We start from the raw sequence: 71,637 nt of genomic DNA on the forward strand, positions 1-71,637 counted from the left end.
AGCATAGACATGGTCAATTTTGCTCTTCTTGAGAAATGAGTGTAGCGTTTTGCCAATGAGGTAAAGGGTTATGGAAATCCCTGATTTCACCTAAATATGGCATTTCCCATATAAGATGGTGGACCAAAAGTTCTTCTTTATACTCAATTTTTTCTATATTTGAAAAGGTATCCCTAAATCAACATCCATTGTATCTGCAGGGATTAGTCTCACTTCAAAAAAAGAAGTGGGGACACCGTGTGTCTTCAAAAAAAAAAAAGATCTAGTTTCTCTTTAGGCAATGGTCAAAGGATTAGATTTTGATTTGATTCTTGGGTTGGGAATAATCCTTTTATGGATGACTTCCTAGATCTTGCAACAATTAGTATTAATATTGATATCTCAGTTCCATCTTGCTTGAACTTTAGTGATGGAGCTAGATCTTGGTCTCCTCTTTTAGGAGAATATTGCGAGGTCGTGGGTACTATCGGGTTGGGTGAATTAGATAAGAGAATCCAGTACCTCTTGATCATGAATATCTGAATAGGATGCACCCTCGGGTATCTGTGTGAGGCGTCTTTGTGAGGTTGGTAGCCTAAATGCTCTTTTGACTTGATTGTGGGTTATTTCAATGCCAGTTGATGAGGGGTGATAAGCCAATGTGAAGACCGTCCGCTTCGGGGAGTTTCTCGGTGCGCTCCTTTTACAATTCTCTCGTTGTTCAATCGACAACAATAGAAGACTATACCCCTACAAGTGAAGTCTATTCTATGGAGTTCCACCAAAAATAACCGCTTTCTCTTGGCTCGTTTGTGGGCGAGTCATCACAACCGACAACTTGCGCAAGAGAGGCCTCATTCTTCCTAACACATGCATTTTGTCTTCGGAATGCCAAAACAATCAATTATATGTTCATGCATTGCCCCTTTTCAGTGGGTGTTTGAACTTGGGTGATAGTTTGGCCACGCTTAGAGGTGGATCCCACCCTGTATGGACCATGCAAAAAATAAGAGTTGCCCCAGAAGCTCCTGTCCACTCAATCGTTGGCCGGATACGATGGCAGAAGTCTCATGCAATTCATGATGCAACACATCAACTAATACAAAACAAAATGATAATAAGAAACATATATAGAGAACTATCACACATTCGATCGCTAGAGCTGTGTGGGGCCTACAATGATGTTTATGTGGAATCCACGCCGTGAATTTGGTGAAAGTGAGACTCTCCAAGTTCACCATACATGCCAAGAATCATCCCAATACAAAACTCGGGTGCTCCACCACATGCAGCAATGTACTATCTGACTTATGAATACAGGAATTATATGAAACTCTATCAATCTCAAAGCATTTTCATTTATTTTACACTATTCAGTTCTCTGGCAAGAATTTCCACAAAACAATAGGAACCGATGGTGGAACACTGCAACTGAATCAGTTATCTAATTCCCATCTCATATCCAACGGCGTGTTTGGGTGCACAACAGAATTTGAATTGGGAACATCCAAGTTCAAGCATGAGGAAATAATAGAACATGACAGCAATTTGAGTCTAACCAATAACATGAATTCTTAGGAAGCTAACTACAATTTGGTGATTTCTAGTTTATGAACTACTTGTCATTCAATTGGAAAGTGCATCCAAAAGCAGCCTAAATTATCAAAGCGGCGTCTACATCGAGTGATACTAATGCCATGGCAATCGACTCTAGAAACCAAAGTGGGGTGTACCAGAATAACAGTTGCAAGATGCGAGCAACAATTAGCAAAGTAATGTAGGCAAAATCCTGGAGAAAAAAACTTAAACTTGCACCCCACAAATAAATATAAGAAGAGGATAAATGGAATTTATCAACCTTCACCATGTGGAAGGTGTATAAATCTTCACCAAAACTCATTGGCATTTGGCTCATTGATCCAGACTATCTATTAGAACAGCACCCATCAGATAACCCATCAGATAGGCCACTGCCACAAAACCGGATACATTAGATGATCTGAACCAATGTCACCTAAATCGCCAACCTCCCACATTTTCCATTCTGAATTGTCCAATATGTATTATGGGTCAGTTAAGATCCATAACACCATTTTTACTGACCCAAAATTATTGTTTATTTTCCTATTGTTCTTTAAATTGTTTTTATATTTATAATTTGAATATAAATATTTCTTTCTGGATTTTAGTTAAATACTAGACATGCAAGATTTACGATAATAACACATACATCATTTTGTATAACCACATTATGTAAATTTAGTAGCATGTACTGAAACAACCCACATGATTCTACCCCTAATATACCATGCTGGAGGAATTAGTTTACCATCTTCCGATTCCCATACCACGTACAGTAGTAACCTTAATCTGAGTTGTGCAAAACATTGCAGTTATTCAGACTGTCAACACAATTTTGGGAAAAATTACAGTTCTTGACCGTCCAATCAATGGATCAGCCCATGACCCCAGGTTATAGGTAGTGGTCCCTCCAAGAGGTGGCTGTTCTAATGGACGATCCACAACAAAGAATACCTTCTTTACATTGTAAACCCAATTGTGAAGGTTATCAAAACCCTAACATAAACAAAAAAGTGCCTTCAGTTGCACCAAATATCAAGATTTTTCATGATAAATCAATTAAATTTGGTGCAACAAAACACAACCTCAATAAAAGGTTGAAATTTCTGTTCCAGACGAGCAAAATGCAAGCGAGCGAAAATCTTGTATAGTGAAAATAATGCAATTTCACAAACAAAACGTTACAAGTGTTGAACCTCACACTCTTCTCCATCCTTGATACTCAGTCCCTTTGATTCAATCATGGCCTCGTAAACCTTCAATATCTCCGGAACCTTTGCCTGGTGCTTCATCACATACTTCTCCAAGAACTGCTTCGGGCCCATAGTAAAACTCCATGCAAACTTCTTCTTATCAAGACTAATTAGGCCCTTTGACTCCAAAACCTGCAGAAACCTGTACCTGGGCATGACTCTTTTCTCCATGCTAAGCGAGAGAAGCATCGGATAGCTCAGAATGTAAGAAGTACTCCAACCTAACTCCTTGGCAAAGAAATCTATCCCCTTCCTAATTTTCTCCTCCGATGTCAAAAAACAGCTTGGGTACTTCCGGAAGGCAAACAATATCTCCTCATCTGACCACCCCAAGCTCCTATACACCTTGAATTTCATATCCCATGTCAAATGGCTTAGACTTCCCTTTACAAGGACCATCTCCATGAACATATATGTTGAAGGAATGACCCCCATTTCTGTAACCATCTTCACCTTGCCATTAAACTGACAAGGGTTTGGCATCATCAATGCATTAGGTCGTTTCACAAGATATCTTGAAATGTGACAATTCGAGACACCATAATTCTTCAAAACAGTCGCATTGCTCACCAATCTTTGGAGATAAAATCTAAACATAGACCGCTTGAGTAATTCAATCACGAATCTGTCATTGCCCAAAAAGCCGCGGATGAAATCAAACACCGGTTTTATACAGCTTTCGAGGCTGAAGTTCAAGATGTAGGGATTCGAAACGATGAGGCCCACGATGTCGGATTCGGAGAGGCCCTTCTCTATGAAGAATTGGATCTTGGGACTTAAGCTGGACTTGGGGATGGCAAAGAGGAGTCGTGGGATTCTGTTGATGATGAATTTGAGGTGAGATTCTGAGAACCCATGAGATTTGAAGAAGGTGAGGACAGAATCTGGGTTCTTGGGGGTGTGTTTTAGCATTTTGGAGACTGTTAGAGCCTTTTCTGGTGAGAACCCACATGAGTTTTTGAGGTATTGTACGAAAGGAGAAGGTGGGTTTGTTTGGTAATGGGATTTTAGAAATGGGTTTTGTATAGATTGGATTTGCAGTGTTTGGGTGTTGATTTGGAGGAGCTTTCTGTAATGATGGAAATGGAACATCTTCTTCTTCCTTCTTTCCTCCTCTTTTTTTTTTTTTTTTTTTTTTTTTTGTATAGATTGGATACAAAAGAGAGAGAGAGAGAGAGAGAGAGAGAGAGAGAGAGAGAAGAATGGGAAATCAAGGGTTGAGATGAAAACTTACAACTTTTGATTTTATTTTATATTTTATTTTTCCTCCCTAATGAGTGAATGGCTGAGATGAAGAATACCTGTGGTTGCAGCTTCTACATGAGCTTCTCTGCCCTCACAGAGCTCTCAGAGAAAGAAGTCAAATGAAATACAAAACCAGTGGAATCATTTGATACTCTGTCAGCGTAGACGCTTCACACGCAGTCACTCGGACATTGTACACGTGGCATCAACTCCAGAACCAGTGTATCTAAGTAATAATCTCAAATATCAGATTCGGCTGAACAATAGTAATCACTGCATCGTGGGCACTAAATTTTTAAATAAGGCCATACTTCATTTTCAAATGTCCGATGAATGCTTAGCCATCAAACATTTAGACAACCAAACATCTGTAATCTGAACGGTTAGTTTGAAATACTTGTCTGTCACGTATGCAATTTTTCATTGATTTCTAACTGAGTGTGTATCATCAGGCTGCCAGAGTATCAAAGTATTTCTCACAAAACCATCACACATGGTCCGTAACTTTGAAAATTATACAGGCGTTTCAAGTCTGATAACTGGGTCCCATGGCTCGTTAATCTGGACCATTAGAATGTTGAATAATACATCTGATGGAGAATAATATACAGATTAGTAGATCCCAGCGGTTAATTATTAGGAATTAGGATGCTTTTTTCAGCTGAATGCAACGGTAGCTTTGTGCTTCTTCTTAATCGTCTGTCTTAAGGTTACAGATCGAAAGTTTGAGATTGTATCTACAAGGATAATTTCATCCATGGTCCATCTACTGTGGGATACAACAGATCAATGGTCCAGCTCGACTGGGTTGGGCTTGGATTTTAGGCCGAGGGAGCCAGGCAAGGTCTAGCCTAACATGACTGTTTAAGATGAGTCATCTGTACCCAGATAGGCCCAGTTGTCTAGCCATACTGCCAGACCTGATGCCTGGGCTGGCATTTCAAGCCTGGAAAACCAGGCCAGGATGTGCTTGAGATGACCTGGCTTAAATCAGGCCCGACAGGCGGGCTTGGCTTCCATGGAACCCCGGATCCACTGAGGTAAGTGGAGACCTTGCTGTGGGGCCCATCCTCATGTATGTAGCTTAAATACATGCTGTCCATCCGTTTTGACAGAACATTTTAGGCCATTATCCCAAAAAATGAAGAAGATTCAAATCTCAGGCGGACCACACCACATGAAACAGTGGTGATTGAATACCCACCATTAAAAAATTCTTGGGGACCACTAGAATGTTTAATTGACATCCAACCTGTTGATAAGGTCAGGATGACATAGATGAAGCGACCACATAAATATCAGAATGATTCAAAAAAATTGTCACCCACAAGAAACTATTTTTTTTTGGTCAATCACCACTGTTTCATGTGGTGTGGTCCACATGAGATTTGGGTCTGCTTCACTTTTGGGATGATTTTATAAAATGTATTTTCAAAAAACGGATGTAACATATATGCATCACGGCGGGCCCCACAGTCACGTGGGTTGTTCGTCATGTGGGCCCACCTTTGATTTCAACCTTCCATCTTGTGCCCCACCTACAATGGTCCACCATCCATCACGTGGGTCCCACCTTTGATGTGCATCAGGTGGAGACCACACTTTAATGCAAGCCATGCATAATATGACACCCACCTTTGATGTTAACCATCCATTATGTGGGCCACCTTGATTTGGACCATTTATCATGTGAGGCCCCACCTTCAATATGGATCGTTCATCATGTGGGCCCACTTGAGAGAGATTGTAACGATAAAAGAAGAAGGCAAGATGGGAGTTACTTAAGAAAGTTTAGGGGCAAACTTTTCCCAAAATTAACCCAAAAATGCTGCCCCGCTTTACTAAACTCTAAAACAAATAAAATAAAATAAATAAATAAAAATAAAATAAATAAATAAAAATAAAAAATAAAAAATTATTCCCTAAAGAATTAAGAGGTAAATCTCTTATTTCTGAAAATTGAAAATGTAAAATTAAACCATTGGCAAGTGGTCTACTTACGAAGAAAAAAAAAGAGAGAGACTAATTTAAAAAAAAAAAAAAAAATTTAAACAAGCAAATAAGCTTTTATTAGTAGAGATGCCAAAAGGCCGCTAAGCCATGCTACATAGCGTATGCTACATGCGACATGGCGTAGTTATTTAAAACACTGTTCTCTGACTCCTTTGATCCCCCCGAGACCCACCATTGGGTGGGCCATAGTTGTAAAATTGCACCAATTATGACTTTTCTTCAAGTGGTCACTAATTATTCTTTGATTTGTTTCAGACAGTTTAAAAACTCAAAAACTCGGCTCAATATCTAGAAAGATAAGGTTGACTCAATCACTCGATTCAACTCAACTCGATATTTAATAATTAAATTAGGAATTTAATTCCACTAATAATAGACGCTGACACAGGAATGCTAATGGATTGGGTCAATTATCATTCGATCTCTTTCAGACCTTCCCAAAGCCCTCATTTTCTTTCTCATGTAAGAGATTGTTGTTGTTCTTCTGCAAACAACTACATGAAAATGGACTGATTAAGAGTAACAAGAAAATGCAGCTCTACAGATAAGTTTGAAGAAAAAGAAAGCAAGGTTTTACTAAATAACTTTGGCCAATCTAAGGGCTAGAACAAAGATGGAAGGGTTGTTTAGTTAATCTAGTCAGGCAACACTCTTCTGAAAGCTGAATGTATTATAGGGTATTCGAGAAGGCATGAGCGTATTCATTAACACCTCGAAACAATTCAGCAGGACTAACATACTGCTATTGGATTGCATGTTAACGTTAGCAAATTTCAAGCAATTGTAGGCAAACAAAAGAATAGAGGAATTATATAAAACTCTATCAATCTCAAAGCATTTCCATTTCTTTTGCACCATTCAGTTCTCTAGCAAGAATTTCCACAAACAATCGGAACTGAGGGTGGAACACTGCAACTGATTCAGTTATCTAATTCCCATCTCATATCCAAGGGCACGTTTGGGTGCACAACAGAATTTGAATTGGGAACATCCAAGTTCAAGCAAGAGGAAATAATAGAACATGAATGCAATTTGAGTCTAACCAATAACATGAATTCTTAGGAAGGTAACTATAATTTGGTGATTTCCAGTTTATGAACTACTTGCTGCAATTCAATTGGAAAGTGAATCCAAAAGCAGCCTAAATTATCAAAATGGCATATTGTCTACATGGAGTGATACTAATGCCATGGCAATCAACTCTACAATATAAAGTGGGATGTACCGGAAGAACAGTCACTTGATGCAAGCTAGAAATGACAAAGTAATGTTGGCAAAATCCTCAAAAAAATCTTAAACTTGCACCCCCACAAATAAATATATGAAGAGCATAAATGGGATTTATCAACCTTCACCATGTAGAAGAAGTGTATAAACCTTTACCAAAACTCAATGGCATTGGGCTCATTGGTCAAGAGTCAAGACTATCTATTAGAACAGCAACTTTTAGATAGGCCCTACCACAAGACCAGATACATTAGATGACCTGAACCAATGTCACCTAAATCACCAACCCCCCACATTTTTCATTCTGAATCATGCTATCTGTATAATGGGTCAGTTACAATCCATATCAGCATTTTTACCGACCCAAAATTACGGTTTGATTTCTTATTGTTCTTTAAGTTGTATTTTCAATTTATATTTTGAATATAGATATTTATTGATTTATTCCTTGATTTTAGTTAAATACTATAATAGTAACACTACGTATGCAAGATTTATGATAATAACATATACATCATTTCATATAACCACACTGTAAATTTTGTAGCATGTACTGGAACGACCCATATGGTCCTACCTCGAGTATACCATGTACGAGGAATTAGTTTACCATCTTCCAATTCCCATACCACGCACGGGAGTAACCTTGATCTGAGTTGTGCAAAACATTGCAATTATTCAGACGGTCAACACGATTTTAGGAAAAATTACAGTTTTGGACCATCCAATCAATGGATCATCCCGTGACCCTTATAGGTGGTGGATTCTACAAGAGGTGGCTGTTCTAATGAATGATCCAAATTAAAGAGTGCCTTCTTTACATAGTAAATCCAATGGTGAAGGTTATCGAAAGCCTAACGTAAACATAAGGGGGCGTTTGGTTGCAACAAATATCATGATATGTCATGATAACTCAGTCATATTTGGTGCAGAAAAATTCACAGAATTCGGTGCAACCAAACACACCCTAAATAAAAGGTTGAAATTTCTGTTCCAAACAAGCAACATGCAAGCAAGCGAAAATCTTATATAGTGAAAATAATGCAATTTCACAAACAAAACGTTACAAGTGTTGAACCTCATACCCTTCTCCATTCTTGATACTCAGTCCCTTTGATTCGATCATGGCCTCATAAACGTTCAATATCTCCGGAACCTTTGCCTGGTGCTTCATCACATACTTCTCCAAGAACTGCTTCTGGCTCATATTAAAACTCCACGCTAACTTCTTCGTATCATTACTAATCAGGCCCTTTGACTCCAAAACCTGCAGAAACCTATACCTGGGCATGACTCTTGTCTCCATGCTAAGCGAGAGAAGGACCGGATAGCTCAAAATGTAAGAAGTACTCCAACCTAACTCCTTGACAAAGAAATCTATCCCCTTCCTAATCTTCTCCTCCGATAACATAATACAGCTTGGGTGCTTCCGGAAGGCAAGCAATATCTCCTCATCTGACCACCCCAAGCTCCTATACACCTTGAATTTCATATCCCATGACGATCGGCTTAGACTTACCGTCATATAGACCGCCTCCACGAACATATATGTTGAAGGAATGAACCCCATTTCTGTAACCATCTTCACCTTGTCATTAAACTGACAAGGGTTTGGCATCATCAATGCAATAGGTCGTTTCACAAGAAATCTCGAAATGTGACAATTCGGGACACGACAATTCTTCAAAACAGCCACATTGCTCACCAATCTCTGTAGATTAAATCTAAACATAGACCGCTTGAGTAATTCAATCACGAATCTGTCATTGCCCAAAAAGCCGCGGATGAAATCAAACAAGGGTTTTATACGTCTTTCGAGGCTGGAGGCCAAGATGTAGGGATTCGAAACGATGAGGCCCACGATGTCGGATTCGGAGAGGCCCTTCTCTCTGAAGAATTGGATCTTGGGACTTAAGCTGGACTTGGGGATGGCGAAGAGGAGTTGCAGGATTCTGTTGATGATGGATTTGATGTGAGCTTCTGAGAACCCATGAGATTTGAAGAAGGTGAGGACAGAATCTGGGCTCTTGGGGGTGCGTTTTCGCATTTTGGAGACTGTTAGAGCCTTTTCTGGTGAGAACCCACATGAGTTTTTGAGGTATTGTAGGAAAGGAGGAGGGTTTATTTGGGAATGGGATTTTAGAAATGGGTTTTGTAGGGATTGGATTTGGAGTGTTTGGATGTTAATTTGGAGGAGCTTTCTGTAATGAAGGAAATGGAACATCCTCTTCTTCCTTTTTCCCTTTCTTTTTTCTGAAAATTTGAAAATAAAAAAAATTAAAAAAAATTTAAAAAAAATTTAAAAAAAAAAAAGAAGAAGAAGAAGAAGAAGAAGAAGAAGGAATGGGAAACGAAGGGCGGAGATGAAAACTTACAAATTTTGATTTTGATTTTTCTTTTGTTTTCCTAATGAGTGAATAGCAGAGATGAAGAATACCAGTGGTTGCAGCTTGTGCATCAGCTTCTCTGCCCTCTCAGGGCTCTGTGGGGCCCACCGTGATGTAAATGTTTTATCCATGCCATTCATCGCTTTTCTCAGATCATTTTAAGGTATAATCCAAAAACTGATCAAGGTACATGCTTAAGTGGACCACAAAGTGGGGATTTAATGTCCACCATTAAAATTCGGATCAAGATAATATTTGTTTTTTCACTTCATCCACATCTACATGACCTTATTAATAGGTTGGATGATATAAAAAACATCACGGTGGCCCTTTGAAAGGTTTCAACGGTGGGTGCCATTGTCACTGCAGCTTCCTTCGGTGCGGTCCACTGGAGCTGTGGACCTGTTTCAATTTTCCATATATACCTTCAAATGATATGAGAAAAGCGATCAACGGGGTGGATAAACGCAATCCGCATCCCTCGTAGAATAGTCGAAGGAAATACAAGACCAGTATAGTTATTTGATACTCTGTCTTCGTATGACGCCTCATACACGGTCACTTGGAAATTGGAAACGAGGCATCAACTGTAGCACCACTGTATCTCAGCTATATTCTCAAATATCAGATTCAGCTGAACAACAATACTAATCTCTGCTTATGGACACTAGATTTTTAGATAGGGCCGTACTCATTTTCAACTGAGTTTGGGCTGACCCGACTCGATCCAGACTCGACCTCAAGTCGAATTAATTACTGGGTAACTCGATTCGGTTTGAGTTCCGTTGGACGAAATCTACTCGGAACGACTCACCCACTTGGTTCGTGTCGAGTTGAGTTGAGCAATCTCAACGGTTTGTTTGAATTAATTGTCTGCTATGTATGCAAATTTCCAGTGATTTCTAACTGCATGTGTATCATCGATCACACTGACAGAGTATCAAAGTATTTCACATGTGCCCCCTAACTTCAAAAAAATATACACGCATTTCAATTCTGAAAAGTGGGGCCCATGGCTCTAATCTGGAGGGTCAATATAATTTTGAACGATATACAGATTAGAATATCCCAGCCGTTAATTATTAGGATGCATTTTCAGCTTAATGCAACGGTAGCTCTGTGGTTCTCAATCGTCTATCTTAAGGCTACAAATTGAAAGTTAAAGAATGCATTTAAGAGGATATTTTCATCCATCGTCCATACATTGGGATACAAAACAAACCAATGGTATGGATTAGTGAGAAATTGGGTCACTTGTTAGAAGAGGAATCAGGCGTGTACAAAGTGCGAGGACGTGGACACATGGCTAGATCTGGGGTTGTGATAGCTAGGGCTGTACCCAAGCAGAGTTATAACTCGACTCAACTAAAAAAAGCTTGATTCGACTCTGTTCAAAACTGAGTTTGAGCCGAGTCGAGCTGATTTTTTTAGCTCAAAAAAATTTCAAACTGAGTTTGAGCTTGCCCGAGCTCGACTCGACTCGGATCGATTCAGTTCGGTGACTCGGTTACTTTGATATTGTTGTTGATCACCAAGTGTTTGATGAAATGACTCAATGAACTGTGGCTAGTGGCAAAGAAGGTACGTATATGAAACAAATATTTTTTTAGTTTCTTGATTTTTATGTTGTTTACAAGGTGTTTAATGAAATACCTGTAAATCTATTACTGTTGTTTTATATACAGCAAGAATTTAAAAGTGCAATTCATGTGTTTGTGAAAATGCTGCATAGATGAACTCGGCTCGAACTGGCTCGAGCTGCTGACCGAACCGAGCTAAGATGGCAAATCAAGCTCGAGGATCAACTCAAGCCAAGTATGAGCTGAGGTTAGCAAGTGGCCGAGCCAAGTCAAGCTGTGTCAAGCTCGACTCGTGTACACCTCTAAACTGATAGCCCGTTCAACCTCACTCTAACTTTGGACTGATTTAGGCTGGGCTGGCATTTCAGGTTTGGAAAACTGGATGCGAATTTGGTGTGACCCGTAGCAGCCAAGTTGGTGCGGCACTGGCCGTAGGGCTCATCTCAATATGTTTTTTGTTATCCATGCTGTCCATCAATTTTTTCAGCTCATTTTGGGGCATGGTCCCAAAAATGAAGCAAATTCAAATCTCAGTTGGACCACACAGTAGGGATTGAATTCCCACCATTAAAAACTTCTTGGGGGCTTCAAAAGTCTGTGTGACCTTATCAATAGGTTGGGTGTGGTCCACCTAAGATTTGTATCTGCTTCAATTTTGGAACCATGCCCTAAAATTAGCTAACAAAACGGATAGACAATGTGGATATAAAACACATACATCGAGGTGGGTCCCATGGTGAGGGCCACAGTCTTGAGGGATGGAGGGCTTAAGTGAATTCCTTGGCTGATAGTTTGGCCATGCTTAGAGGTGGATCCCACCCTGGGTGGGCCATCTGGAAAATAAGAGTTGCCTAAAATAATCCTGTCCACTGGATCTTTGGACGGATACAATGGCATAAGGCTCATGGAATTCATGATAAAACAAAATGATAATGAGAAACATAAATAGGGAATGATCACACCTTCGACGTTAGAGTTGTGTGGGCCTACCATGATGCTTATGTGGAATGATCACACCTTTATGCTTAAGGTAAGCCTTTTGCCTTATTTTTGGGATAGAATTTTAGAAAGGTTTGAGAGAAAACTATCCTCCTAGAGAAGAAAATTCCTATCCTTTGGAGGAAAATTGACCATCATCAAAGTAACAATGTTGAACTTACACGTCTATTTTATGTCCCTATTTCAATGCTTAAAAATCTATCATTGAAATAAATTCATAAGGGAATTCTTGTAGCGAAGTGGATCTTCCTCGAGAAAATTCCCGTTAATAAATTGGAAGGAGGTTTGCTCCCCTACTCCCGAGGGAGTGATTATAAAAGAGCATAGATATGGTCAATTTTGCTCTTCTTGAGAAATGAGTGTAGCGTTTTGCCAATGAGGAAAAGGGTTTATGGAAATCCCAGATGTCATCTAAACATGCCATTTCCCGTATAAGATGATGGACCAAAAGTTCTTTATACTGGTTTCTTCTATATTTGAAAAGGTATTGCTAAATCAACATCCATTGTATCTGCAGGGATTAGTCTCACTTCAAAAAAGAAGTGGGGACACCCCCTGTCTTTAAAAAAAAAAAAAGTCCTAGTTTCTCTTTAGGCAACGGTCAAAAGATTAGATTTTGATTTGATTCTTGGGTTGAGAATAATCCTTTTATCGTTGACTTCCTAGACCTTGCAACAATTAGTATTAATATCGATATCTCAGTTCCATCTTGATTAAACTTTAGTGATGGAGCTAGATCTTGGTCTCCTCTTTTAGGAGAATATTGGGAGGTCACGGGTACTATCAAGTTGGGTGAATTAGATAACAGACGTCTGTTGGCATTCCAGCCTTCTTTCTCCTTTTAGGGCCTATCGGAAAGAGAATCCAGTACCTCTTGATTGTGAATACCTGAATAGGACACGCCCTTGGGTATCTCTGTGAGGCGTCTTTGTGAGGTTGGTAGCCTAAATGCTCTTTTGACTTGATTGTAGGTTATTTCAACACCAGCTGATGAGGGGTGATAAGCCAATGTGAAGACCATCCGCTTCAGGGACTTTCTTGGTGCGCTCCTTCTACAATTCTCTTGTTGTTCAATCGACGACAATAGAGGACTATACCCCTACAAGTGAAGTCTATTCTATGGAGTTTCCCCAAAAATAACCGCTTTCTCTTGGCTCGTTTGTGGGCGAGTCGTCACAACCGACAACTTGCGCAAGAGAGGCCTCATTCTTCCTAACACATGCATTTTGTCTTCGGAATGCCGAAACAATCAATTATATGTTCATGCATTGCCCCTTTTCAGTGGGTGTTTGAACTTGGCTGATAGTTTGGCCATGCTTAGAGGTGGATCCCACCCAGTATGGACCATGCAAAAAATAAGAGTTGCCCCAGAATATCCTGTCCACTCGATCGTTGGCCGGATACAATGGCACAAGTCTCATGCAATTCATGATGCAACACATCAACTAATACAAAACAAAATGATAATAAGAAACATATATAGAGAACTATCACACATTCGATCGCTACAGCTGTGTGGGGCCTACCACGATGTTTATGTGGAATCCAAGCCGTGAATTTGGTGAAAGTGAGACTCTCCAAGTTCACCATACATGCCAAGAATCATCCCAATACAAAACTCGGGTGCTCTGCCACATGCAACAATGTACTATCTGACTTAAGAATAGAAGAATTATATAAAACTCTATCAATCTCAAAGCATTTTCATTTATTTTGCACTATTCAGTTCTCTGGCAAGAATTTCCACAAAACAATAGGAACCGATGGTGGAACACTGCAACTGAATCAGTTATCTAATTCCCATCTCATATCCAACAGCGCGTTTGGGTGCACAACAGAATTTGAATTGGGAACATCCAAGTTCAAGCATGAGGAAATAATAGAACATGACAGCAATTTGAGTCTAACCAATAACATGAATTCTTAGGAAGCTAACTACAATTTGGTGATTTCTAGTTTATGAACTACTTGTCATTCAATTGGAAAGTGCATCCAAAAGCAGCCTAAATTATCAAAGCGGCATCTGTCTACATCGAGTGATACTAATGCCATGGCAATCGACTCTAGAAACCAAAGTGGGGTGTACCAGAATAACAGTTGCAAGATGCGAGCAACAAATAGCAAAGTAATGTAGGCAAAATCCTGGAGAAAAAAACTTAAACTTGCACCCCACAAATAAATATAAGAAGAGGATAAATGGAATTTATCAACCTTCACCATGTGGAAGGTGTATAAATCTTCACCAAAACTCATTGGCATTTGGCTCATTGATCCAGACTATCTATTAGAACAGCACCCATCAGATAACCCATCAGATAGGCCACTGCCCCAAAACCGGATACATTAGATGATCTGAACCAATGTCACCTAAATCGCCAACCTCCCACATTTTCCATTCTGAATTGTCCAATCTGTATTATGGATCAGTTAAGATCCATACCACCATTTTTACTGACCCAAAATTATTGTTTATTTTCCTATTGTTCTTTAAATTGTTTTTATATTTATAATTTGAATATAAATATTTATTTCTGGATTTTAGTTAAATACTAGTCTATAATACTAGATATGCAAGATTTACGATAATAACACATACATCATTTCGTATAACCACATTATGTAAATTTAGTAGCATGTACTGAAACAACCCACATGATTCTACCCCTAATATACCATACTGGAGGAATTAGTTTACCATCTTCCGATTCCCATACCACATACAGTAGTAACCTTTATCTGAGTTGTGCAAAACATTGCAGTTATTCAGACTGTCAACACAATTTTGGGAAAAATTACAGTTCTTGACCGTCCAATCAATGGATCAGCACATGACCCCGGGTTCTAGGTAGTGGTCCCTCCAAGAGGTGGCTGTTCTAATGGACGATCCACAACAAAGAATGCCTTCTTTACATAGTAAACCCAATTGTGAAGGTTATCAAAACCCTAACATAAACAAAAAGGTGCCTTCGGTTGCACCAAATATCAAGATTTTTCATGATAAATCAATTAAATTTGGTGCAACAAAACACAACCTCAATAAAAGGTTGAAATTTCTGTTCCAAACAAGCAAAATGCAAGCGAGTGAAAATCTTATATAGTGAAAATAATGCAATTTCACAAACAAAACGTTACAAGTGTTGAACCTCACACTCTTCTCCATCCTTGATACTCAGTCCCTTTGATTCGATCATGGCCTCGTAAACCTTCATTATCTCCGGAACCTTTGCCTGGTGCTTCATCACATACTTCTCCAAGAACTGCTTCGGGCCTATAGTAAAACTCCACGCAAACTTCTTCTTATCAAGACTAATTAGGCCCTTTGACTCCAAAACCTGCAGAAACCTATACCTGGGCATGACTCTTTTCTCCATGCTAAGCGAGAGAAGCATCGGATAGCTCAAAATGTAAGAAGTACTCCAACCTAACTCCTTGACAAAGAAATCCATTACCCTCCTAATCTTCTCCTCCGATATCATAATACAGCTTGGGTGCTTCCGGAAGGCAAACAATATCTCCTCATCTGACCACCCCAAGCTCCTATACACCTTGAATTTCATATCCCATGTCGAACGGCTTAGACTTGCCGTTATATTGACCGCCTCCACGAACACACATGTTGAAGGAATGACCCCCATTTCTGTAACCATCTTCACCTTCTCATTAAACTGACAAGGGTTTAGCAACATCAATGCAGTAGGTCGTTTCACAAGAAATCTCGAAATGTTACAATTGGAGACACCATAATTCTTCAAAACAGCCACATTGTTCACCAATCTTTGGAGATTAAATCTAAAGATAGACCGCTTGAGTAATTCAATCACGAATCTGTCATTGCCCAAAAAGCCGCGGATGAAATCAAACCCCGGTTTTATACATCTTTCGAGGCTGAAGTTCAAGATGTAGGGATTCGAAACGATGAGGCCCACGATGTCGGATTCGGAGAGGCCCTTCTCTATGAAGAATTGGATCTTGGGACTTAAGCTGGACTTGGGGATGGCGAAGAGGAGTCGTGGGATTCTGTTGATGATGATTTTGATGTGAGATTCTGAGAACCCATGAGATTTGAAGAAGGTGAGGACAGAATCTGGGTTCTTGGGGGTGTGTTTTAGCATTTTGGAGACTGTTAGAGCCTTTTCTGGTGAGAACCCACATGAGTTTTTGAGGTATTGTACGAAAGGAGAAGGTGGGTTTGTTTGGTAATGGGATTTTAGAAATGGGTTTTGTATAGATTGGATTTGCAGTGTTTGGGTGTTGATTTGGAGGAGCTTTCTGTAATGATGGAAATAGAACATCTTCTTCTTCCTTCTTTCCTCTTTCTTTTTTTTTTTTTTTTTTTTTTTTTTTTTTTTTTTTATGGGAAATCAAGGGTTGAGATGAAAACTTACAACTTTTGATTTTTGATTTTTGATTTTTATTTTTCCTCCCTAATCAGTGAATGGCTGAGATGAGGAATACCTGTGGTTGCAGCTTCTACATGAGCTTCTCTGCCCTCAGAGACAGAGCTCTCAGAGAAAGACGTCGAATGAAATACAAAACCAGTGGAATCATTTGATACTCTGTCAGCGTAGACGCTTCATACGCAGTCACTTGGACATTGTACACGTGGCATCAACTCTAGAACCAGTGTATCTAAGTAATAATCTCAAATATCCGATTCGGCTGAACAATAGTAATCTCTGCATCGTGGGCACTAAATTTTTAAATAAGGCCATACTTCATTTTCAACCGTCCGATGAATGTTTAGCCATCTAACATTTAGACAACCAAACAACTGTAATCTGAACGGTTAGTTTGAAATACTTGTCTGTCACGTATGCAATTTTCCATTGATTTCTAATTGAGTGTGTATCATCAGGCTGCCAGAGTATCAAAGTATTTCTCACAAAACCATCACACATGGTCCGTAACTTTGAAAATTATACACGCGTTTCAAGTCTGACAACTGGGTCCCATGGCTCGTTAATCCGGTTTGAGTTCCGTTGGACGAAATCTACTCGGAACGACTCACCCACTCGGTTCGTGTCCAGTTGAGTTGAACAATCTCAACGGTTAGTTTGAATTAATTGTCTGCTACGTATGCAAATTTCCGGTGATTTCTAACTGCATGTGTATCATCGATCACACTGCCAGAGTATCAAAGTATTTCACATGTGCCCCCTAACTTTGCAAAAATATAAACGCATTTCAATTCTGAAAAGTGGGGCCCATGGCTCTAATCTGGAGGGTCAATATAATGTTGAACGATATACAGATTAGAATATCCCAGCCGTTAATTATTAGGATGCATTTTCAGCGTAATGCAACGGTAGCTCTGTGCTTCTCAATCGTCTATCTTAAGGCTACAGATTGAAAGTTAAAGAATGCATTTACGAGGATATTTTCATCCATCGTCCATTTGGGATACAACAAATCATGGTATGGATTAGTGAGAAATTGGGTCACTTGTTAGAAGAGGAATCAGGCGTGTACAAAGTGCGAGTACGTGGACACGTGGCTAGATCTGGGGTTGTGATAGCTAGGGCTGTACACAAGCAAAGTTAGCTTGGTAACTCGCTCGACTCAACTCAAAAAAGCTTGATTTGACTCGGTTTGAAACTGAGTTCGAGCCGAGTCAAGCTGCTTTTTTGAGCTCGAAAAAATTTCAAACTGAGTTCAAGTTTGCCCGAGCTCGACTCGACTCAAATCGATTCGATTCATTTCGGTGACTCGATTACTTTGATATTGCTGTTGCTCACCAAGTGTTTGATGAAATGACTCAATGAAGTGTGGCTAGTAGCAAGGAAGATATGTATATGAAACAAATACTCTTTTTTTCTTGATTTTTATGTTGTTTACAAGGTGTTTAATGAAATACTTATAAATTCATTACTGTTGTTTTGTATACAGCAAGAATTTGAAAGTGCAGTTCATGTGTTTGTGAAAATGTTGCACAGATGAACTCGGCTCAAACTGGCCCAAGCTGCTAACCGAACCGAGCTAAGCTGGCAAATCAAGCTCGAGGACCGACTCGAGCCGAGTCTGAGCTGAGGTCAGCAAGTGGCCGAGCCAAGTCAAGCTGTGCCAAGTTCGACTCGTGTACACCTCTAGACTGATAGCCCGTTCAGCCCTGCTTTGACTTTGGACTGATTTAGGCTGGGCTTGCATCTCAGGTCCGGAAAACCGGATGTGGATTTGGTGTGACCGGAAGCAGCCAAGTTGGTGTAGCACTAGCTGTAGGGCCAACCTCAATATGTTTTTTTGTTATCCATGCCGTCCATCAATTTTTTCAGCTCATTTCAGGGCATGGTGCCAAAAATGAAGCAAATTCAAATCTCAGGTGGACCACATAATAGGGATTGAATTCCCACCATTAAAAACTTCTTGGGGGCTTCAAAAATCTATGTGACCTTATCAACAGGTTGGGTGTGGTCCACCTGAGATTTGTATCTGCTTCAATTTTCCAAGCATGCCCTAAAATTAACTGACAAAACGGATAGACAATGTGGATATACAATACATACATCAAAGTGGGTCCCATGGTGAGGGCCACAGTCTTGAGGGGTGGAGGGCTTAAGTGAATTCCTTGGTTGATAGTTTGGCCATGCTTAGAGGTGGATCCCACCATGAGTGGGCCATGTGGAAAATAAGAGTTGCCTAAAATAATCCTGTCCACTGGATCTTTGGACGGATACAATGACATAAGGCTCATGGAATTCATGATAAAACAAAATGATAATGAGAAACATAAATAGGGAATGATCACACCTTCGAACGTTAGAGTTGTGTGGGGCCTACCATGATGCTTATGTGGAATGATCACACCTTTATGCTTAAGGTTAGCTTTTCGCCTTATTTTTGGTATAGAATTTTAGAAAGGTTTGAGAGAAAACTGTCGTCCTAGAGAAGAAAATTCCCATCCTTTGGAGGAAAATTGACCGTCATCAAAGCAACAATGTCGAACTTACACGTCTATTTTATGTCCCTATTTCAATGCTCGAAAATCTATCATTGAATAAATTCGTAAGGGAAATCTTGTAGCGAAGTGGATCTTCCTCGAGAAAATTCCCGTTATTAAATTGAAAGGGGGTTTGCTCCCCTACTTCCGAGGGAGTGAGCATAGATATAGTCAATTTTGCTCTTCTTGAGAAATGAGTGCAGCGTTTTGCCAATGAGGAAAAGGGTTTATGGAAATCCCTGATGTCATCTAAACACGGCATTTCCCGTATAAGCTGATGGACCAAAAGTTCTTCTTTAAATCAACATCCATTGTATCTGCAGGGATTAGTCTCACTTCAAAAGAGAAGTGGGGACACCACGTGTCTTTAAAAAAAAAAAGAAAAAAAAAAGATCTAGTTTCTCTTTAGGCAATGGTTAAAAGATTAGATTTTGATTTGATTCTTGGATTAGGAATAATCCTTTTATCGTTGACTTCCTAGATCTTGCAACAATTAGTTTTAATATTGATATCTCGGTTCATCTTGATTAAACTTTAGTGATGGAGCTAGATCTTGGTCTACTCTTTTAGGAGAATATTGGGAGGTCGCGGGTACCATCGGGTTGGGTGAATTAGATCACAGACGTCTGTTGGCATTCCAGCCTTCTTTCTCCTTTTAGGGCCTATTGGAAAGAGAATCCAGTACCTCTTGATTGTGAATATCTGAATAGGACGCGCCCTTGGGTATCTCTGTGAGGCGTCTTTGTGAGGTTGGTAGCCTAAATGCTCTTTTGACTTGATTGTAGGTTCTTTCAATACCAGTTGATGAGGGGTGATAAGTCAATGTGAAGACCATCGGCTTCGGGGACTTCATCGGTGCGCTCCTTTTAGAATTCTCTCGTCCAATCAACAACAATAGAAGACTATACCCCTACAAGTGAAGTCTATTCTATGGAGTTCCACCAAAAATAACTGCTTTCTCTTAGCTCGATTGTGGGTGAGTCGGCGTCACAACCGACAACTTGCGCAAGAGAGGCCTCATTCTTCCTAACACATGCATTTTGTCTTCGAAATGCCGAAACAATCAATTATATGTTCATGCATTGCCCCTTTTCAGTGGGTGTTTGAAAGTTTGGCCATGCTTAGAGGTGGATCCCACCCTGTATGGACCATGCAAAAAATAAGAGTTGCCCCAGAAGATCCTGTCCACTCGATCGTTGGCCGGATACGATGACGCAAGTCTCATGCAATTCATGATGCAACACATCAACTAATACAAAACAAAATGATAATAAGAAACATATATAGAGAACTATCACACATTTGATCGCTAGAGTTGTGTGGGGCCTACCACGATGTTTATGTGGAATCCAAGCCGTGAATTTGGTGAAAGTGAGACTCCAAGTTCACCATACATGCCAAGAATCATCCCAATACAAAACTCGGGTGGCTCTGCCACATGCAACAATGTACTATCTGACTTAAGAATGGAAGAATTATATAAAACTCTATCAATCTCAAAGCATTTTTATTTATTTTGCACTATTCAGTTCTCTGGCAAGAATTTCCACAAAACAATAGGAACCGATGGTGGAACACTGCAACTGAATCAGTTATCTAATTCCCATCTCATATCCAACAGCGCGTTTGGGTGCACAACAGAATTTGAATTGGGAACATCCAAGTTCAAGCATGAGGAAATAATAGAACATGACAGCAATTTGAGTCTAACCAATAACATGAATTCTTAGGAAGCTAACTACAATTTGGTGATTTCTAGTTTATGAACTACTTATCATTCAATTGGAAAGCGCATCCAAAAGCAGCCTAAATTATCAAATCGGCATCTGTCTACATTGAGTGATACTAATGCCATGGCAATCGACTCTAGATAACAAAGTGGGGTGCACCGGAATAACAATTGCAAGATGCAAGCAACAAATAGCAAAGTAATGCTGGCAAAATCCTTAAGAAAAATCTTAAACTTGCACCCCACGAATAAATATAAGAAAAGGATAAATGGAATTTATCAACCTTCACCATGTGGAAGATGTATACACCTTCACCAAAACTCATTCGCATTGGGCTCATTGATTCAGACTATCTATTAGAACAGCACCTATCAGATAGGCCCCTGCCCCAATGTCACCTAAACCTTATTGTTCTTTAAATTGTATTTTATATTTATAATTTGAATATAAATATTTATTCATAGATTTTAGTTAAATACTATAATACTAGACATGCAAGATTTATGATAATAACACATATATCATTTCATATAACCACATTATGTAAATTTAGTAGCATGTACTGGAACAACCCACATGATCCTACCCCTAATATACCATGCTGAAGGAATTAGTTTACCATCTTCCAATTCCCATACCACATACGGTAGTAACCTTAATCTGAGTTGTGCAAAACATTGCAGTTATTCAGACGGTCAACACAATTTTGGGAAAAATTACAGTTCTTGACCGTCCGATCAATGGATCAGCCCATGACCTTGGGTTCTAGGTAGTGGTCCCTCCAAGAGGTGGCTGTTCTAATGGACGATCCACAACAAAGAATGCCTTCTTTAGTAAACCCAATTGTGAAGGTTATCAAAACGCTAACATAAACAAAAGGGTGCCTTCGGTTGCACCAAATATCAAGATTTTTCATGATAAATCAATTAAATTTGGTGCAACCAAACACAACCTCAATAGAAGGTTGAAATTTCTGTTCCAAAATGCAAGCGAGCGGAAATCTTAAATAGTGAAAATAATGCAATTTCACAAACAAAACGTTACAAGTGTCGAACCTCACACTCTTCTCCATCCTTGATATCCAGTACCTTTGATCCAATCATGACCTCATAAACCTTCAATATCTCCGGAACCTTTGCTTGGTACTTCATCACATACTTCTCCAAGAACTGCATTTCACTCATAATAAAACTCCCCGCTAACTTCTTATCCTTACTAATCAGGCCCTTTGACACCAAAACCTGCAGAAACCTATACCTGGGCATGACTCGCTTCTCCAAGCTAAGCGAGAGGAGGACCGAGCGGGTAGAAATGTAAGAAGTACTCCAACCTAACTCCTTGACAAAGAAATCCATTCCCCTCCTAATCTTCTCCTCCGATTTCGTAATGCAGCCAGGGTGCTTCCGGAAGGCAATCAATATCTCCTCATCAGACCACCCCAAGCTCCTATACACCTCGAATTTCATGTCCCACATCGAACGGCTTAGACTTACCATCACACGGACCGCCTCCATGAACATGTATGTTGATGGATTGAACCCCATTTCTGTAACCCTCTTCACCTTCTCTTTAAACCGATCAGGGTTTAGCAACAATGCCAGCGGTTGTTTCGCAAGACATCTCGAAATGTGACAATTCAGGATGCCGTAGTTCTTCAATACGGCCACATTGCTCACCAATTTATGGAGATTAAATTTCAACTTGGACCGCTTGAGCAATTCAATCACAAATCTGTCAGTGCCCAAATAGCTGCGGATGAAATCAAACAAGGGTTTTATACATCTTTCGAGGCTGGAGGTCAAGATGTAGGGATTCGAAACGATGAGTCCCACGATGTCGGATTCGGAGAGGCCCTTCTCTATGAAGAATTGGATCTTGGGATTTAAGCTGGACTTGGGGGTGGCGAAGCGGAGTTGTGGGATTCTGTTGATCATGGATTTGATGTGAGATTCTGAGAACCCATGAGATTTGAAGAAGTTGAGGACAGAATCTGGGTTCTTGGGGGTGCGTTTTAGCATTTTGGAGACTGTTAGAGCCTTTTCTGCTGAGAACCCACATGAGTTTTTGAGGTATTGTAGGAAAGGAGAAGGTGGGTTTGTTTGGGAATGGGCTTTTAGAAATGGGTTTTGTATAGATTGGATTTGCAGTGTTTGGATGTTGATTTGGAGGAGCTTTCTGTAATGAAGGAAATGGAACATCTTCCTCTTCCTTTTTTTCCTTTCTTTTTTCTTTTAGATGAAAACTTACCAATTTTGATTTTGATTTTAATTTTTTCCCTAATGAGTGAATAGCAGAGATGAAATATACCTGTGGTTGCAGCTTGTGCGCGAGCTTCCCTGCCCTCTCGGAGCTCTCAACTCTCATGGAAAAGTCGAAGGAAATACTCAAACACAAAACCATAGAGTTATATGATACTCTGTCTTCGTATGACGCTTCATACGCAGTCACTTGGAAATGGTACACGAGGCATCAATGGCAGTAACACTACATCTCAGTTAAAATCTCGAACAACACTAATATCTGCTTCACGAGCAAGAGATTTTTGGACAAGGCAATATTCATTTTCAACCGAGTTAGGGCTGACCCGACGATCCAGTCTCGGGTCGAGTCAATTCGAGTTACTGGGTAACTCGAACTCGACTCGGTTTGAATTCTAATCGAGCCACCTACTCAGTTCGGGTGAAATCGGGTCTAAACGAGTCAGCCTAGTCGAGTCGTCCCGTGCCCACAGCTCTACCAGGGAGTAGCATCCAATCCGTGTCGCATTTGGACAAACAAACAAGAATAATCTCAACCGTTAGTTTAAATTACTTGTGTGCCACGTATGCAAATTTCCATTGATTTCTAACTGCATATCTACCATCGATCACACTGCGAGAGTATCAAAAGTATTTCACATGTGGCCCCTTTGAAAAATATACACGCATTTGAATTCTGAAAAGTGGGGCCCATGGCTCTAATCTGGAGGGTCAATATAATGATGAACAATATACAGATTAGAATATCTCAGCCGTTAATTATTAGGATGCATTTTCAGCTGAATGCAACCGTAGCTTTGTGCTTCTCCTCAGACTTCTATCTTAAGGCTACAGATTGAAAGTTTAAGAATGCATTTGGTGTGACCCAATCCAGCCAGGTTGGTGCGGCACTGGCCGTAGGGCCCACCTCAATATGTGTTTTGTTATCCATGCCGTCCATCAATTTTGCCAACTCATTTTTGGGCATGGTCCAAAAAATGAAGTAAATACAAATCTCAGGTGGACCACAAAGTAGGGATTGAATTCCCACCGTTAAAAACTTCTTGGGGGTCACAAAAGTCTGTGTGACCTTATCAACAGGTTGGGTGGAAAATAAATATCAAGATGGATCCTATGAAGTTCTTAATGGTGGACATTCAATGACCACTGTTTCCTGTGGTGTGGTTCACCTGAGATTTGTATCTGCTTCAATTTTGGAACTATGCCCTAAAATTAATTGGCAAAACGGATAGACAATGTGGATATACAACATATACATTAATGTGGGCCCCATGGTGGGGCTTAAGTGAATTCATTGGGTGATAGTTTGGCCATGCTTAGAGGTGGATCCCACCCTAAGTGGGCCATGCGGAAAATAAGAGCTGTCTTAAAAAATCCTGTCCACTGGATCTTTGGGCGGATACAATGGCATAAGGCTCATGCAATCCATAATAAAACAAAATGATTATAAGATACATAAATAGGGAATGATCACGCCTTCGAACGTTAGAGTTGTGTGGGGCCTACCATGATGCTTATGTGGAATCCAAACCGTGAATCTGGTGAGACTCCCCAAGTTCACCGTACATGCCAAGAATCATCCCAATCCAATACTCAGGTGCAACACACCACATGCAGCAATGTACAATCCGACCTTAAAAAAGCTATATATATTTACTTGCTGTGGCCCACCTAAGTTTTGGACTGGCTTTTGGGTCCCTTCATCTTGCTGTGGCGCACCTGATGAATGGATTGGATCTACATCTAGGCTCAAAATAGGGGCCCACCAAATGGATGTGTTGAAGAGCATTCGCACATCTTGTTGGCCTCACACAGTTTGAATGAACGGTAATTACAACCGTTTGATCAATGTTGTTTAGTACGGACGATCAGGATCATCTTTTCAAAAATAGGTACAATTAACAATTTGATCCATCTATTTCTAAGGATCATCATGGAGTGCTTTTGTTAGGCAGTAGTAACCATCCATCCATGATTTTGAAAAAGGATGGATACAAAAAAAGGGGGACAAATAAAGGAGGGATTGGATCATCCAATCAGTGCAATTTTTACATGGTGGTGCATGAAATGTGTTATGAACCTAATGGAAGGTTCAGATCGATCCGATTGGATTGTCCATGAGAACCAACACATCTAGGAGCACCACAAGTTATAAGTGCTCAGAAAGCACTTAGAGCATTTCGTCCAACTCGTTGGACCATGAGTACCAGTCCACCCAGTGGATAACTTACAACCTTTCATTGTTGGGCCACATCCAATCCGCCCAATAGGTTGGCCTCCTCACAAGGATCAACATGTGCAGAAATCAGACACATCCACTCATCAAGTGGACCACACTTGTATTATGCTATATATAAATGGCTAGATGCTTTTTTCTACAGTGAGGCCCTTTGAAGGAGATACCATAAGCCCAAATGCTCAATCTGACCATCCATATTTAACAGATCAGTTCACACTAAATGTTCCTGTCTGCAAAATGCACGACGAAGGAATAGTACTAGATTGGCCCAATTGTCATTTGACGGATCAGATCATCCCAAAGCCCTCGAATTTCCTCATAGAAGAGACCACAGATGTTCTTCTGGAAACAACTTACATGAAAATGGAACGGTTAGAGGCAGTTTTTTTTTTAAAAAAAAAAAAAAATCGAATAAAAGGTCATACACTTAAAAACTGTTAAGAGTAACAAGAAAATGCAGATCTACACGCAAGAAAGAAAAGAACTACAAACAAATGAGGTTTTATTTAAAGAATTTTGGCCAACTTAACAGCTATAACAAAGATGGAAGGATTGTTTAGCCCATCTTGTTGGGCAAAACTCCTCCAGATACCAGCTTATATAGACTATCCAAGAAGGCATGTGTATATTAATTAATTCTTTAAGGATGCAATATATCAAGACCAAGTATTCCGTAATGGCAACGGTGGCCATAATAGTCGTCATCATTATCTTTACAATACAGGTCATAATGGCTGTTACAGTCCCTATGATAGCCGTTATGGTCTCTTTTTTTAGTGAAAAAAAAGAACCCCAAAAAACTTGTATCTGCCCCATAATGTTGAAAAAAAAAATAATCAAAAAATTTGTGTTTGTGATGTACTAGACCATTACAAGGCTCTTACGGCTTTCACAGGTGGTGTAACGGGTCGTTAACGGCGGTTACATGTCATTTTTTCCATAACAGCTGTTATGACCATTATGACCCCATACCGTCAACAGTTGCTATCGTTACCTTCACAACACATCACATCAAGGCCTTTACAGCCTCATAATGGCCTTTATGGGCACACCCTGATCAGGACTGTTTATATATATATATATATATATATATATATATATATATATATATATATATATATATATATAAAAATAAAATAAAAAATAAAAAATCATAGCAGCCATTACTGGGTCGTAAAAGGCCTTGTGTAAAAGTAAGGGTGGCAACCGTTACATGTTACAGGGTCACAACCACCATAACAGTCGTTATGAAAAACTGACCTGTAACAACCGTTACAGCCCCTGTAATGATCCATTACGAGGCCATATACAGGTTTTCAGATTTTTTCAATAATTAGAAAAAAAGACTGTAACAGCTGTTATGGGAGCCATGATGGCCGTTACAACCCGTATCATAAAGGTAACGATGATAGCCATTACGGCCACCATCGCCGTTACAGAATACCTTACTTTGGACTAACCAAAGTTCAATACTGTTACAGGATTACATGTTAACAGTGGCAAATTTCAAGCAGTAATTAACAAACAAGAGGAGAGACGTTACATTACAAAAGCTAGAACTCTCTCAATCTCAAAATATCACCTTCTCTTTTAGCAACTTTTGGGTATCTAGCAAGAGCTTCCACATCCGACAGGAACCGACAATGGAACTGAATCACTTACCTAATTCACATCACATATCTAAGGATGCACAAATGAATTGAAAAGGAACGTTCGAGTTCAAGCAAGAGGAAATAACCATAGTTCAAAAGGGCAAAAACTCGACTCAATGTCCAGCCAGGTCAGGTCGACTCAACTCAACTTAAATTAATAAGAACATTTAAGTTATAATAGCTATTTAATAGGTTGTGAATGTAAAAATTCACATACTTGGTCAAAGATGAAGCACAAGGGTTGTTTGGCAAAAGCAGTTACCTCACATTTTGCCCTTTACATTTTACGCTGAGAAGGAATCACCCAGCGAGGGACTATCGAATGTGAGCTCGCCAGCCAGTTTCATGGTGATTCAGCTTGAAATCTCATTGAGTTGACTCCGCTGCGTTTCAAGTTGAGTCACAGAGTTTTAGAACTGTAGAAATAACAAAACTATATGAGGCCCCACGAATTGCAATTGCAATTCCAACTCTAGCCCAACAATATTAATTCCTAAGCAATGCGGTCATTTCCAGTTTATTGAACTCCTTGTTGTAAGTCAATTCAATTGTGCATCCAAACGCAGCCAAAATAATCAAATTGGCATCTATCTATATAGATTCATACCAGTGGCATGCCGATTGAGTCTAGAATCCACAGTGGGGTGTATTGGATGAACAGTGTATATTACCATGTGTTGAGGCATAAGATGTGAGCAACAATGGCTAGTAATGGTGGCAAATTCCGTAAGAAAAAATCTTAAACATTCAGTCCCACAAGTAAAACCAAGAAGGCATAAAAGGGCTTTATTAACCTTCACCAAAAATCATCAGCTATGGGATGATTTAACCAATACCAAAATCAATCTCCTTAACTTCTCTGCTCTAAATCATGTGATCCAGATTTTTGGTCATTTATGATATGGATCACTAGTTCTAATGACCTGAACTTATGATTTACAATTTCATTGTTCTTTAATTTGTATTTTAGAGTTGTATTTTGAAAGAGTTTATAATTAGTATTTTAACTGAAATATGAAAAAAGCAGACGACGTCGATGACGGCGAAACTGATGAGTGTTGACGCAGACGACGTCGACAACAACGAATCCCAAGCAAAAGATGGTAGATTCAATCTGCTGCTTGATGAAGAACAGGCCGAACAGGTTGTTACAACAGACGATGTGAGCAAAAAAGGCAAGCTAGATGACGACCGGACTCAAGTGGGAGGAAAATCGCGGGATTGGATTCAGAAGCACCACAGATACGATTCCTTCCCAACTCTCTTTGTAAAGGGATACCCACATGGATGGTTCCCACTGAATTTGGAAAGAGTCTTTGGGAGGGCAGGGGCGGTCATGGAAGTGATTATGCCTAGAGACAAAAGTACTGGACAATACAAGGGCTTCACCCTTATCAGGATGAGCTCTGAGGAAGAGTTGTCGCGTGTTGTTTCGATGTTACATGGGGAAAGCTTCAGGGGAGAAAAGCTACTCGTGCAGCACACTAGATTTGGACCAAAGAGAAACATGAGGAAGAAGGGACCGGCCCCTACAGTCCCAGTCTTCCACAAGAAGGGGTCGGTGGGTACAACCCCTGCTCCTCACTCCACTTCTTACCGAGATGCGCTGGTAAGACCATCTCATCGCAAGCGACAGTCAACAGCCCCGCCTGCTCCGACCTCAGAGGGTGCGGTTTCCCCTTCCGATATTGATAGGGAACTCCCTTTTTCCATTTGCATTCCTCTCGATGATCTTCTCCGAGCCAAGGAGATCCTGAAGGACACGGTGGTGATCTTGACCAGTGAGATTGCCACCATCTCTCAAGTGAACGACTGGATTGATGAATACACAAACATTCAGGCCGGATCCTACAGCTTGCGTCCCATTGGTTACAACGAGGTATGGGTCAAAGGTGACCTGGGAGTTAATCTGGAGGCATTGCTCATGGCGGGGTCGATTCACCGGGATGGTCTCGTTAGGGGTGTCATTCCATGGAATGATTTCTCTGTGTTTGGATCTGAGGACATGTGGATCCTCGTTTGGGGAGTCCCTCTTGAACTGTGGAATGAAGAGTTCTTCATCACAACTGCCTCGCGCTTGGGATCCTTTCTGGAGCTCGATCTGAAGACTAAGCGAGGGGTGGAAATGGGGGTGATAAGATTTCGTATTAGAAGAAGAAAAGGCTTACCCATTCCATCTTCAATTTCAATCCTCGTGGAAGATAGGACGATCGAGCTTCCGATTCAAAGGGAAGGTCTAAATTCCCCCCTTCCGTGCTGGGGAGATCTTTGGCGAAGCAAGGCGCCTTCTCATCCGTCAGAGCCAATCTCTGGACTCGCTAGGGAAGGAGATGATGTTCGTTTTTGGTGCACCCGCGGTGCATCGAATAATTTCAGTGAGGTAGGTGGTATCCTTAATTGCGATGCCTCGATTCCGGCATTCAATCCTCCACATGGCGCGCTCCCGTGTGTTTCTCGACCTCGTGACGACTCACTTGTTAGGTCGTCCGGCTCGAGACACATACGTGGTGCTTTACAGGCGGTTGTCCGTACCTAGGATGATGTCAACGGCAAGGAAAAGGAGACACGTGTTACCCCTCTCTCTCTCATCGATAGGATGGATGGTCTGGGTGCGTCAGAGCACACTTATGGCAGGTCTCCTCTGCCCACCACGTTACCACCTCTCAGGCTCGGATCTGAACCTCCCCTTTTACATACTCCTGTTGTGGTGAGAGGGATAGGCTCGGTTTCTCCTTCGGCTGCTCCTTCGGGAATTGCTTCGTCCACAAATCCCGTCTCTTCATCCCTCGATCTAAACCGAACACCTGTCCCTCTTCCGAAGGATTTCATCCCTAACCATTCTGCAGTCTCAGCCTATGATTCTGAAGCGACTCTTCGAAGCAATAACAGTCTCATGGAACCAGCCTTGCAAGAAGTCTCAAGCCCACATCTGCAACTGATTCCCTTCGACGCCCCTTCTGAAGCCCAGTTGTTTGACGACGACCTGTCCTTCTCCTCACATTCCCCATCTCCCTCAGCATCCCCCAAATCTGATCACTATTCTTCAACCTTTGAGGGATCGGACCTCAACCTCCTGCCTCTTTTTCATGACTCTTCAACCGCTAACTTCATTATCACCGAACCATTATAGATCAAAGAAGGGAATCCCAAAATTAAACTGATAGTGGACGAGCAGAGGGTTGTCTTGAGCAAGAAGATCCAGAGGAAAAGATGGATTCGTGATGCTATGGGTCACATTGGCAGATTGCTCGGTTTATCTTTCAGTGACTGCCCAGAAGACTTTATCACCCTATTCCAGTGTGTGGAGAATAGTGGCAGACCGTTGGATCCCAACAGAACCCCCAAGTCAAGAACCTCAAAGGTGGGACGAAACAGGGATCTCAAGTGAAAAGACATACCCTCAGGAAGCAACCTTAGAATCTTGAATGAGGACAATCTACAGGGACTGCGGGGAAGGGGAGTTGTCTCATGAAGATGGTCTCATGGAACGTGCGGGGGGTGGGGTCCAAGCAAAAAAAAAAAAAAAAAGACTTATTAAGAATTCCCGTAGCAGAAGCAACCCCCAAATAATCTACCTTCAGGAAACCAAAGTGAAAGTGTTCGACGACCGTTTGATGAGATTGATCTGGAAGGCCGCGGATGCCAAATGGGTGTGTAAGGAAGCTTCGAGCAGCTCAGGGGGCATTCTAATTGCTTGGAGGTCTTCGATTTGGACCCTCCTAAGTAGTTTTGTCGGTAATTTCTCAGTTACAGCTATCCCGAGAAACAACGTCATGGCGGAGGATTTCCTCATCTGTTCAGTATATGGGCCTACCGACAACAACTTGAGGGACGATTGCTGGAAAGAATTATCTTCAGTCTGTTGGAGCTTCAGCAGTCCAAAGTGCTTCGCGGGAGATTTTAACACTATCAGATTCATGGGAGAGAAATCGTTTGGGAACAAATTGAAGCCTCATATGCTCGCTTTCTCCGACTGGATCGACAGCAACTGCCTCCTCGACCTTCCCCTTCTAGGCTCCCGCTTCCCGTGGACAAAGGGGAGACTGAACCCGATCTTGTCCAGGCTGGACTGCTTCCTTATTTCTCCCGACTGGCTGGACCTCATGCCCTACTCCTCTCAGTCGATCCTTCCCAGGACTACATCTAACCATTGGCCTATTATCCTATCGGCCGAGGAGGAGGAATGGGGTCCGAAGCCGTTCCGATTTGACATTTCTTGGCTCCATTTTGCAGGATTCAATCCATGGTGATCGAGTGGTGGAAGGAGATGAAGCCTACTGGTTTTGTGGGTTACAGACTCTGCTCCAAATTAAAATTGCTAAAAGGTAAACTAAAGCAATGGTCAAAAGAGGAACGTCAAAGATCGGAAGTAGAGATGGCTTCCATCCTTTTGGAGCTCCAGAAGATCGATTCCAACGCTGAATGCAGCCCCGTAACTAAAGAGACCCTAGCGAGCAGAATTCAACTGATTCAAGCCCTTTCAACAAAAGTCTTTCTAGAAGAGATCTCGTCGAAACAAAAAGCTCGGGCAAAATGGATCAAGGAAGGCGACAGGAACACGAGGTACTTTCACAGTGTAGCAAGTATACACGCAAGGGTTAATCGTATTAATAGCATAACTTCAAATGGCACCCGGATTGAGGACAGAGAAACGATTATTGGAGAAGCTATCCGCTATTTTCAGTGTCTCCTTCAAAGCGAGGGATGGTCCAGACCACGCCTGGACAACCTTCCTTTCCAGTACATCAATAAAGATGATGCTACCTCCCTGGAATTGTCTTTCTCCCTGGAAGAAGTTAAAAAGGCAGTTATGGACTTACATGGCGATAAGGCCCCCGGTCCAGATGGGTACCCTATTCAGTTTTTCCAGAGTTTTTGGGACCTCCTTCAAGATGAGGTGATGGATTTTATAAACGAATTCTACCACAGAGGAAGACTATCAAGGAATATCGGGGCAACTTTCATAGCGTTAATTCCTAAGTTTTCGGGTGCCTCTGAATTTAAGGAATTCAGGCCCATTAGCGTCTTTGGTAGCCTGTATAAAATCTTGGCCAAGGTCCTTGCTAATAGGTTGCAGAAGGTAATCGGTTCGATCATTGCTCCTAATCAATGCGCCTTCATCCTGGGTAGACAGATAATTGACGGAGCTCTCATCGCAAACGAATGCCTGGACTACTACCACCGTTCGAAGAAGAAATTCATTTTCTGCAACTTGGACATGAAGAAGGCCTATGATCACGTTGAATGGGAATTCCTCTTATATCTGATGAAGCGTATGAGTTTCGGGGAGACCTAGAGGAAATTGATAGAGGAATGCGTCAGCTCGGCTCACTTTTCAGTTCTTTTAAACGGATCCCCAAAAGGATTCTTCAAAAGTTTGTGTGGAATCAAACAAGGAGATCCTCTTTCTCCCTATCTTTTCCTCATCATAGCCGAGGCCCTTTCCGCGATGCTGCATAAAGGTCAGATGGAAGGCATTCTAAGGGGTATTCAAATGAAAGGTATTCAAGATCCGATCTCCCATGTTCAGTATGCGGATGATATTCTCATTTTTTCTGAAGCAAAGGCAGAATCTGTAGCCAATTTGCGGACAGTTGTTAGGTGTTTTGAAGTAGTTGCAGGGCTGAAGGTGAACATACTCAAATCCAAATTATATGGGGTCAATCTGGATAACTAGGAGGTCAGAGTGTTGGCAGATTTAATGGAATGTTCTACGGGTTCTTTCCCGACTTCTTTCGTGGGTCTCCCTCTTTGTGTCGGTTTACCCAAAAAAAAAAAATCAGTGGGACAAAGTTATTTAGAGGTTTCACCATCATCTGGCTGGGTGGAAATCTTGTTACCTCTCCATTGGTGGCTGACTCATGCTGATTAAAGCTGGGCATTCTAATCTTCCTGTTTATTTCATGTCTCTGTTTCGATGCCCTTCGGTGATCCTTAAGGAGATCGATACCCTCAGACATAATTTTCTATGGCGTGGTGCAGATGATAATAGGAAATTCAATCTCCTGGAGTGGAAGCAAGTCTGTAAACAGTTTAAGGACGGAGGTACTGGCATTAAAGACCTAAAATTAATGAACAAGGCCCTATTAGGGAAATGGATCTAGAGACTTGCCACTGAAAAGGATAGTTTATGGAACAAAATCATCAAAGGTAAATACGGATGTTCTTATGGAGGTTAGTGGATGAGTGACTCTTCCCTGTACAGGGCCTCCGCTATATGGAAAGGCATCATCCATTTAAAAGATGAGCTTAGCCGTGGGATTGGTTTCGAAATTGGTAAGGGGGATTGCGTCCGATTCTGGTTGGATACCTGGATAGGAGAAGCCCCGTTGAAGGACAAATTTCCCTCCATATTTCAGGTGGCTATTGACAAAAATAGCTCGATTGCCGCAAACTACTCCTTACAAGCAAACAACGTTGTCTGGAGTATTCAATGCAGAAGAAATCTAACGGACTGGGAGGTCAGCGATTTTGTGGCGCTTATGGATTGCATCCAGCACGGTTTCCCTAACTCGACGCGAGAGGACAATATTATCTGGAAAGCAGAGAAGTCATCCTGCTTCATGGTCAGGTCGTTTTTCAACCAACTTTCAGCCTCCCACGGTACAACCCCCCCTCAATGCTCTCACTTCATTTGGAAATACGATGTTCCTCCTAAGATACAGGTTTTTGGATGGCTAACTGGGAACAAAAGAATTCTCACTCTGGATAACCTTAGAAAAAAAAGGAATGATCCTCCCGAACTTTTGTATTTGTTGTCTATCTTTGGAAGAATCGGTGGATCACTTACTCATCCACTGTTTGCTTGCTTATTCTATTTGGATAGCCATCCTATCTTGTTTCAAGGTTTCTTGGTGCTTCCCTAAAGACGTTGACACGCTTCTCAAAGCCTGGCACGGCATCAGACTAGGCAAACCAGCTACTCGGGTCTGGCATATGGCTATCTTGGCGATTTGGTGGGCTGTTTGTAGTGAAAGAAACAATCGGTGTTTCCGGAACAATGCGAAGCCTTCCCACTTTCTATCTTCTTTTGTTAAATGCTCGATTGTTGAATGGGTTTCCCATAGGGATGGGCTTAATGTAGATTTGACTTTTCTTGAGGATTAGGTGGTTCTGCTATCTCAGCGGTCCTCCCTTGTTTCTTTTTGTTTCCTTTTAATACAAGTTATCTTTCAAATATATATATATATATATATATATATATATATATATATATATATATATATATATATATATTTATGTTAAACATAGGAATGGAGAAATAGAGGGAGAGGAGGAAGGGTCTCCACATGGCCTTCGTTGGTTTGGACAAAGTATACAATAATAGGGTCCCCAACAATGCTGTCAAATGGCATAAGCAATCCTGTGCGATTGCTTATGCCTGATCGCTTGCGATCGCACAATCGCATAAGCGATCACACAACTTCTTTCTTTTCTTTTCTTTTTTCTATATATATATATATATATATATATATATATATATATGAAAAAATGGAATTGATTATGCAATCACTTCTGACGACATTGCTAAAGAGCTAATCTGGTGGGTGTTGGGAAAGAAAGGAGCCTCGGAGGATATATTGAAATTGTCACAGATATGTACAGGGGAGCAGTAACAAATGCAATGACACTAGTGGAAAGATAAGTGAGCTCATAACTATTGCAGGCATACACTAGGGTCAGCATTGAACTCGTACCTTTTTTGCATTGGTCATGGATAAGTTAATGAGGCATTCATAGGAAGAGATCCCATGGTGTATGTTGTTTGTCGATGACAGTTGATTGGCAAGATAAGGGAGGGTGTGAACACAAAGCTAGATTTATGGAAGGCTGCTTTAGAATCTAAAGGATTTAAAATTAGTTGGACAAAATATAGGGATTGCCATGTGATAATAATAGGATAGAAAACAAGTAATAATTACAATTGCTGACCAAGAAGTTTTCCAGAATGAACACTTTCGATACCTTGATCAATAATTCATGAGAGTGGAGAGATTGAAAAGGATGTTTCCCATAGAATTCAAGCTGGGTGGAAGAAATGGAGATATGCCTCTGGAGATTTATAGGACAGAATGTCAGGCAATTAAAGGACAACATGTTCATAGGATGTGTAGCTGAAATGAAGATATTGAGATGGATGGATGGCAAGATGAGGAAAGATAAAATTAAAAATGAATGCATTCGAGGGAACTTAGGAGTAGTAGAAATAGCTAATGTGATGACAGAAAGTATACTTAGATGGTTTGGTCATGTGCAACAGAGACGAAGAACCGCACCGATTAGGAGTAAGATGGTACAAGTTGAAGGCTCTAAAAGGGCAAGGGGAAGGCCCAAAAGAATGTGGGTGGAGGTAGTAAGAAAAGACTTGATGACCTATGGTCTAACTGAAGTTCTGACCCTCAATAGAGTGGAAGGCAGAATAGAATTCATGTAGCCGATCCCAATTAATTGGGATAAGGCTTAGATGAGTGACAATGATGATGATTCTGAATACAAACATTTATTCTTTGATTTTTATAATAGGCACAAATGATATTCGCATGCCATATTTATAATAATAACATATATGATTTCATATGTAAATTACAATTTTTTTAATGACGATATAAATTACGATGTCAGTTTTGGAAATATAACAATACTAATTATACTTAGTAGCATGTAGTGGAACAACCCACATGATCAAAGCCGAGTGCACCATGTATTGGAGGAAGTATTGTATCATGTTGCTGGTCCTGTACTATGTACTGAAGCAACCCATGATCAAGGTAAACCTGATCTGAGTTGTGAAAATGTCAATTATCCAGATGGTCAATACAATTTTAGGCAAGATTACAGTTTTTGACTGTCCGATAAATGGGCCATCAAATGAATGTGGTTTCTGGGCCGTAGCCTCTCTGAAAGGTGGTCGTTCTAATGGATGATCCACATCAAAGAGCACCTTCTTTACCCACTAAACCCAGAGGTGAAGGTTAACAAAACCTTAACTTGAGCGCAAATAAAAAGTTGAAATTTCGATTCCTAAACAAGTAAAATGCAATAGAGCCAAAATCTTCAAGAACAAAAATGATGCAATTCACAAACAAAACACTACAACTGCCATACCTCGTGAAAAACTTCAGTTGAGTGCACACACATGTTCGACAAATTGCCCTGGAGATAAGGGAGACGCCATTAGGCTATGGATCGCCAGCGACAAATCAGATTATTGATGAACAGGAGTAACACATTTTGATGAAATTTTTTCTCGTGTTTTCTTGCTTCCAAAGGCCGGTACATATTGCTATCTAACATTTGGATTTTGCAGATCACACCAAGAGAAACCACCCTCATATTTTGACGATTTCATTTCAAATTTTCACATTTTATCCTTATCTTGTGTGACAATATTGCAATGTGGAGGAACAACCAGGAGACTATCCAAAGGTCACACTGGTCACACGCATACACACACGTACCAACACCTCAAACTCTCATCCATCCTTGATATCAAGTCCCTTTGACCCGATCATTCTCTCATAAATCTCCAATATCTCTGGAACCTCTCTCCGGTATTTCATCACGTACTTCTCCATGAACTGCTTCTCAACTATTATAAAACTCCCTGCTAACTTCTTATTCTTACTAATGAGGCCCTTCATTGCCAAAAACTGCAGAAGCCTATGCCTGGGCAGGACCCTCTTCTCCGAGTTAAGGAAGAGAAGGTTTGAGTAGCCTGCAATGTAAGGACTCCAATCCAACTCCTTCATGAAGAAATCCAACCCCCTCCTAATCTTCTCCTCCGATAGCATAATGCAGATCGGGTGCTTACGGAAAGCCGACGATATCTCCTTATCTGACCGCCTGAAACTCCTATAGACCTTGAATTTCATGTCCCACACTGGATGGCTCAGATTCGCAATCACACGGACTGCTTCCAGGAACAAACGGGTTGATGAATTGAACCCCATTTCCTGAACCATCTTCACAGCCTCATTGAACCGAGCAGAGTTTGCAGTAAACATTGTCGGTTGTTTCGCAAGCAATTTCAAAATGTGATGATTTGGGATGCCACAGTTCCGCAAATTTGTCAAATTGGGGACCATTTTGTCCAGATTAAATCCGAACCACCACGACCGCTTGAGTGAATGAATCACGGCTCCGTCGGCACCCAAAAGGCTGTGGAGGAAATTGAAGAACGGTTTTAAATGCTTTTTGAGGCTGGTGGTCAAGATGTTGGGTTTCGCAACGATGAGGCCCACCACATCAGATTCAGAAAGGCCCTTCTCTTTGAAGAATTTGATCTTGGGCCTTAAGTTGGACTCGGGCATGGCCGAGAGAAGTTGTGGTATTCTATTGATGATGGATTTGATGTGGGTTTTTGAGAATCCCTGTGATTTGAGGAATGTGAGGACAGCATCTGGGTTTTTCGGGTTCTTATGTTTGAGACGTTTGGAGGCTGTTAGAGCCTCTTCTGGAGAGAACCCAAGTGATTTTTAGAGGTATCGCAAGAGAGAAGAAGGTGGGTTTGTTTGGCAATAGATTTTAGAAATGGGTTTTGTAGGGATTGGACTTGGAGTGTTTGTATGTTGATTTGGAGGATTTTTTTGTAATAAAGGAAATTGAACATTTTCTTCTTCTTCTTCTTCTTTTTTACTTGAGAAAAAAAAAAAAAAGGAATGGGAAATTGGGTGCTTAGATGAAAACTTACAAGTTTTGATTTTCTTTTTTGTACTGAATGAGTGGTAGCGATGAAGAATCCCTGTGGCTGCAGCTTCTACAAGAGCTTCGTCGAGCTCTGACCTCTCAGAGCTCTCAAGGAAAGAAGCTGAAGCAAAAGGAGAGTTATTTGATACTCTGGCTGCTTACGATGATACGCCGGCACTTAGAAATTGTAACTCAAAATAAGTCGACTAAAATGTGGAGCCCACCGTTTTGGTAAGTTACAGTCTTAAGATTTGTTGAACTATCCTGGGTACCGACATTCGTACTAGCCAGTGCTCTGTGGGCCCCACCATGATTAATGTGTTTCATCCATGCTATCTATCCATTTTTCCAGTTCATTTTAATTCATCAGCCCAAAAGCCAGGCAGACCCAAATCTCAGGTGGACCACACCACGAAACAGTAGTGATTGATCGCCGACCATTAAAAACTACCTGAGAGTTTTTTTTAATAAGCTGATGTTTATTTTTCCCCTTCATCCTTGTCTATGTGACCTAATCAACAGGTTGGATGGCAAACAAACATTACAGTGGGCCCATGAGGAGAGAGGCTTGGATTCCATATATACATCACAGGTGGGCCCCCCACAGCTTGAACATATGGTAATTACCGAAACATGCCTGATCATTACCAACAAAAAAAATGCATGTATAAATTCCTGTTTTAAATACGATGGATGGCCATGATCGAGATTTAGCTTACCTAACTCTGCATTGAAAGGAATGACAAATTCAGACCGTTCGTTGGATAAGTGGCTCGCAAAATGCCATTTGATGGATTGTCGTTGTTTTTCCTTCTCTTTTGAATGCAGACCGTTCGTTGGGATCCTAAGATCTGACTCATCAAAGATAACTTGATGTGGTAGCCCCGCACGACCACCTTCCAACCGTTCAAACTTTCAGAATGGTTGGGGGTCCTATCACTAGAAAATAATTGAAAATGTCGCCGAAATTATGATAGATTGGAGAGAATGTAGCCAGAAACACGCGGAAATCTGAATGGACTGGGTCGCATGGAGGTAGCAGCAACATCCATTGGCCTTTTGCGATGGTGGTCCCCTCTCAAAAAAAATTGAAAAAAAAAAAAACTCAAATGGGGTCCAAGCTTCGGTCTTGGCCCCACATAATACGCTTTCAAACTAGGGCGCGGATTGGATACTGACAAGGTCAGTAGCCAAATCGCTACTGAAGTGACGTCACCAAGCTCTGTGGACCCCACCATGATGCGTGTGTTGTATCCATACCGTCCAACCATTTTTTAAGATCATTTTATGGCATTATAAGGAGAATGAAATAGATCTAAATTTCAAGTAGACCCACCACAGAAAACCGTGGGAACAGTCACACCCACCGTTGAAACATTTATAGGACCCACCGTGATGTATTTTTGAGATCCAACCTATTCATAAGTTAACATAGAGATGGATGAAGTGAAAAAATAAAATAAAAATCAGCTTGATTGGAAACTACTGCGGCCCCTAAGAAGTTTTGAACGGTGGATGTCACTGTCCCCACTATTTTCTATGGTGGGGTCCGTTTGAACTTTAGATCTATCCCGTTCTCTTTGCAATGCCATAAATCTATCTCTATAAATGGTTGGACGGTATGGATATAACACATGCATCATGGTGGGGTCCACAGAGCTTGGTGACGTCACTTCAGTAGCGATTTGGCTACTGACCTTGTCAGTATCCAATCCGCGCCCTTCAAACTGATTTTGTGGGGCCCACCAAGATTTCTTGCTAAAATCTACTTCAACCATTCAAAAGGATAATTAATTTCAAGACATGGCCCCAAATTTATTTATTTATTTAAAAAAAAAAAAAAAACATCAGGAGTCAACTACGCTGGAGAAAAAAAAAAAAGAAGCTCAGAAAGGAAGGCCATCATCATCTCCAATTGGGGGCCACATAGGACTCGGATCAAGATGAAATCAACATCTCATGAGGTCTCAGGATGTCATAAATGAAATGAACTGATCAGATCTCCTATGGAGTGAACCCGATCCACATTTAATGAGAGCCGCTGTCTCTTTCTTTTTTCAAATGGTTTTTCAACTTCCAAAACAAGCTATCACATACGTTCCAGCAGCTAACAGAAGGACCTCTTTGTTATTAAAAAAAATCAAAAATTAAAAATCAAAAAAAAAAAAAAAAAAAAAAGGAGTTACAGGAACTGAGGCCAAAACCTTAATTTTGTCAGAATTTAGGGCCATTGTATAAATAAAACCCTAAGTAACATTACCCATCCTAGTTTAGTCCAAACCATTGGACTATAAGTTACAGTCCACCCACTGGATAACTTCCAACCTTTAGAGCTTGTGCCACATCCAATCTACCCAATAGGCTGGCCTCATCACAAGGATCACCATATGCAGAAATCAGACATATCCACTCATCAAGTGGACCACACTTGTATTATGCTATTTATCAATGGCTAGATGCTGTTTTCTATGGTGAGTCCCTTTGATGGAGATATCATAAGCCTAGATGCCCAATCTGACCATCCATATTTAACAGCACAGTTTGCACTAAATGCTCCTGTCTGCAAAATGCATGATGAAGGAAAAGTACTAGATCAGGCCCAAATATCAGTTGATGGATCAGATCATCCCAAAGCCTTCGAATTTCCTCATAGAAGAGACCACAGCTGTTCTTCTGCAAACAACTTCATGAAAATGGAACGGTTAGAGGCTTTTTTTCTTTTTCTTTTTCTTTTTCTTTTTTTTTTTTTTTAAAAAAAAATTGAATTAAAGGTCATATACATTTAAAAACTGTTAAGAGTAACAAGAAAATGCAGATCTACACACAAGTTTGGATAAAAATAAAGAAAGAAAAGAAGATCTACAAACAAGTGAGGTTTTATTTAAAGAATTTTGGCCAACTTAACAGCTATAACAAAGATGGAAGGATTGTTTAGTGCATCTTGTCAGGCAAAACTCCTCCACATACCAGCATATATAGACTATGGAAGAAAATGTAGATCTACGCAGCGAACACATCTAGACTATGTTTCACAAGGAAAAAAAAAAGCAATATGTCTAGACCAAGGTGTTGTAGCAACCATTACTTACCCATAAAGACCATTACGTAAAGGTAACGGTGGCAACCGTTCTGTAATGACTGTTACGAAAAAAGTGACCCGGAATGCTGTTACAGCCCCCGTTACGCCCCTCGTAAAGGCCATAACGGCCCCGTAACGGTCCATTACGAGGCCGATACAGGTTTTTTAAGTTTTTTTTCAAGGAAAAAGAAAAGACTGTAACAGTGGTTACATGAGCAATAACAGCTGTTATAGCCCGTATACTAAAGGTAATGGTAGCCACCGCCATTACGGCCAATACAGGTTTTTTGAGTTTTTTTCATGGAAAAAGAAAAGACTGTAACAGCGGTTACAGGAGCAATAACAGCTGTTATAGCCCATATCGTAAAGGTAATGGTAGCCACCGCCATAACGGCTACCGTTACCATTACGGATACCTTGCTCTAGACGAAGTTGAATACTACTACTGGATTACATGTTAATGTTGGCAAATTTCAAGCAGTAATTGGCAAACAAAAGAAGAGAGAAATTGTATAACAAAAAATAGAACTTTCTCAATCTCAAAATATCACTCTCTTTTAGCACTTTTCGGGTACCTAGCAAGGGCTTCCATGTACGCTGAGAGTGGAACTGAATCACTTATCTAATTCCCATCTCATGTCTAAGTATGCACAAATGAATCAAAATGGGAACATTCAAGTTCAAGCAAGAGGAAATAACCATAGTTCAAAAATGCGAAAACTCAACCCAATGTCCAGCTGGGTCAGGTCAACTCGACTCAACTTGATATTTACTGATTAAATTAATAAAAACATTTGAGTTATAATAGCTATTAATAGGTTGTGAATACAAAAAATTGACATACATGTTCAAAGATGAAGTGCATGGGTTGTTGGCAGGAGAAGTTGAGCTCACATTCCATCGTCCACTTTTTATGCTGAAAAGCACTCACCCAGCGAAGGATTATCGGGTGCAAGCTCACCAGCGAGTTTCATGGTGACTCGGCTTGAAAGCTCATTGAGTTGAATTGAGTTGACTCGGCTGCATTTCAAGTTGAGTCACTGAGTTTTAAAACTATGTAACAAAACAATAATGAGGCCCCATAAATTGCAGTTACATTAATTGCGATTGCAATTTAGAGTCTAGCCCAACAAGATTAATTTGTAAGAAAAGAATGGGGTCATTTACAGTTTATCAAACTCCTTGTTGCAATTCAATTTTAATAGCGCATCCAAACACAGCCTAAATTATCAAAGTGGCATCTATCTATATAGAATCATACTAGTGGCAGGGCGATTAACTCTAGAATCCACAGCGGGGCATACTACCATATGTTGAGGCACAAGCTGCGAGCAACAAATGGCTAGTAATGGTGGCAAATTCCTATAGAAAAATCTTAAACATTCAGTCCCACGAGTAAAACCAAGAAGGCATAAAAGGGCTTTATTAACCTTCAAAAATCATCACCTATGGGCTCATTGAACCAATACCTAAATCAATCTCCTTACCTTTTCCATTCTAAATCTTGTGATCCAGATTTTTGGACACTTATGATATGGATCACTAGTTTTACTGACCTGAACTTATGATTTACACTTTTATTGTTATTTAATTTGTATTTTAGATTTATATTTTGAATGTTATTTTGAATGTTCTTTAGTATTTTAAATTTATTGATTATAGGAATGGAGAAATATGGGGAGAGGAGGAAGGGTCTCCACATGGCCTTAGTTGGCTTAGACAAAGTAGACACTAGGGTCCCTAGAAAGTTAATTTAGTGGGTGTTGGGAAATAAATGAGCCTGAGAGGATATATTGACATTCTCATGGACATGTATGGGGGAGCAGTAACAAATGTGATGAAACTAGTGGAGAGACAAGTAAGTTTGAAACTGCTGTAGGCTTACATCAGGGTCAGCATTGAACTCATACCTTTTTGCATTGGTTACGGACAAGTTAATGAGGCATTTGTACGACAAGATCTCATGGCGTATGTTGTTTGTGGATGGCATAATTGATTGGCAAGACGAGGGAGGGTGTAAACACGAAGCTAGATTTATGGAGGGATACTTTAGAATCTAAATGATAAAAAACTAGTCAGACAAAGTATATGAACTGCAATTTGATAATAATAGGAGTGAAAACAAGTAAAAGGTTCAATTGATGACCAAGAAGTTTTCTAAAATGAACACTTTTGATACCTTCAGTCAATAATTCATGCGAGTGGAGATATTGAAAAGGATGCTGCCCATAGAATTCGAGCTGGGTGGAAGGAATCGAAATATGCCTCTTGAGTTTTATATGATTGTCGTATACCACTAAAACTGAAAGGGGAATTTTATGGGATAGCTATAAGACCAGCCATGCTTTATGGGACAAAATGTCAGGCAATTAAAGGACAACATGTTCATAGGATGTGTAGCTGAAATGAAGATATTGAGATGGTTGATTGGCAAGATGAGAAAATATAAAATTAGAAATGAATGCATTCGAGGGAACTTAGGAGTAGTACGAATAGGCAATAGCTAATGAGATGAGGGAAAGTAGCCTTAGATGGTTTAGTCATGTGCAGGGGAGACGAAAAACTGCACTAGTTAGGAGTGAGATGGTACAAGCTGAAGGCTCTAAAAGGGCAAGGGGAAGGCCCAAAGGGATGTGGAGGGATGTAGTAAGAAAAGACTTGATGACCTATGGTCTAACTGAAGATCTGACCCTTGATAGAGTGGAATGGTAGAATAGGATTCATGTAGCCAACCCCAATTAATTGGGATAAGGCTTAGATGATGACGACGATGATAATTTTGAATACAAACATTTATTCTTTGATTTTTGTAATTGGCACATACGATATTCACATGCCATATTTATAATAATAACATACATCATTTCATATGTAAATTACAATATTTTTTAATGACTATATCAATTACGATGTAGTTTTGGATATATAACAATACTAATTATACTTAGTATCATGTAGTAGAACAACCCACATGACCAAATGCCTAGTGCATAGGGATGTACACGAGCCAAGCTAGCTTGAAAAGCTCGCTTGGCTTGGCTCGATTTAGCTCGGCTTGGCTCGGTTTGAATGATGACTCGAGGCGAGCCAAGCTTCATATGACCTAGCTCGTTTTGAAAACAAGCTGAGTTCGATCATAGTGGGTCTTGACTCGACTCAACTCGGCTCAACTCATAGCTCGATCTCAGCTCAACTCAAATATATATTTAAAAATAAAATAAAATCAAAACTTAAACCCTAACCTACCCATCCGTCCCTTTCTTACCCAACCTGCCGCGCCCGACCTCCTCCCTCTCTCTTGTTATATATATATTGAATATTTGATTTGGGAGTTGAGTCGGGTGCAGGTTGGGTCGGGTTGTTGGGTTGAGTTGGGTGCTGGGTTGGGAGCAGGCTCGACTCAACTCGATCCACTAGCTCACTGCGAGCTCGACTCGAAAGGTTTGGCAAACAAGCCAAGCTCCAATGGTAGGCTCAAGGATAGCACGGATGAGTCAAGCCAAGCCTGACCCACCTCGACTCGACTCGGCTCGATGTACAGCCCCACTAGTGCACCAAGTATTGGAGGAAGTATTGTATCATGTTGTTGTTCCTGTACTACGTACCGAAGCAACCCATGATCAAGGTAACCCTGAGCTGAGTTGTGAAAATGTCAATTATTCAGATGGTAAATACAAATTTAGGCAAAATTACAGTTTTTGACTGTCCGATCAATGGGCCATCAAATGAATTTGGTTTCGAGGCTGTAGCCTCTCCGAAAGGTGGCCGTTCTAATGGATGATCCACATCAATGAGCACCTTCTTTACCCACTTAACCCAGACGTGAAGGTTAGCAAAACCTTAACATGAAGACAAATAAAAAGTTGCAATTTCGATTCCTAATCAAGTAAAATGCAATAGAGCCAAAATCCTCAAGAGCAAAAATGATGCAGTTTCACAAACAAAATACTACAACTTCCAAACCTCATGAAAAACTTCAGTTGAGTGCAAACACATTTTTGACAAATTGTCTTGGAGATAAAGGGAGATGCCGTTAGGCTAAGGATTGCCGGCGACAAATCAGATTATCGATGAACAGGAGTAAAACATTTTGATGAAATTTTTTCGCGTGTTTTCTTGCTTCCAAAGGCTGGTACATATTGCCATCTAACATTTGGATTTTGCAGATCACACCAAGAGAAACCACCCTCATATTTTGACGATTTCATTTCAAAATTTCACACTTGTATCTTATCTTGTGCAACAACATTGCAATGTGGAGGAAAAACCAGGAGACTATCTAAAGGTCACATTGGCCACATGCATACACACACGTACCAACACTTCACACTCTCATCCATCCTTGATATCGAGTCCCTTTGACCCGATCATGCCCTCATAAATCTCCAATATCTCTGGAACCTCTGTCCGGTACTTCATCACGTACTTCTCCATGAACTTCTCCTCACCCATCACAAAACTCCATCCTAACTTCTTATACTTCCTAATCAGGCCCTTCGATGCCAAAAACTGCAGAAGCCTATGCCTGGGCAAGATCCTCTTCTCCAAGTTAAGGAGGAGAAGGGCCGCGTAGGATGCACTGTAAGAAGGACTCCAATCCAACTCCTTCATAAAGAAATCCAACCCCCTCCTAATCTTCTCCTCCGATAGCATAATGCAGATCGGATGCCTACGGAAAGCTGACAATATCTCCTTATCTGACCATCCGAAACTCCTATAGACCTTGAATTTCATGTCCCACACCGGACGGCTCAGTTTCAGAATCACACGGACTGCTTCCATGAACAAACGGGTTGATGAATCGAACCCCATTTCCTGAACCATCTTCACAGCCTCATTAAACCGAGCGGAGTCTGCAGCCAACACTGCCGGTTCTTTCACAAGAAATTTCAAAACGTGATGATTTGGGACGCCGCAGTTCTGCAAAATGGTCAAATTGGACACCATTTTGTACTGATCAAATCCGAACCGCGGCTGCTTGAGTGAATCGATCACGACTCTGTCCGCACCCAAAAGGCTGTGGAGGAAATAGAAGAACGGTTTTAAACGCTTTTCAAGGCTGGCGGTCAAGATGTTGGGTTTCGCAACGATGAGGCCCACCACATCAGATTCGGAAAGGCCCTTCTCTTTGAAGAATTGGATCTTGGGCCTTAAGCTGGACTCGGGCATGGCCGAGAGAAGTTGTGGTATTCTATTGATGATGGATTTGATGTGGGTTTTTGAGAATCCCTGTGATTTAAGGAATGTGAGGACAGCATCTGGGTTTTTCGGGGTCTTATGTTTGAGACGTTTGGAGGCTGTTAGAGCCTCTTCTGGAGAGAACCCAAGTGATTTTTGGAGGTATTGCAAGAGAGAAGAAGGTGGGTTTGTTTGGCAATAGGATTTTAGAAATGGGTTTTGTAGGGATTGGATTTGGAGTGTTTGTATGTTGATTTGTAGGAGTTTTTTGTAATAAAGGAAATGGAACATTTTCTTCTTCTTCCTTTGTTATTTTTTATTTTTTTGCTGAAGAGAGAGAGAGAGAGAGAGAGAGAGAGAGAGAGAGAGAGAGAGAGAGAGAGTGGGAAATGAAGGGCTTAGATGAAAACTTACAAGTTTCGATTTTTCTTTTTTATACTGAATGAGTGGTAGCGATGAAGAATCCCTGTGGCTGCAGCTTCTACAAGAGCTTCGTCGAGCTCTGACCTCTCAGAGCTCTCAAGGAAAGAAGCTGAAGGAAAAGCAGAGTTATTTGATACTCTGGCTGCTTATGATGATACACCCGCACTTAGAAATTGTAACTCAAGATAACTACAGTCAAAAGCTTTGTTGACCTATCCGTGGTACCGACATTCGAACTAACCAGTGCTCTGTGGGCCCCACCATGATTAATGTGTTTTATCCATACCATCTATTCATTTTTCCATTTCATTTTAATTCATCAGCCCTAAAGCCAGACAGAACCAAATCTCAGGTGGACCACACCACGGAACAGTCTTGATTGATCGCTGACCATTAAAAACTATCCGCGAGTTTTTTTATAAGCTGATGTTTGTTTTTCCCCTTCATCCTTGTCTATGTGACCTAATCAACAGGTTATATGGCAAATGAACGTTACAGTGGGCCCCAGGAAGTTTCTAATGATGGTCGTTTAATAAACACTGTTTCCTGTGGTGTAGTCCACCTGATATTTGGTTCTGCCTCATTTTTTATCCCATGCCCTAAAATGAGCTGGCAAAATGGATGGACGGTGGATAAAACACATTCATCATGGTGGCCCAAGGGGCACCAATCAGCAACTACCTGAGAGGTGCAGTAATCACCACTGAATTCGAGTCCAGTAATTTTGTGTTCATAATTTGGACGGTTTAGATTTAGTTTGAATTGTTTGTATACTGCGTGCGCAGTTTCTCAGTGATTTCTAACTGCCGGCGTAGCATCCATCACACTGTTTGAGCATGAATGTATTTCTCACAAAACTATCATACAAGAGTTTTCAACTCTGACAAGTGGGACCCTGCATTATAATTTTAAGTAGTAGCTTTGTAGATAACATATATATAGATTGGAAGATCCCAGCCGTTAAATATTTGGAATTATTTTTTTTTTCAGTTGGATGCAAAGGCCACCTTGTTTTCCTTCTTAACCATCTATCATTAGGCCACAAATTGAGACTTTAAGATACATTTTATAAAGGTTTTCTTTTTTCATGCATGGTCCATCCGCTGTGGGACACAAACAGATCAATGGTACGGATTAGTGAGAAATGGGCTCCACCTTTCAGAACCCAATGTCAGGCCTGATCCCAAAATCCAGCATATCCATGACTCAGGCGAGCTACACCAACGGAACGATGGGGGCAATGGCCAAGAGCCGGGAACCGAGTTGAGTCTAACCGAGTTAGGACTGACCCGACTTGATCCAGTTTTGAAATAGACCTGAACAAGCCGATTCAGTACCAAGTCCAACATGCCTGACCTCCACTCGGACCAAGTTACGGCTTACATGACTTGATCTAGTTTTGAAATAGACTTGAACCAAATGCGACCTGACTTTGTACCGAGTCTAGCATTGATCCAATCTAAGTCCAGGTCTGGCCTGGACTAATCGTAACCAAGTCCAACCCGATCACAAGTACCGAGTCAGGTCAGGTGCGGCGGGTATCCACAAGCTGAAATCACAACTAAAAACCTAGGTGCACTTGTCAAATTTGTAGCCTCTCCATTAGCTACACGGCATCTTATATCTAAGTGTTAAATTTAAGTATTATATATATATATATTACGAGTTGAGTTTCGGATCAAATCGAGTCAATATTGAGTTGGATTTCAGGTAAGTCGAGTCGAGTAACTGGGTGACCCGAACTCGGATCGACTCACCCACTCATTTCGGATTGAGTCGAGTTTGAACTAGTCTGATAGGTTTGAACAAGCCAGACGAGTTGAGTTGTCATGTGCCCAGCTCTAGTCATGGGAAGGAGCATCCCACCACAGAAACTTCCAATGAAATGTGGGGTCCACCTCGTTGAGTATGTCTACCAGCCTAACCATCAGGTGAGCCCCACAAGTACAAACACACATGGCAAAATCCAAGCCATTCCAAATTTTAGGTGGGCCATAACAAGTGAAAATATAAGTGTTAGGCAAAGAAGCCCGAGTGGAACAATTTGTACTGAGTAAGTTCATTGCGATGTGTTAACGTAGAGTGAGGGAGCGAGTGCTTCCGGAAAGAAAGCACGAGCGCAGGGAGGTCAGCAGCAATCATGCTAGGAGCATAAGATGCATGGCTTGGATTCCATATGTACATCATGGGTGGGACCCACATGGCTGGATCATATAGGAATTACCGAAACATGGGTGATATGCATGTACAAATTCCTGTTTTAAATATGATAAATGGCCATGATTGAACTCAACCCAACTCGGTACCAAGTCCAACATGCCTGACCTCGACTCTAACCGAGTTAGGGCTTACATGACTCGATCTAGTTTTGAAATAGACCTGAACTGAACTCGACCTGACTCGGTACCCAGTCTAGCATGCCTGATGGACTAATCCGGACCAAGTCCGACATGATCACAAGTACCGAGTCTGGTCGGGTGTGGCGGGTATCCACAAGCTGAAATCTCAACTCAAAACCTAGGTGCACTTGCTAAAATTGCAGCCTATCCACCAGCTACACGGCATCTCATATCTGAAACATCAAATCTAAGTTTTATATGGAAATTACCGAAACATGCATGTTGTGAATGTTCAAATTCCTGTTTTAAATATGATGAATGGCCATGATAGAGATTTAGCTGAACCCAACTATGCATTGAAAGGAATGATTAGTTCATATTATCATCCTGGTCGTTGGATAAGCAGCCCACAAAATGCCATTTGATGGATTATTGTTGTTTTTCCTTCTCTTTTGAATACAGACTGTTGATTAGAATCCTAAGATCCGACTCATCAAATATAACTTCATGCTATCAGACCACCGATAAGGCTGATCTGACCATCCATATTCAAGATATGGCCATTGGACATCCTGTCAAGCCCGTCCATGGAAGCATCATAAGGCTCAACGCCCCAATCCTACCATCCACATTCAATATTGCCTCAATGCTGCTGTCCACAGGCCTTTGATGGATAATCCCGGACCCTTAGAAATTTCTCATATAAGAGAATGTCTTTGTTCATCTGCAAGCAATGACATGGAGGAGGAACGGTTAGCAGCTTCTTCTTTTTTTTCAAATAAAAGATCATAATACTTGAATTAATATACTAACAAGAAAATGCAGATCCTATAGAGAGTGGCGAATCACACTTTTTCAAATAAAAGATTATATACTTGAATTAATATACTAACAAAAAATTGCAGATCTACACAAACTGATATAGGACAATCGACCACTTAACTTTAAAAGCTCAAACTATAGAGAGCGGTGAATCACCCACAGTGAAGTAAAGCAAGACAATTAACCACTTGCTCTAAAAGTTCGAACTGATAGAGAGTGGCAAATCAATCCCTATATCTCATAGCCCAGGCCCCACATTCCATGGGTTAAAACCTTGGCCGAACCCTCCTCGTGGACCCCACTTCACATGGGTTTTGCTTCACACGAGTCACTCACCCAGAGTGTGTCCCCGCGTCCCACAGGCTACCCCACTCGAGCCCAGTGTGAAAATGCCCCTGCATTACAAACAAAGTTTTTTTTTTAAAAGGCAGATCTAGAAACAAATCAGAGATTTTATTTGAAGAATTTTGGCCAATCTAAGAGCTAGAACAAAGATGAAATGATTGTTTGGTGAATCTTCTTAGGAAAAAACTCTTCATTCCACCAAATATAGACTATTGGAGGAGGCAATAGCATATTCATTAACACCTCGTAGTAATTCATCAGTACTAACCAAGGTTCTGAATAATGGCATCGGAGGGCATATCATATAGGCCAGATAGAAAATTGATACCATGTGAGACCATTCTAATTAGAAGAAATGGCCCAAAATGGAGGTGGGACATTTTCTTTCAAGTTGGAAAGATCGGAACTGCTAAATAAGGGCTAGTCTCTCACTATATAGAACAGGGCTTAGCCCCATCAATCAGAATCGCTAAACATGCAAATGTCCACTGATCAGATGGTTAGGATCAGCCGTTCAATCTGATTTTTGCCCTCCACAAGTGGGGCTCACAATTTTTGGCTGATCATCATGATCAAATCCTCATCCCAACTAATTTGGGTCAGCCACACAAATCTTGTTCCTCCATTCCACTCTATCAAGGAATTCATAAACATGATGTGCGTGGAGAACATGTGCAAGATAATTCATGATCCATCATAACCTTGACTAAGCATCATATACATTGACAATCTAATAGTGTGCGCACACAAACAACATATACATCTCATACATACATGGGGCATAGCCTGGAAGTTGAATGATCCTAGCCATTTAAGTTTGCCTATTGGATTTCCATTATTGACCACTTCTTTGAGGGTGCGTTTGGGTGCACCAAATAACACAACTTCGAAATTTCATGATATTTGGTACAACCAAACACACCCTTAACAATCCATTCAATCACCAATAATCACAATTAGGATCATCTAGTCAACTGTCTTTTCAGCCTGTCCCCAGTCCACATGGGCAACATGATTTTGATGGTATGGATGGGTAGGATGAAATACCCTGGTTCTGGTTGTATGGGAATTCACAAACACTATACCACCCAACTTCACACCAAAGAAGGGGAAGCAGATCAGGATCGTCCATCTAGTGTCTCCTACAATGGGTGTATCACAATTCAAAAGCCATGCTGAATGGACAATCACAGTTCAAGTTCTTGGAGCAATACCTTCGTATTATTCTTCAGCATCAAGTGGGAGAGCTTTCATATAATACTGTCGATGTTTTGGAAAGAACAAGATCCCACCTCGAGCTTGTGCAATGATCTAAAATGAATTTGTTTTAATACTGCTACAGTATTTCACATCAGCATTGGCAAATTTCAAGCAGTCAACTGCAAGCAAAAGAGAAGAAAATTCATATAACAAAATCTAAATCTCAAAATATTACCGTCTCCTTTATTACTTTTCAGGTCTCTTGCTAGGGTTTCCACATAGAATACGAACCGAAAGTGGAAATGAATCCCTTATCTACTTTGACCTTATTTCTAAGCGAGCGTTGGGGTGGGTGATGGGGACATCTCGCGCACATGCACACACCCTCCCCCCCCAAAACGCACGCACGCAAGGAGGAGGAGGGCCCCACCATCAATCTGGATCGATGACGACGTCCGGGGAGGGCCTCCTAATTAGAGGACTGAGTTTTGATTCGTTAGAGTGGACCCGATAGTCATGTAAAGCCCACCATGGGTTCTCATGGTCGTGGCCCACTATTCTGATTAAGCTAATATTTTAGGTTTTGGTTATTATTGTTATTAAGAGTATCATGGACGATTTAGATTGCTTTGATTAGTTGTTATTTTTTATTACTTCATCGCCAAGTAATAGGTTGCACACATGGCGCGAGTTTTAGGGTATAGGGTTTTATTATAAATAGGAATCCCTTGTAGTCTTTTGAATTAATGAAGATTAATAAAATTGCTGCGTTTTTCTGCTCCTTTCTGAGTTATGAAAACCTAATTGGGTGCGAAGCCCTCCCTTCTTCGAAGGGCTAACTACCGTGGTGCGAAGCCACATTTATCCCGATTCACTCCCATCTTCTACCATCCACCCTTCTCATCTCCCACAATCATCTGCGCTACAAATCTGTCTTTTATTTCAACAATTTTCTTCTCTTCAACAGAATTCCAGAATCTGGTCCTACAGGAGGGCTGAAACTTCGGCGGATCACCACACCCAGACCGTACATCGGATCGACTTGAAACTTGGAGGTTTTAAAGCTCAGCCCTGGCCGACCAGACCCAAGAGGGCGATTTTTTGGTTTGTGGGCCCCACACGTGCGGCCAGCCATCAGCGCACGTGCGTCAGGCCCAACCTGCTAACCACGCGCGTGGGCTGGTTACAAGTTCTCTCTCCTCTCTTTCACTCCTCTCTCAACTGATTTCCCTAAACCTAACCCTAGATTGTCCTAAATCCCCAATTTTTATCCATTTTCTTTAATCCTAGGGTTCCTCGAATTGAACCTGTGAATCCCTTGGATTGGCGAAATATTTTTGTACATGTGTGGATGAATTTACTCTCCTTTGAGCATTGTTTGGTCTATAATTTTAATTGATCTAGCCCTAGCATGTGAAGGCCTGGACCCACATAGATTCCCCTTGTTGAGTGCTTGACGTTATGTGGGATGTGGAATTTTGTGTAATTGTTTCTGAACTAGTGTGATCTAAAGCCTGAAAATCTTGCACATCATATTCGAATTTCATGTCCTGCATCAAATTTGGTATCAGAGCTTAGGGTTCTTATAGTGGAATGCATTACATGTTTAGGGTTAGTTTGTTTATGTCCATCATGCATCCAGTCTCATCATATATAGCTGTTTAAATGTCCGTAATTCCTGATATAAGCTGCTGAAATTTCTGTTACCCCCTTATTTGAATTATTTTAGAAATTAACTTAGCTTTATATTTCTAGGTTTAGAAACTTTCATTTTCTGTTTTTAGAAACTAATTTACTTTCTAATTCTAGGATAGAAACTTTCCTAATTTGTTTTTAGAAACTAATTTTTTAGAAACTTTCTTTATCTGTTTTTAAAAACTAATTTCTTTCCTTTTTCTTTTTTAGAAACTAGTTTACTTTCCTTTTTCTTTTTTTAGAAACTAACTTACTTTCTATTTTTAGAAACTTTCCTTTTTCTTTTTTTAGAAACTAGGTGGCTTTCTTAGTTCTTTTTTTAGAAACTAACTCACTTTCCTTTTTCTAGGTTTAGAACTTACCTAATTTGTTTTTAGAAACCTTCTTTTTTCGTTTTTAGAAACTAGGTTGCTTTTTTAGAAATTTTCCTGATTTGTTTTTAGAAACTTTCCTTTTTCGTTTTTAGAAACTAGGTTGCTTTTTTAGAAACTTTCTTATATTTTGACAACTATATTGTTGGATTTTGGTAGCATTGTGTAGTTTCCCTCATATAGAGTCTCATAGGATCATTTAGTCCCATTTAGTTGCATATAGTCGTAGTAGAAGGTCCTTAGGTGGAGTTAGCAGTTGTATGCCCACACGTACGGGTAGTGGTTTTGGCTTGCACCCTACACTAAACATGGAGCGGCTGCTAGAATCAGTGAACAAGTTAACCCAACAGGTTGAGTCTTTAGGTAGACGCCTGGAACAACATATAGACGAACGCTTTGAGCAGCTTGATGTGCGCATTACCCAACTAGAGACCTCCGCCAGAGCAAACCCCACCATTGGGAAAAATGCCCAATTTCAGGCAGGTGGCCAGGAGGATAGACCAAGGAATGGAAGTGGCCAAGGAATCGGTTATGGGCGCGCACCCGTGCACCCACCTCGTTAGGTACATCAAGACCACTATGACCCCGATGTGCAGCTTCTTAAAGGAGTTAGATTAGATGCCCCCACGTTTGATAGCCACTTGGACCTTAAAATTTTTCAAGATTGGTTGGCAGATATGGACCACCATTTTGAGTGGTACGACATGTACGACCTCATAGCTAGAGAGAGTGCACCAGAGGCTAGTGTAGAGTTACCCATTGAGGTCATTCCGGTAGTGGATGAGTTTCGTGATATCTTTCCTGATGATCTACCAGATGAGTTTCCCCCAATGAGGGATATACAACACACTAGGACGTAGGACACCATATTACCTATAGCCAAGTTTGCATTTAATAACTTTGTCGATAAGTCCATAGGTCCAAGTCCTTTTGAAGTCGTTACTAGTTATAAACCTAGGAAACTTATTGATCCTGTCCCTATGTCACTGTCTCATAGGTCGTCAGAGTCTGCAGAGTCTTTCGCGCATCACATTCATTCATAACATCAAGAAATCAGGCAGAAGATCATGACTAGTAATGAACATTACTCACTTTCTGCAGACAAATATAAACGTTTCAAGGAATTCAATGTAAAGGACTCTGTGATGGCCCGCAACAGGCTATAACGGTATCCTCAGGGAGCCGTTCGTAAATTACACGCGCGTAGTGCTGGACCATTCAAAATTATAAAACGAAACGGTCTCAATGCGTATGTAGTAGATCTTCCACCTTCCATGAGAATTAGTTCCACATTCAATGTGGAGGATCTAGTTGCATTTCAAGGGACCACTGATACATTGTCTAGCCTATCACCTAACCATCCTGATTCCCCAAACATTTTCCTTAATCCATGGCCCCTCCCGACCCATCTTCCCAGCCTCTACCTCCCATACCTACCCTTCCCACACCCAGAGAGGAGATAGATGATATTCCGAACCGTCAGATAATACCCACGTCGGACGGCGGGTTTCAAAAGTTCTTAGTCAAGTGGAAGTCACGCCTAGCTTCAGACAGTACATGGCTTGCTGAGGAGGATCCCTAGAGACTTGATCCTTACATCTCGGAGTGGTTCAGGAGTTTTGTTTCGCTAGTGGCGAAACCTTCGCAGCCAGGGAGAATTGATGGGAACATCTCGCGCACATGCACGCCCCCTACGCACGTATGCAAGAAGGAGGAGGGCTCCACCATCGATCTGGATCGACGACGACGTCCAGGGAGGGCCTCCTAGTTAGAGGACTAAGTTTTGATTCGTTAGAGTGGACTCAATAATCATGTAAAGGCCACCATGGGTTCTCATGGTCGTGGCCCACTATTCTGATTAAGCTAATATTTTAGGTTTTGCTTCTTATTATTATTAAGAGTATCATGGACGATTTAGATCGCTTTGATTGGTTGTTATTTTTTATTACTTCACCGCCAAGTAATAGGTTGCGCACATGGCGCGAGTTTTAAGGTATAAGGTTTTATTATAAATAGGAACCCCTTATAGTCTTTTGAATTAATGAATATTAATAAAATTGCTGCATTTTTCTGCTCCTTTCTGAGTTATGAAAACTTAATTGGGTGCGAAGCCCTCCCTTCTTCGAAGGGCTAACTACCGTGGTGCGAAGCCACATCTATTTCAATTCGCTCCCATCTTCTACCATCCACCCTTCTCATCTCCCACAATCATCTGTGCTACAAATCTGTCTTTTATTGCAGCAATTTTCCTCTCTTTAGCAGAATTCCCGAATCTGGCCCTGCAGGAAGGCTGAAACTTCGGCGGAGCACCATGCCTAGACCGTACATCAGATCGACTTGAAACTTGGAGGTTTTGAAGCTCAACCCTGGCCGACCAGCCCCAAGAGGGCGATTTTTGGGTTCTTGGGCCCCACACACGTGCGTCAGGCCCAACCTGCTGACCACGCGTGCGGGCGGGTTACAGGTTCTCTTTCTCCTCTCTTTCACTCCTCTCTCACCTGATTTCCCTAACCCTAACCCTAGATTGTCCTAAATCTCCAATTTCTATCCATTTTCTTTAACCCTAGGGTTCCCCGAATTGAACCTGTGAATCCCTTGGATTGGGGAAATATTTTTGTGCATGTGTGGATGAATTTACTCTCCTTTGAGCATTGTTTGGTCTATAATTTTAATTGATCCAGACCTAGCATGTGTAAGCCTGGACCCGCATAGATTCCCCTTGTTGAGTGCTTGACGTTATGTGGGATGTGGAATTTTGTGTGATTGTTTCTGAACTAGTGTGATCTAAAGCCCAAAAATCTTGCACATCATATTTGAATTTCATGTCCTGCATCAGTGAGCAACTGAATTGAATTAGGAACATTCAGTTCAAACAAGAGAAAATAACAATACTGCAACCACAACTATACATTCCATGCAATTGCATTTTGGAATCTAGCCCAACAAACATGAATAGAATGAAGGTAATACCAATTTGGTCTTTTCTACTCTTTTAGAAAAATTATTGCAATTCAATTTGACACTACATCCAAATGTATCTTAAATTATCAAATAGCATCTACTTATGAAGATTGATATTGATGCCACGGGGATTTAAACCTACCATGGATCCCACTGGAGGTTCGGTCTACACCAGTGCGTGGTGAGGCACAAGGCGTGGGTAACAAATGGCAGTCAATGCTGGCAAAACATTAAACATTCACTCCTGCAAATAAGATAAGAACATAAATAGGATTTGTTAACCTTCATCATGTGGAAGAAGTGTATGAGCTTTCATCAAAACTAATTGATGATTGGGTTCATTGATCCAAACCATCTATTACAACAGCCACATCTTAAATAGGCCACTGCCCCAAAAATTGCTATAGTGTAGGATTACAACCATCCAAGGAGATCTGCTGTGGGTGTGTGGCCTCAACGATGATCGTCAAAGGATCGAGCTCGCTTTCTCTGGTTTGCTCCAAGCTGGTAACTCAAATGAAGAAGAGTTGGAACCAGTCAAGACCAGCCTAAAGCTTACAAAGGTTATTCGAGATCATTATCAAGGGCTATCCAAGAGCGCATAGCATGGGTTTCTAGGTCATCGTTGGCTCCTCGGAAGAGTCATTTTGCTGTAAATTTCATTAAAGGATCGACATCTATGTATTTCATTTTTTTATCTTATCCTGGAGAGGCCAATGTCATGGCTGATCGTTTGGCCAAGGAGTGGTCCAGGTATGCTTGTCACACCTATCCACTGTCTTAATGAATAATGTTATGGTTTCTGTGTGGTAATGAAATGTTGCATTACTTATGAGAGAGAGGAAGTAAGAGACATGGAGGGAAACGAAAGAAGAGACATGGAAGGAAAGGGTGTGGCTACACGCTACACATTCAATGGTGGGCGCCAATCACCACATTATTCCAGTGTTGTGCCCACTCAAGTTTTAGATCTACCTCATTTTCTGGTGGATGTCCTAGCATGAGGTAGCACAATAGATTTACAAGGTGAGTTATACGCAAAGAAAAGGTAAGTAGGTTACTCACACTAAATAATTTGTTACCTTGCAAATAAAATTTAAGCCATTTAAAGGCTTGTTTATTGCATGTAAAATTTGAATCGTTCATCGGACAACAACCACAATTTTCAGTTCCCAAAATATCCCCGACAACATTTAAAATGTTATCCCATGCCCTTTCAATGTTCAAAGTTTTCTGCCCTATTAACAACTATTTTCAGAGGCAAAAATGTCCAAAAGCTAGTTGTGTTATATATAGTATAGATAGAGGGAGATTGTATTAACCATACAATGCATATTGAACCAGGACTACAGGAACTGGAAAACAAGCACCCTCCTTCCAAATGTCAGAAGCCTCCCGAGCAGGATTAAGAATGTGACGAGCCCTCCCATCTATCAAGAAGCCAATGTAGCGGCAGATAGTTTGGCAAAATCAGCTGTCTTGGATTGTGCAGAATGGATCCAAATTCTTCTCGCTTTTTTGGTTATCAAATATAGACCATTCCAGTAGTGCATTTGCCAGATATTATTCCCTGTCTAAGGGTTGGTTTGGATGCTTGTAAATGGGACGAGTTGTAAATGATTTACCTGTAAATCATTTACACTGCGTTTGTATGGCGTTTTTTGCCTGTAAATTATTTACAGGGTGTAAATGATTTACAGCATTTACCCCCATCTCATTTACAGGCAAAAAGTTCAGATTTCATTTACAGGCTCTCCATTTAGAGCCTAACAGCTATAAATGGAAAGATTGGATCTCCATTTACAGGACTCAAAACAATTTACAGGTTATCCAAAAACAGACAATCATTTACCTGTAAATCATTAACCGCTTAAAACCAAACATGACAGGCTGTAAATGATTTACAGTTAAGATTTACTACTGTAAATCATTTACAACTTAAACAATTTACAGACATCGAAATGACCCCTAATAGAATTTTCAGTTTACTAAAAAGACAAACTATGCCAAAAGTAGCAAATAATGTTAGATATTCGGATGTGAACACGATTTTGGGCAAAATTACAATATTTCACTATCCAATAAGTGGATTTTTGTTGCCGCCTTTTTTAAGGGTCAGGACCATTTGATGAAGCCAGGTGGCCTATGAATGAATTGAGGCGACCATTCTAATGGACGGTACATGTCAGAGATGACCACCTTCTTTACACACCACACCTACCAGCAAAAACAAAACTTGAACATAAAATTTAAAAAAGAGTTCTTTTTCTGAATGGTAATAAGAATTGAAAATTCCAATCCTAAAGAAGCAAAATGCAATAGAACAAAATTCTTCAAGAGCAACAACAATGCAATTCAATGAACTAAATGCTACAATTGCCGAACCTCACACTCTTCACCATCCTTGATATCCAATAGCTTTGAACCGATCATGCCCTCATAAATCTTCAATAACTCTGGAACCTTCGCTTGGTACTTCATCACATAAGTCTCCAAGAACCGCTTCTCGCTTACCATCAAGCTTTTCGCTAGCCTGTTATGCTTCTTAATCAGGCCCTTCGACATCAAAAACTGCCAAAACCTATGCCTGGGCATAATCCTCTTCTCCAGGTTAAAAGAGAGAATGCTCGGGTAGGCCAAAAAGTTTGAAGGATTCCAACCCAACTCCGTGACAAAGAAATTCACACACCTCCTAATCTTCTCCTCTGATATCGCAATGCAGCCCGGGCGCTTACGGAAGGCTAACAATATCTCCTCATCCGACCACCCCAAGCTCCTATAGACCTCAAATTTCGTATCCCACATTGGACGGCTCAGAGCCGCCATCACACGGACTGCTTCCAGGAACAAATAAGTAGATGGATCGAACCCCATTTCCTGAACCATCTTCACAATCTCATTAAACCGATCGGACTTTACAATCAAAGCCAATGGTTGGCCCATAAGCAATTTCGAAATCAGATGATCCGGGACGCCGCAATTCTTCAAAATGGCCACATTGGGAACTACTGATTTCTCCAGACTGAATCGGAACTTCGATCGCTTGAGTGATTTGATTACTAATTGGTCTGTGCCCACAACGCTAGAAAGGAAATCAAATGATGGTTTTATACGCTTTTCGAGACTGGCAGTCAAGATGGCGGGGTCCTTTATGATAAGGCTCACTATATCGGCTTCTGAAAGGGCCTTTTCTTTGAAGAACTGAATCTTGGGTGTTAAGCGGGATTCGACGGTGAAGACGAGCAGTTGTGGGGCAGTGCTGATGATGGATTTGATGTGGGTTTTGGAGAATCCATGAGATTTGAAGAATGTGAGGACAGCATCTGGATTTTTCGGGGTCTTGTGTCTGAGATGTTTGGAAGCTGTTAGAGCCCTTTCTGGAGAGAGCCCAAATGAGTTTTGGAGGTATTGAAGGAGAGAAGAAGGTGGGTTTGTTTGGGAATGGGATTTTAGAAATGGGTTTTGTAGGGATTGGATTTGAAGTGTATGGATGTTGATTTGAACGAGTTTTTTGTAATAAAGGAAATGGAACATTTTCTGCTCCTTCCTATTCAATTTTTTTTTTCTTTTTCTGAAGAGAAAAGAAAAGGAATGGGAAATGAGGGCTGAGAAGAAAACTTACAAATTTATTTTCTTTTTTCTCCTGAATGAGTGGTAGCGATGAAGAATCTCTGTGGAGACCACTTCAAAATGATCTTCGAGCTCCGTACTCTCGGTCCCCTGGGAGCTCTAAAGAAAGGAAACTGAAGGTAAAGGGCAGCTATTTATACACTGGCTGCTTCTGATGAAACGCAGGCACTTAGAAATTGTTCTTCAAAATAAATAGACAAGATTGTAGAGCCCACTGTTATTTTTTTGAACCATCTTACTTTCTGATTCTTTGACACTTTAAAAATAATAATAATAATAATAAGACCATTGTATTTTAATTTTTTTCATTTTTAACCGTCCATTGATGTCCAGCAATCTGATTTTTAAATGACCAAATAAGAATAATTTTGGATTTATGATATATCTGCTCCTCCTGATAACCATAATTTGGACGGTTTGAGATAGCTCTGATGATCAAGTGGACCACACCAAGGGAAGCACCATTGGTATTGACTCCCAATGCCTAAACCTTCTTAGACCCCACCGTAATGTTTATTTGTCATCCAACACGTTGGTAGGATCAGATAAGCGTGGAAGAAGGCCAAAAACAAATATCAGCTCGATTAAAAAATTTCTAAGGCTCCCAAGAAGTTTTGATCCCCACTTGGTGATCCACTCGAGCATTGGATCTACCTCATTCGGGATTATAGTCTTAAAAAATATGGAAAATTGGATAGATGGTGTGGATAAGCCCATACATCTTGGTGGGTCCCACAGAGCCCCAGACTGTTCCGGGACAAGCGATACCCAATCCGCGTCCTTAATTACTAGGATTTTTTTTATCGGTTGAATGCAACGGTCACTTTGTTTTCCTTCTCAACCGTCTATTTTAGGCACAAGTTGAGAGTTAAAGATCTGTTTTAATAAGGATTTGTTTTTTAAATGCTTGGACAACAGATCAGTGGTACCGACTAATGAGAAATTGGCTCCATTTGTCAGAACCAGAAATAGAGCTGTACACGAGACCGGGTTAGCCCGGTTAGCTCGCTCGGTTCGACTCGGTTTGAAACTGAGTTTGAGCCCAGCTGAGCTGATATTTTTAGCTTGAAAAAAGTTCGAGCTTGTCCGAGCTCGACTCAACTCGGATCGATCCTCAACTCGAATCGAACACGGATCGAACCGGTTCAGTGACTCGGTTATTTTGATATTGATGTTGCTCAACAAGTGTTTGATGAAATGACTCAATAGCCAGAGGCGAGGAAGGTATGGATATGAAACAAATACCTTTGTATTTTAATTTTTATATTGCCTACTAAGTGTTTGATGAAATACTGGTAAATCGATGCTAGTGCTTTTCATTCTGTGAGAAATTGAAGGTGTAATCCATGTGTTTGAGAAAATGCTGCAGCGGCTCCAACTCGGCTCGAATTGGCCCGAGCTGCTGATCGAACTAAGTTGAGCTAGCTAGTCAGGTTCGAGGACAGAGCTAAGCCGAGTTCGAGCTAGGGTCAGGTAGTAGCCGAGCCGGGCCGAGCTATGCCAAGCTTGACTCGGTTCAACTCGTGTACACCTCTAACCAGAAACTCCCCCCATACTTTGCAAAGAGGCGGAAGTGGGTCCCACCTTAAATGGACCATGCACGGAATTGGGTCTCGCTTGGAGTGGACCACCCCAAAAATAAGGATCCCACATCAATGGATCCCTAACTGTGGGATCCACCATTATGTACATGCATTACATCCACCCATCCATCCATTTTAAAAGTTCATTTTAGGGCATGATCCCAAAAATGAAGCAGATCCATGAATCACGCTGCAGGAAACAATCGTGATAGACTATTAAAAACTTCTTGTGGCCCACAAAAGCTTTGGATCAAGATGATATTTCTGTGGTCCCTTCGTCAAAGTCTTTGTGACCTCATCAACAGGTTGGATGGCAAACAAACATTATGGTATTCAACCACCACTGATTCTTGTGGTGTGTTCTGCTTAAGATATGGATCTGCTTCATTTTTGGAATCATGTCCTAAATTGAGCTGTTAAACTGATAGATGGCGTGGATGCATATAAGGCACATACATCACAGTGTCCCACGGTCAGGGATCCACTAAAGCCACACCCCAAGTTCGCGTGTGTATTTGCGTGTAGGTTCAAATTGCAGTTGGTAATAAACATGAGCATGTAAAATGTGAGCATTTACATGGTTAGGCTCTTGTACACACTTGCGTGGTTCTGTTTTTGGTTGTGCATGTGTGCGGGTATTAGGGCTGAAAGTTGGGTGGGTTCAGCCCGACTGACCCGTGACTAACCTGACATTGGGTTGGGCTTGGGCAGGATGTATTGGGTTTGATCCCGGGCTTGGGTCATACAAATACCAACCCAATAAAACTTGGGTTGGGCTCAGGTTGAGGTCTGGGGTTGCCCGACCCAACCTGAACCCGATGAATATATAGGTTCCTTATAAATTAATTATAATTGAGTGCGGATCGCCTGTGTTAAAGCACATAAAATTCCAATGCCGTCGGGTTTCATATGTAGACGTCATTTCCGATGACTCAAGCTAACAAGATACATCGGATTTCTCTCTCCCAAATAGATTTCTTGATACACAATATGACTTTTAAAGGAGTAGTAGTCCTATATTTTAGCTTGTTTGTTTAGAAAAAATGAACTTCTTTCTGATAAATAACTACATATATAATTAATAAAATAATAGGTGTAAAAAATAAGATGTGCATTGAAAATATAATAGACAAATGTAATAATGAAAATATTAGCATATATCTACCCGACAAACCCGACCAACCTGATCGAGCTCGCTTGGGTTGGGTTGGGTTAGGGTTGAGGTATAGGAACCTTGAGTTGGGTTAGGGTTGAGCACCAACCCGACCCAACCCGCCCCACTTTCAGCCCTAATGGGTATGCTTGAATTAAAATTGCAGCTTAATTCAAACCGAACAACTATGACCCCAAGTCCAAGATAGGCAGACATGTAGTGTATGACCGAGATCGGTCATCTGTTCTGACACTCACTCAATGAGTAAACAAGATTAGACAATATTTAAAGGGTGAGGTTCATCCTCTGATGATGGGTTACAAGTTTGACTTACATGCGAAAAGCCTTTTCAATACATATAAAATGAAATGAGAAAGGATCCTTATAGTCGGTCACGAGGAACAACTAGAAAACATCTTTCCGATTAAATAACTGAATCCAGCGTGCAAGCATATACACCAGCTACTTAATTATCGCTACAGATTACACTACGTAATGTAAACAGCGGACTGAAAGTAAAAAATTACAATAAGAAATATAATTTACTGGGCAAGAAAGATAAAGTATTATACTATGGAATGTAAATTGACTAGTAATTGAAAGGATAATTAAAATGTAATATTTAGTTTAATTGGATTTGTATGAGATGAATTTTCCTCTTGCATTTCTTTTCTATTTATAGTTTTAATTTGATTATCTATATCATTTTCATGTTTTGACAGTTGTTATAACCATTTATCACTACTTTGCCTCATCTGTTTATTCTTTTGCCACCTATCCTGTAACCGCTCCTTCATAATTGCTTCTTCATCGATCGCTTAGACATTAACGTGACATTATTTGATTAGCTCCGACTGTTGTTTGCCAAGAAATCTTTTTAAATCTCCAAATACATCATACATCATGCAGATTTGTATAAATCACACGTAATCTATTCTGATTGGCTCTTACAATGAACGATGGTAATAGGGATGAACACACATGTGCTACTTTGACATGTGCATGGTGTAAAAACAAGCTCTCTCACTTGTGAGACTTAGGAGCCTTATATTTTGGCTAGAATAGTCAATGTATTATAAATAAGCTGGATCCAACTCATAAACTCACTTCTCTACGTAAAGTTATTTCACAAAGATTTGCCTTGGTAAGGAAGGATGAATTGCTTGGAGAAAAACTGCCAAGATTGGGGTCCATACTCATGGCCTCATGGTAATCTCGAGAGAATTTCAACACTTGGGCTTTTTGATAAGTGGGCTTAGGTGGGATAGAATTGCATTTGGTTCCGTGCAAATTCATGTGTTCGAAGAAGACAGAAAGTATTGGGATCATGTGAGATGGAATTACATTTGGTCCCATGTAGGATTTGTGGTGGAATTTTTTGGATTTTGAAATCTACTACATCCAGCCTCCACATTGATGCATGTGTTTTATCCTTGCCATCCATCTATATGCGACCTTTACACTGGACATTCAAGTTATATTTGTCTACAAGTAACCCACATTAGTTGTGAAATTGGTCCATTAATTACAATTCTATAGTCCACTAAACATAGGCATCGCTTAATGCAATGTTTTTGCAAAGGAAGAATTTGATCCCAAACGCAAGGGATTGGACGGCCAAAATTCCATGATATTTTCAGACATGCAATCATTGTGCATTAATGGTGTTAATCCCATCTACTACAATTCCATACCATTTAATCCCACTGACCAAACAGGCCCCAAGTCATAGGTTTGAGCATCCATGGTGGTGTGAGGGTGCATGTAAAAAGAAAAAAATAAATAAATAAATCAAACCCAACCAATTTCCTAACAGCTCCAGTAAAGGGACCCAAACCTGTCAAAATCAGGAATAGTCCCTCAGGTGACCCATGGGTCAGGGTCCATTGACAGCTCTTTGTGTGGAGCCCACCATGATGTGTGAGTGCCATGCTACCAGCCCATAAGATGTGCACCCAATGTTAGGCTGCCATACCAAAATCAAGCATGATCCATGACTAAGGCAAGCCACACCAAAAGAAACAATGGGAGACATGAGAAGAAGCCAGCACCATAGAAACTTCCGAATGGAATGTGGATCCACTCTGTTGTGTATATCAACCTAGCCATCAAGTGTGCCCATCATAATGAATACATCAAAACTCAAGCTATTCCAAAATTTATAAGGGCCACAACAAGTGAAAACATATGTTTTTTGGGTCGTTACTCATGCCACAGTAGTCTCACAAGAGTTTCAACACGAGATCATGGGTTTGAATACCCATTGTCGTGAAATCCCACCATGGTGTTAGTTAGTGCATGTGTAAAAAGGAAAAAAAAAATAAAATCCATGCATGCATCAGGATGGGCCCCACACAACTCGAACACATGGTAATTACCGAAACAAGCCTCATTATTCCCAACATAAAAATGCATGTAAGTATTCCTGTTTTAAATATGATCTGACTGTCCATATTCAAGATGAGGTCATTGGACATCCTGCAACGTCCCTTGATGGAAATATCATAAGCCTTGATGCCCTGGCCATCGACATTCAATAGCGCCTAATAGCTGCTGTCCGCATACCTTTGATGGATCCTCCCAAAGCCTTTGAATTTTCTCATTTAAGAGATTTTGTGCCCGTAGAAGAAGGAAAGCACTCACTGGTTTTCCACCGAATTCTTTCCCTAATAGGAGTCTGACTTAATGGTGAATGCGGAATGCAACCAGCAAATTTTGAAATTTTTTCTCTTTAAATTGCTTGCGTGATACAAAATCATCTTTTAAGGGGTTAAACTTCTTCATGCCCCACCATGATGTATGTGTTTCATCCATTCCATTCATCCATTTTTAAAGATCATTTTAGGGCTTGATACAAAAAATGAGAGGAATATAAATCTAAGGTGGACCATACCATGGGAAAACAATAGTGATTGGATATCCACCATTAAAATTCTCCTAAAGCCTAATGTACTGTTTGTTTGAAATCCAACCTGTTGATTAAGTCATATAGACCTAGATGAATGGAAAAAAACAAAGATCAGCTTGATCCAAAACTTTTACGACCCCCAAAAAGTTTTTAATGGTCGACGTTCATTCACCACTGTTATCCTGTAATGTAGTCCACTTGCGATTGGGATATACCTCATTTTTGGTCTCATACCATAAAATGATCTAGAAACATAGATGAAACATATACATCATGGTGGGGCCCACATAGCAACAGACCATCAGCCATTGGCTGGTGGCAGGGGAGTAGCTAATGTGTTTCCGCGTCCCGCGGATTTCCTGCAAAAGGCAGATCCTACGCTGGGAACTTAGGTGTGGGCCTCTGTGATGTTTGTGAGAAATCCTTCCCGTTCATCCCTTTTTTTAATTCATTCTAGGACATGTTGCCAAAAAATAACGGTATCCAAACTCTGATGAGCCGTACTAAAGGAAATTATGGTTAGAGAAATTCCTACAGTTGAAACCTTCCTGGGTTTACCAGTGATGTTTAGATGCCATCCATACTGCTTAATAACGTCATTCCTATTGGGATGAAATTAACGTCATTCCTATTGGGATGAACTGAAAAGAAAACATTAGCATGAATCAAAACTCATATGGCCGTGCGAATATTTCAACTGTGGACATTTAATTATCTCGTTTTCGGCTCACTTGAGATTTGAATACGGTTAATTTTTGGCAACGTGTTCTAAAATGAACTCATAAAACGGGAAGGATTTTTCACAAACACCACAGTGGGCCCCACCTGGATTCCCAACGCACGAACTTCATGTGAAAGTCGGCGTCCGTTTCCGGAGGCGGATTGCGTCCTACCCCCGCCCAGAGCTCTATGGGGCCCACCGTGATGTAAGTTCTTTATCCACGTCGTTCGTAGTTTTTCTCAGATTATTTTAAGGTACGATGCAAAAAGTGAGGCAGGTCCAGGGCTTAAGTGGGTGGACCACCAAGTGGTTATTGAACGTCCACCATTACAAACTTATTGGGAGCTTGGGAAGTTTCACATCAAGCTGGTATTTTTGTTTTCAGCTCATCCACGTCTGAATGACCCTATGAATAGGTTGGATGGTAAAAAAATATCACGGTGGCCCATAGAAAGGTTTCAACGGTGGGTGTCATTATCACTGCAGCTTCCCTTGGTGTGGTCCACTGGATCTGTGGGCCTGCTTCATTTTTTGGATCGTACCTTAAAATGATCTGAGAAAATCGATGAACAGCGTAGATAAAACACTTACATTACTGTGGGCCCCACAGAGCCCTGCCCGGACGGATTACCGTCCGGGCGGGGGTAGGACGAAATCCGCGTCCTCTGTTTCCGCGGGAGACGGATTGGCTACTCCCTGACACCAGACCCGTGGCTGGTGGTCGGTGCTCTGTGAGCTCCACCATGATGTGTTTGTTTCATCTATTCCGTTCATCCATTTTTATGGATCATTTTAGGAATTGATGCAAAAAAAAAAATGGATAGGGATATAAATCTCAGATGGACCACACCACAGGAAAACAAAATCTATACAAATAGATGGACGGCATGGATGACATGCATGATGGTGGGGCCACAGAGCACTGATCACCGGCCATTGGCTGGTGGCAGGGGCAGCAGCTAATCCGTTTCCATTTCCGCGGACGCAGATCGGATACTGACAGGTTGAGTAGCGGGACTCGCTACTGAAGTTATGTCACCAAGTTATGTGGGCTCCATCATGATGTACGTTTTGTATCCACGCCGTCCATCTATTTGGAAATATAATTTTAGATAAGGATCCAAAGAATGAAGCTTGGAAAATAAACTTAAATAGGTCACGGAAGTTTTGGATCAATATGTTTTCACTTCATCCAATCGGGAATGACCTCATGAATGATTTGTATAGCATATAAATATGAGGTGGGCCTTATTTGAAGGCTTTGTTGCTACTAGTATTCAATCCTATACAATACATCGTGACAATCTTCCCGCTAAGAGGAATTGAGGGCCTTATGATGATATTTTAGTTTTTTATTAAGTATTTAGTTTATTTGAATTAAATATAATGATTTTATTTTCATTTAATAAAAAAGAATTTCTTTATAATATAAAACATTTCCAAATGAGAGATAGGGGCAAATGTGTCAAATTGACATATTTCAAACATTTAAGAGGTTTGTTAACAAACAGTTTGTTTTAGATTTAGTACTTGATTTTTAGACTTCAGCCATAATTATCAAACCAGTTTTCTTACTTCAAATTTCAGATTCAGGCTTTAGATTTCAGATTCAGTCTTCAGATTTCAGATTAGGTCTTTAGACTTCAGATTTAACAAACGGGGCCTTTCTCAGTTCATCTGCAAACAACAACATGGAAGGGGAATGGTTAGTGGTAGTATCGGAGGACATAACGGCCAAATAGAAAAATGATGCCATATGGGACCTTTCTAATTAGAAGAAATGGCCCAAAATGGTGGTGGAACATTTCCTTTCACATTATGATGGTCCACTCTTAGTTAACCCCTAATTGCAATTCCATGTGTATCGAGCTGGACTTGAAATGATCTAAATAGCGGTTAGAATTGCTAAACATGCAAATGTCCATTGATCAGAAAAGAGAGGAGACAACTGCTGAGGCAGCTAGCTGAAAACTCCCTGAACTGGGAAACAACCGAAAAAAGCAAAGCAGAAAAAAAGCAGGAAAACAAAAAGAGAACCATCATAACAGCACTAAGACTAAACAGACTGCTCACTACAAAACGCAGCCCAGCCACGTCCCACTAAGCTGCTGGTTGGATAGGATAGGGATGCAACTGATGTTGATGGTGTTGCAGGCCCATTAAATGACGAGATGCTGGACTCTCTTGATCACATGGATCACTAGATGGGAAGCATCTCTAAAGCAACGGTTTTCTTTCTTCCCAAATGGCCCACCAAGCAGCTAGCAGGGTGATTCTCCAAGCCTCGGATCTGCTCTTACCCATAGAAACTCCATGCCAGGCTGCAAGGACGCGATTTGTGGAGCTGGGAAAAGTCCAGGAGACATCAAAAGTAGACAGGATGGTCGACCAAACCTGATTAAAGAAAGGGCAGTGCACGAAGAGGTGGTCCGTCGTCTCTTCATTTGACATACAGTAGACGCAAATGTTGGTTAATGTCATCCCCCTTTTCCTCAGATTATCAATAGTGAGGACTTTTCTCTTCCTTACCAGCCACCCAAAAACAGCAATTTTAGGAAGGACCTTATATTTCCAGACTCTTGCAGTAAACACCTCCTCTGAATTTTCTTTCTTCTCAAGAGATCGGTAAAGGGACTTTCACCAAGAACAGGCCCTTGCTGTCTAAAGACCAGACTAACTTGTTTTGCTGTCCAGGATCTGGATGACAGTTCCCAATCCGCTGAAGAAAAGATTCAACTTCCCAGTCATACAGATTTCCCCTACAGGGCGGAAGCCAGACCACAACATTGCCTTGAACTGAGTAACAATCGGCCACAGTAAGGAGAGGATTTGGGGCTAAGCAATAAATAGCCGGGAACTCCTCGTTTAGGGCATTAGAGCCTGCCCATATATCCTCCCAGAATCGAATTCTGTCCCCTTTCCCTATGGAAAAACGAATGTGACTATATACCTCTTTTTGGGAGAATAAAACCCCTCGCCAAACAGCAGACGCACTATTATACGACGCACCTTTGGTCCACCAGCCTTCAAACAATTGTCCATATTTACATTTAATCAGCCTATTCCATAAGGCCCCTTCTTCTGTTCAAAGTCTCCACCACCACTTGCCGAGGAGGGCACGATTCATAGATTTGAGGTCTCTAATTCCCACACCTCCATCTTGAAAATGTTTGCACACGTCTTTCCAACCGATCAAATGAAATTTCTTCCTCTCCTCGCTATCGTGCCACAGAAAATCCCGCTTGAGCTTATCGAGAATAACTAAGACCTTCACCGTGCATTTGAAAAGGGACATGAAGTATAAGGGAAGATTAGAGAGTGCCACTTTGATCAAAATGAGCCAGCCCCCTAGCGACAGTTACCTGGATTTCCACCTAGCGAGATAGGATTTGAAGCGATCGATGACTTTGTCCCAAAGCACCACCGGGAGCTTGCCACTACATAGGGGGAGCCTGACAAAAGAGTTAGGGAGGGAGCCCAAAGCGCGGCCAAAAAATTCAGCTAACCAACATGTCTCGGTTTCGCTAATGTTAACTCCTATCATCATCGATTTGCTCAATTTTACTTTAAGGCCTGAAACCACTTCAAAGCAACGGATAACGGTACGAAGATTGCCCACTTTATCCCAGTCGGCTTCACTAAACAAGAGAGTGTCGTCTGCATATTGGATATGGGATATGGGCTGCTCCATATCTTTGATCTGGAAGCCTCCTATAATACCATCCGCCTGCCCTTTTCTCAACATACGTGAAAAAGCCTCTACCACAATAAGAAAGAGAAACAGGGATAGTGGATCTCCCTGCCGAAGACCTCTAGAGCTTCTGAAGAAACCTTTGGGAGACCCGTTGATGAGGACCGAGAACATTGCTGAACCGACGCACGCCTTTATCCAAATTAACCATCTGGGACCCAAACCCATCATCTTTAGCATATACAGAAGAAAGTTCCAATCAACATGATCGTAGGCCTTTTCTAAATCGAGAAGATTCCTCTTGACCCGGATTTGTGGCTGGAGTAAAGACATTTAGAGGCCATAAGTGCGCTATCTATAATTTGTCTACCTAGGATGAAAGCACTTTGATGGTGAGATATGATCTTGTCCGTAACCCCTTGGAGACGATTGGCAAGAACTTTTGCGAGGATTTTGTAAGGGCTGCCGAGAAGACTGATTGGCCTAAAGTTGTGAAGAGTGCCAGCCCCCTGCATCTTCGGGATAAGAATGATGAACGTAGCCCCTAACGCATTTGACAATTGGCCTCTTTCATGAAATTCATTAACAAAGGCCAAGATATCCCCCTGCAGCAACTCCCAAAAGTGCTGAAAGAAGAGAATAGGAAAGCCACCGAGACCCAGTGCTTTGTCTCAGCGACTGGACAACATTTTAACCTCATCGGGAGAGAAGGCAGCTTCCAGGGTCGCGGCATCCATCTTTGAAATGCAGTCCATAGGCAAGGAGTCCAGATTGGGCCTGCAGAAGGCATCTGACTTAAGGATATTGGAGAAAAATCTGATGGCCTCTTTTGAAATTTGCTGCTTGTCTTCAATGTGCTCCCCATTTATCGAAAGGCAATTTATCTTATTAACTCTCGCCCTACCGCTCACAATGGCATTGAAAATAGCGAGTATTTTTATCACCTTCCCTTATCCATTTGCACCTAGCCTTTTTCCTCCAAGAAATCTCGTCTTCAAGAACCCTAGCTAAATAATCGTTGACAAGCTCTGCACGTCTGGACCACATATTGCTGTCAATTAGAATGTCTTCACTTGCAGCATCAATGGACTGGATTTGATCCAGGATATCTTCGGTTTCGGCCTGCCGTTTGAATAGAGCATCCAATTTCCAAGCTTTAAGCTTATTCTTGATCAGACTTAGCTTTTTACATAATCTAAATCCTGTGTAACCATCAACCTCCAAATCTTTCCACCAATCAGAAATAAGTTGATCGAATCCCTCAATCTTTAGCCACGAGATATCAAAACGAAATGGCTTCGTGCCCCAGTTTTCCTCTTCCATAGAGAGCACTATCGGCGAGTGGTCAGACGTAGGTCGAGGGAGCGCCAACTGCAAAACATGCGGGGAAGCTTTAGTCTAGTTAGCCAAAACAAGAAACTGATCTAATCTAGTGAGGGAAGGCGGAGAACACTGGTTTGACCAAGTAAATTTGGATTTAGACAGGGGTAGATCCATCAACGCATGTTCGTCTATCTAGTGGGAAAAAGATCGCATCGCAACGAAAACTCTACCAGGCTGAGAACGCTCTTCCGCATACCGTGTAATGTTAAAATCTCCTCTGATACTCCACAGGCCGTAAAAAATTTCCCTAGCTGCGTGTAAATCCTCCCAAAAATCATATCGCCTATCAGCTTGATTAAGACCATAGACCGAAGAAATAAGACAGGAAAAGTTGGAGCCGATCTGATTTAGAACAACAGAAACCGAGAACTCTCCGATCCAACTACGCTCCA

At 41.0% G+C, this 71,637-nt stretch overlaps 6 protein-coding genes across 31 annotated transcripts in view; all 6 read right to left on the bottom strand.

Annotated features, from left to right (window-relative positions):
• Positions 1-2,583: 2,583 nt before the first annotated feature.
• LOC131228070 (transcription termination factor MTERF9, chloroplastic-like) lies at positions 2,584-4,244 on the bottom strand. The gene has a single exon (XM_058223899.1). The coding sequence runs from the start codon at positions 3,903-3,905 to the stop codon at positions 2,742-2,744; it is 1,164 nt and encodes a 387-aa protein (XP_058079882.1). The 5' UTR covers positions 3,906-4,244; the 3' UTR covers positions 2,584-2,741.
• A 1,930-nt stretch (positions 4,245-6,174) lies between these two features.
• Positions 6,175-23,164, bottom strand: LOC131228068 (transcription termination factor MTERF9, chloroplastic-like). 2 transcript variants are annotated; one of them, XM_058223895.1, is made up of 2 exons: positions 8,377-9,575; positions 6,175-6,555 (listed from the first exon to the last, which is right to left on the bottom strand). In XM_058223895.1, the coding sequence occupies exons 1-2, from the start codon at positions 9,520-9,522 to the stop codon at positions 6,499-6,501; spliced, it is 1,203 nt and encodes a 400-aa protein (XP_058079878.1). In that variant the 5' UTR covers positions 9,523-9,575; the 3' UTR covers positions 6,175-6,498. The 2 variants fall into 2 exon arrangements, with proteins under 2 accessions (XP_058079878.1, XP_058079880.1); XM_058223897.1 differs by lacking the exon at positions 8,377-9,575 and adding an exon at positions 21,984-23,164 and having other exon boundaries at positions 6,200-6,555.
• Positions 15,214-16,604, bottom strand: LOC131228071 (transcription termination factor MTERF9, chloroplastic-like). Its single transcript, XM_058223900.1, has one exon. The coding sequence runs from the start codon at positions 16,554-16,556 to the stop codon at positions 15,393-15,395; it is 1,164 nt and encodes a 387-aa protein (XP_058079883.1). The 5' UTR covers positions 16,557-16,604; the 3' UTR covers positions 15,214-15,392.
• A 2,319-nt stretch (positions 23,165-25,483) lies between the features above and the next one.
• LOC131228072 (transcription termination factor MTERF8, chloroplastic-like) lies at positions 25,484-46,626 on the bottom strand. Of its 20 annotated transcripts, XR_009162708.1 has the most exons (5): positions 37,768-38,299; positions 36,183-36,230; positions 35,043-35,129; positions 27,340-27,493; positions 25,484-25,777 (listed from the first exon to the last, which is right to left on the bottom strand). XR_009162708.1 is itself a non-coding variant. In XM_058223902.1 (4 exons), exon 1 carries the CDS (start codon positions 46,309-46,311, stop codon positions 45,175-45,177), a length of 1,137 nt encoding a protein of 378 aa, XP_058079885.1. In that variant the 5' UTR covers positions 46,312-46,621; the 3' UTR covers positions 25,484-25,777; positions 27,340-27,493; positions 44,806-44,971; positions 45,026-45,174. The 20 variants fall into 20 exon arrangements, 3 of the variants coding, with proteins under 3 accessions (XP_058079885.1, XP_058079886.1, XP_058079884.1); XR_009162718.1 differs by lacking the exons at positions 35,043-35,129; positions 37,768-38,299 and adding an exon at positions 46,435-46,626 and having other exon boundaries at positions 27,340-27,460; XR_009162709.1 differs by lacking the exons at positions 35,043-35,129; positions 37,768-38,299 and adding an exon at positions 46,435-46,626.
• Positions 46,627-49,116: 2,490 nt separating this feature from the next.
• Positions 49,117-59,915, bottom strand: LOC131227276 (uncharacterized). 4 transcript variants are annotated; one of them, XM_058223046.1, is made up of 3 exons: positions 58,562-59,742; positions 51,164-51,260; positions 49,117-49,506 (listed from the first exon to the last, which is right to left on the bottom strand). In XM_058223046.1, the coding sequence occupies exons 1-2, from the start codon at positions 59,708-59,710 to the stop codon at positions 51,171-51,173; spliced, it is 1,239 nt and encodes a 412-aa protein (XP_058079029.1). In that variant the 5' UTR covers positions 59,711-59,742; the 3' UTR covers positions 49,117-49,506; positions 51,164-51,170. The 4 variants fall into 4 exon arrangements, 3 of the variants coding, with proteins under 3 accessions (XP_058079029.1, XP_058079030.1, XP_058079031.1); XR_009162153.1 differs by lacking the exon at positions 58,562-59,742 and adding an exon at positions 59,799-59,915 and having other exon boundaries at positions 49,454-49,506; positions 51,164-51,328; XM_058223048.1 differs by having other exon boundaries at positions 49,454-49,506; positions 51,164-51,328; positions 58,562-59,743.
• A 7,589-nt stretch (positions 59,916-67,504) lies between these two features.
• The window catches only part of LOC131227385 (transcription termination factor MTERF5, chloroplastic-like), a 10,621-nt gene continuing 6,488 nt past the window's right edge, over positions 67,505-71,637 (bottom strand). The window contains exon 3 of one of the 3 annotated variants that reach the window (XM_058223177.1): positions 67,505-67,848. In XM_058223177.1, coding sequence (XP_058079160.1) covers positions 67,840-67,848 — 9 coding nt within the window. In that variant the 3' untranslated portion in view covers positions 67,505-67,839. Of the gene's footprint in view, positions 67,849-70,762 lie in introns of those variants that run through there. The other 2 variants (XM_058223175.1, XM_058223176.1) reach the window with 2 other exon arrangements.

This window comes from Magnolia sinica, chromosome 15, assembly GCF_029962835.1.
Source record: "Magnolia sinica isolate HGM2019 chromosome 15, MsV1, whole genome shotgun sequence".
Taxonomy (NCBI): domain Eukaryota; kingdom Viridiplantae; phylum Streptophyta; class Magnoliopsida; order Magnoliales; family Magnoliaceae; genus Magnolia; species Magnolia sinica.

What these genes read in the sequence shown, in the direction of transcription:
- LOC131228072 (XM_058223902.1), bottom strand. Translation starts at nt 46,311, where the DNA reads ATGTTCCATTTCCTTTATTACAAAAAACTCCTACAAATCAACATACAA.
- LOC131228068 (XM_058223895.1), bottom strand. Translation starts at nt 9,522, where the DNA reads ATGTTCCATTTCCTTCATTACAGAAAGCTCCTCCAAATTAACATCCAA. An exon ending in AGAATGGAGAAGGGTATGAG is followed by an intron (nt 6,556 to 8,376) that starts GTTCAACACTTG and finishes AGTTGTTTGCAG; the next exon opens with AAGAACAACAACAATCTCTT.
- LOC131228070 (XM_058223899.1), bottom strand. Translation starts at nt 3,905, where the DNA reads ATGTTCCATTTCCATCATTACAGAAAGCTCCTCCAAATCAACACCCAA.
- LOC131227276 (XM_058223046.1), bottom strand. Translation starts at nt 59,710, where the DNA reads ATGTTCCATTTCCTTTATTACAAAAAACTCGTTCAAATCAACATCCAT. An exon ending in AGGATGGTGAAGAGTGTGAG is followed by an intron (nt 51,261 to 58,561) that starts GTTCGGCAATTG and finishes AATTCATTTTAG; the next exon opens with ATCATTGCACAAGCTCGAGG.
- LOC131228071 (XM_058223900.1), bottom strand. Translation starts at nt 16,556, where the DNA reads ATGTTCTATTTCCATCATTACAGAAAGCTCCTCCAAATCAACACCCAA.